This window comes from Carya illinoinensis, chromosome 6, assembly GCF_018687715.1.
Source record: "Carya illinoinensis cultivar Pawnee chromosome 6, C.illinoinensisPawnee_v1, whole genome shotgun sequence".
NCBI classification, from domain to species: Eukaryota; Viridiplantae; Streptophyta; class Magnoliopsida; order Fagales; family Juglandaceae; genus Carya; species Carya illinoinensis.
Genome location: NC_056757.1, coordinates 10190593 through 10262681, shown reverse-complemented (window position 1 = coordinate 10262681; position 72089 = coordinate 10190593). Strand labels below are relative to the sequence as shown.

The following is a 72089-nucleotide window of genomic DNA, read 5'->3' as shown; positions in this document are numbered from 1 at the left end:
TATCTCTCTCTCTCTCTCTCTCTCTCTCTCTCTCTCTCTCTCTCTCTCTCCTTAAAAATTCTTTTTTTTTTTTTTAATATCTCTCTCCCCAATCACTTATGAATAAATTCATAGTTATCAAAATTTATGCAGCATGCATCGATCCTGAAACCCATGCATTGATGATCATTTATTTATGAGGTATATTAGATATATATTATATTATATATATAATATTTTATATAAATTATAATTTATATATAAATTTATATTAGGGGTGTGCATGTGACCCGAACACCCGATGGATCCGATTAAGATGATCTGAACCGATCCGACTTTTATCGGGTCATTACTTGAGCAGGCATCCAACCCGACTAAAATAACAGGTTTGTTAATTGGTGTCAACCTGTCCGACTAAGTCGTCAAACCCTAGCCAGTAGCCGCCCATTCAGCCTCAAGCCCTCCGGCGACAGCTCCACGTCCTTCTGGCCAACATGGACGCCAACGATACGCAGAGAAGAAACTGGACGCTTGAGATATGCAGAGAAGAAATCCACAAAAAGGAAAACACCATGAAACTAGACGCTTGAGATATGCAGAGAAGAAATTCACAAAAAGGAAAATGCAACGAAATAGAAAATAGTGAAAAAAGATTTTGCTATGCAGAGAAGAAGAAAATGCAAAAAAGCAAAACGCAAAAGAGGAAAATACAAGATCAGAGCCGACGGAGTTTGCTATGTAGAGAAGAGGGTATTTTCCAGCGAAGAAGCTTACAGATCTAAACACCGTCGTTTAAAGAGTGTTTTGGGGGTTGAATCGAGAGGCTCAGGTGCTGCCGCCATTGTTGCTGCTGGGTTTCGTAGTTTGTAGTTTTCTTATTGAAGAGTTTGTGCTGGGCAAGTTGAAGCTTGGGGATGCCTCTTCTCGGCTCGAGATCTCGTACAATCCCAAAAGTCCAAGTCATTTCTAGAAGCAATTTCTGGAAGCAATAAAGGAAGAATAGTTGTTTTATGTGAGTGAATTAACTCGTTTCTGGAAGCACGGAAACGGTGTTGTTTTTAAAGGTCGAGTCATAAGGGTTTGACCCGATTTGATTTTATTCGGGTTGGCATGAGTCGGTTTGGCGCCTTAAATGGAGTTATTCGGGTCGGGTGAAAACCCGTTTGAAACAGACCGGGTTGCAGGCCTAATTTATATATATCATTTAAAATTTTTATTCATTTCTTATATAAACAAAGAGAAATGTAAAATAATTAAGTTTAAATTTATTTACCAACTACATTTACGAATATAATTATTTCAATAAAATATTATTTATTTATCAATATAAATTCATTATGAAACATTAAAATTAAATAATAATATCTTATAAAAACCTTAATATTTTATTTCAGCTGTACCCAGGAGCACATGAAGTAGTAAATAATAAGATTTTAATTCTAACTACTTTAAAACTGATTTAAGTCTATCTTACTATTTGATGTTAAAAATTATATATATTTTTCTAAAAACATTACATTATTAATCAAAGAAATTTCCTTAATAAAAACAATATTAATTTTTAAAATTAATATTTCTACACATTGGAAGAATGTCCTTTGGACGTTGCCCAACTATTATTATATATATATATATATATATATAAGGGGTCCCGCAAGGGCCATGTTCCATTGGTTATTAAATTTTAAATAGGATTATTTTTGTATATAGTTAAATCCATATATGATTAAAAACAATAAGTTTGGTAGATCAAAATTAAAAGTCATCTTCTAAAAATAGTTGATGAATTACTAAAAAAAAAACCCAACATGTTTAACCAACGTCTATTTATTTTTACATAATATATATACTATAAAAAAGAGCCTATAATATATTATAAAACAGTCTTCCTTATTTGTTTCTCCTAAGACTCTTATATAAGATTTCGATCTAGTACTGACTTGTTTTGTGAGAATGCTTTCTCGCCAAAATAAACATGTATATGTGATAAATAGTTAATTTGTTGGAAAAAGCAATTATTTGCGACAAATTTAAATTCGCTGCAAATAGTATCATTCTTTAAATTTAAAGACAAGATTTTCTTTTTTGAACTTAAACATAGCGGAAATTCTACATACTATATTCCTCTCCCACTTCTATACCACAATGATGAGTAGACTAGGATGAAAGTGAGATTGAATGTGTGGTTTGTAGTATTGCTCTAAACATAATATTATTATTCTTTTCAAATTTGAAATTGCAATATTGATCTTAGAAAATAAAAACATGCACTATAAGAAAAACGGGCAATTGCGATCAATTTATAGCAACGAAAAGAGTATTAGCAACCAAAATAATTTTCTAATACTCTTTTTGTTACTATAAATTGATCGCAATTACCCGTTTTTCTTGTAGTGATATTCTTACCAAAATAATTTTCTAAAGGATAAAAAGTGTTATTGATTCTTTTAATAATAATTTAAAAATGAATTACAAATAGATTAACATTAAATGCGTTACCATAAAAAACAAAATCGTGAATATGATAAATTAAAGACAAATTATAAACCGATGAATAAATTGAAACCTAAAAATAATAATTTCATTTTGTAAAATGAATATAATATTAGTCCAAATACTATGATTTATTTTTATGAATTACTATGAAAAATAATTGTTATTTTTTTCAAATGATATATACAAAAAATACTGTTATTTTCAAATCTTAGAAGAAATATAAAAAATATCTAATTTGGTAATTTGTTCACCAAAAGTTCAATAAACCAAAATATTCAATTTAGATTATTTCTAAGTTATTAATATTTCATTATTATTATTATTTTATTTTAATTAATATTTTTTTTAAAATAAAAATATGAATTCATTCATCATACCGAATTTACAAATATGATTTATCAATACAGAAAAATCTAGACTATAAGCCAACTTACACAACTGCTCTGAAGCATCCTCACACACAAAGTGACGGAAATTGTCTTAACTTCTAAATCTCTCCGAAGAGAGAGAGAGCACTCTGTATAAACAGAGTGCCAAAGCCCCTCCATCCTCCTAAGGACCATCCTCCTAAGGAGGTGGAGTATGAGACAATATTGCTATGGACAATACTATTGTGGACACTAAGTCAAAGAGCCTATTACTAAAATATTACTAAAAAACTACATAAAAATTACACTACAAAATAATTAACAAAAACAATATAAACACAGGCATCGGCATGAACCCCGACGGTACACCCACCGCAAACATCGGAATACGAACCCAAGAACAGCACGAGTACCCAGCTTGCATATGGACCACAACAACCTCCACTGCAGAGGTCAGTCGTACGTTCACTGGCCATAACATCGTCCGCCACTCTCGACTAGCACTAGTCACAAATTGTGTCCGATCAAATAACTCATCACTCAACTCGATTTAAACAAAAATAACAGAACAAGACAAAAAAATCAACTCCGGAATGGAGGGGCAAAAAAAAGAGGCAGTGGTGAGTGCAGAGTAAAACCACTCTTAGAGGAGAGCCGACGGTCGGTCGATAATCTCTCATAGTCTTAGGTCCCAGAAAAGTTAGATTTTGACTTGGCCGGTGGCTCCTCAGTGGCGCGTGACAGCCATGCTCTAGTGTAGGCCGAGACTTCATCCTGTGCGTACGGACGACGCTTCCCTCCATTTGGCTCGTGTTGGCAGTAGAAACAAAGGAAGAAGGAAGGAGGGGGGAGACGAAGCTCTCACCTATTTTAATTAATATTAGGATAAGAGAAAATTTAATTATATTTTTAATGAAAACTTAGAGTATAAAAATGTAATTATGCAAATGAGTATAAAAACTTAAGTGTGAACCCAAATAAAAGTTACTATTCATGAGACTATAGCCTTTTTTTTTATTTTTTTTATTTTTTTTATTTTATAGAATAAATATGTGGTACGTTCTCTATAATAATACGTGGATTTGTTTGCTTTTTAAAAAATGGTAAATAAAAACTAGATAACAATTTATCTTAAAATATATATATATATCTATATATATAACATTTATATTAAAATAAAAATTGAAATAAAATCAGTTTAGATTGAGGAATTCACTCTTTCTAAAAAGATTGAAATCCTCTTCTATATCCAAAGTTACAAAATACCAACACCAACCTGAAGTCAGCCCATGCATCATAGTAACGATAAGATTTTGTATGATATTTATTCGTACAATCAAGGATATTTTGCATGCTTCCTCCCATTTCCTCCAATTATTATGTCTCTTCCTTTTTACTGTTTCTACTTTTAAAAAGAAAAGCAAATTAACAAAACTCATGGCGTACTAATTAATTACTTGCTTTAGTCGACAGCGTTTCTCCCTTCATGATTTTTTTTTTTTCCTTTTTCATGTCTAATCCAGATAGGAGCGTAGGTTTAATTCACGTTAAGGAAGCTGTTTAATTTTGTAATATAGCAGAAATAGTGTTGAGTATTTACTGCTTCGGCAAGCCAAAAAGAATAATGTCACCATTATAATTCTTTTATAATTCTTTTACAATCAATTATTATGACAGTGTCACCATATTTAAAAAAGTTAAAATTTTCTTATATTTGAAAAGATTTGTATCGGATAATGCTAAATATAGTTTTAGAGTTTGTAAGTCTCGTATATTTTATTTGAAAAGTGGTAAGGTTTACTATTAAAAAATTAATTTTTTTATATAAATTTTATATTTATTCATTTTTTTAAATAAGCGTGCGAGGTTTACATTATTTAAAACTGCAAATATCATTTCGTTTTATCCTATACATGATATAGAATGTTAAAATATATATTACATAATAAAATTATCTCTCCCTATTAGCTTAATTATTTTTTTTTTAAAAAAATATTGCTGATTTAAAATGGTATCAGAGTAGAGGTTTTGAGTTTAAAACCTGATTCTAGTTCTTCATTCTATTTCATTTAATTAAATATTCCACGTATTTGACCTAATAATTAATAGAGAGTTTAGCTCACATGTAAGAATGAACGTTAAGAATATAATACAAATTAAATAATTAAATTTACATCTTTTCATCTTTTTAAATTTTTAAAATAAGTAATGATTTATCAGAGGATTGGTGTCAACTTTAACTTTGTCATGGCATGCAACTCATAGAGTATATATATGTAGCGCATCATGTCTTGCTTTTACTCTGAACAAAGGGGGGCTATATATGTTTGTGGACTAAGCTGTTCGGCATTTTGACGTACTATATAATTATGTATTACGTTGAAGCTCATATTCCTCATAAAAGCAAAACAGCTAGCATAATAGCATGGATGTTTGGCACTTTCTTTTGGGTTTTTTGTCCACAAAATAAAATTTGGGTCAGTTTTGATTTCACAAGCTCGCGACAGGATGCAACGTGTTTCACACAGGAATCATCGGGTATTATGATTAACCAAAAAAAAGAGGACTAATAATGATTAGGAAGTTTCTGATAATAGAGCCTTTCTCTTTTAAATAGCATCATTTGCACCTAACAAATTGTCAATCTGTCGAGACTCCAGATGTCAAAAACGAAAACGTGCAAATTTTTGTGAATTTCAATACAACAACTGCCTATATCTATGATTTACAGGGTTTTTGGTCTCCTGTCCATTCATGAATATGCATTTGTCAGGTTCAAGAAAGTTCACAATTTAGTACAGAAAAGTGTAATTAGCCTTTTTTTTGAGTTACCTGCTTTTTAAAAAAATGTTCAAATTTTTTTAAAAAAATTTCCAACTCTGTCCAGATATCTTTCACTCTTTTTAAAAAAAAAATAAAAAATAAAATAAAGAACACTATGTTAGCCTTTCATCTAATCATTGACTTAGATTTTAGTGAAAATAGAAAAAACACAAAAATGAAAACTGTTTTTACATAGACTAAAAAAAAACTACACAAAAAAATTAAATTTAAACAATTTTTTTTTAATCACCTGATGATCTATCGATCCACTCTCACTTTAGTGAAAAATATGTTTTTAAAATGATATCATTTAAGTTTTCCTATCTATTTTAACAAAACCCAATAACTAACACATCTAAAAAATTTTAAAATTTTTCTCAACCAAATATATCTTTTTAAGTCTCATGAGATCCATACAAATGCTAGACTTTTGGAAAGCTCAATGGAGAGTTTAAAATAAAATTCTATTCATCATTTTTCTAACTATCATCTCTTTATTATTTTTTGACATGGTGCTGCATGGTTGAAATGTAATTAAAAAGGGAAGTTCTACACGACCTCCTTACTGCAGATCAACCTTAGCACACATAGTACGTGGATTTATTTCTTTTTTTATTTTTTTATTTTTATGAAATGTGTGTTTAGCATCCTAAATCTAAAATTTGGCATTTTCCCTACATCCACTCCTGGGCTCTACCCACTTTGGTTCTCTTCCACAAGGCTTCGTCACACAACTGGAGGTGTTGCTTCCAATCGCTCGTCTTCCAAATATGGGGCAGCGACATTGATCTATTCCGAAAGAAGGATTTGTATTTTTCTCTCCATTCTGTTTCCATTTCCTAGAATCTCTTATATTGTGTGTCTTTTTGTGTTTCTTAGATATGTGGCTTTGTATTTGTTGGATCTATATTTTTTATCTTTTAATGGTTGTTAATTTTGGATATTTTCTTATATGAGAATAAGAAAACACAATGGTGAGGGGAATTGATTGGCTGGAGTCTCAAATGGTGAGAGAGGTATCTTCGGTAGTCGTGCAAGCCAATAATTTAGTTTAGTATTTGAGGTTTGTTCTGCTTAGATCAAATTAGGCAATGAGTTCTAAGCTTTTCAGTTAATGTGAGTGTTTTTATTTCTCGGCTTTGCTCTACTTACAAAAGTTTATTGGCTTTGTTCTATACCTTATACATCTATTGAAAGCAATCCATGAATTTAGTTTCTAGATTTGTCCCTTTAATGAGATTGATTTAGATGGATTGTCATATTAAGGTTGGATGGAAATCTCTTGGTTAATTTGATCTATACCTTATACAAAGAGAAAAATATGTGTAATTGGTGCATTTGAATTGATTGAACTTGAAATAAATAAGGTTTAGAAAGAGCTTGTGTGGAAAAAACAAATTGCAAAAGCAATTAAGCTGAGAAAGCGACAATGAAATTATATAGGAAATTTCTTTAACCTAAAAGGACCTAAGTTTATTTGTTTGGTTATCTATTGGATATATATTCTTGCACCTTCCGAGCATTAGAAGCCTTTTTAAATTTTTGGGACCCCAAGTTTGGGAACCATTGGTACCAACCAATGTTGTTTGTTACTTGTAGAGCAAGACACTTGTGAAAGATCACACCTTGAAGTTAAAGATAGTTTCTTTTCTTTCATTCTCTCAAGATGTGAATTATAGGCATTTTTTCCAAACTAAATACGCAAATCAGGAGGTTTATCAGTCAACTAAGATTTGACAATTATGTAATTTATTGGTACTCTGTCTGTGCCTTTTATGAATTCATAAAAGAAGTTTTAAATGAGATAATGGAAAATAATGCAAATAATTATTCATAAAAGGACTCTCGTACCATCTTGTTAAGTGAGAAAATGATGAAGTTGTTATCTCAACCTAGTGTAGTACTCTAACACAATTAATGCCACTAGCCAATGATGAGGTGTGAGGTTATTTCCATCTTGTCGCGTTTATATATTTTCGTGTAATATTTCATTTTTAATGTCTTCATGTTAATTTGTCATTTTGAATATCTTCAGGATATACCATGCTTGCTCCATGGAACTTAGTATAGATATTATCCCCGAGTTTGAGTTCAGCCTTGGCCTACTAATTGTGTATTTGTAAGTAGGTAATCTCAACCTTTGTGAACTGTAGTGGAAGATAGAGGTTAGGCATTTGTTGATGTCAACTATGATGGAAGCATTGGTTTGTTCCACATCTTAAGGATTTTAATATTAAACATTAACTCTGCTTAATCCCAATTTTTTTTCTTGCTTTCCAAATATCCTTAGATAGTTTTTGCAATTAGTTTCACCTATTGAAGAGTTGTAATTTCAATTTATATAAGTTGAACTCATTGCTAAGGGGTGGACGAACTTTATTTTGAAGCTTGTGGTAGAGCATATCGAGATCGGCTCACGAGTTGTTGGGGAATTGTTGACGTTAATGATTGTTGTAGTTATGCTAGATTTTTGGTAGTTAACTATATGTTACTTTTCTTCCTAGATTGGGATTCTTGTGAACCATTTTAAAAAAAGATTTAGGGCTGGAGATTCCTTGTATGGTGTAAGTGTTACATTGACAAGCCTAAAAAATGGTTTCTTCAAAGTTTTACAAAGTGGTCATTAGCTAGATTGTGCCACTGGTTAATATAGCTCTAGAATAAACTCTTTGGTTTACATGTGATGCATTGCTATAAGTTTTTACTAAAAGGATTTTCATTTCATACAAATAGCATCTCGGTAAATAAATAGTATTTCTTTGCAAGGAAATGACTGTTGCCTTTGTGAATTTACATAACTGTTAGTATTATGTATTTGTTATATGTTTTTTTTTTCCTTTTGATGCTACAGGTAAATACAATGAAGGTTCAACATGCAAAGGACAATAGAAGTTGAAAGGAGAATGAATTTTGTAAAGAAATTTGAAGTTGAGAAATTTATATTTCCAATTGAGAATTTTAAACTTACTATAGATATTGTCCAATTTAGAAATTTGTAAAGAGATTTGTATTTAAAGTTGAGAATATGTAGTACTGATAATGCATCTTTGGTATTAGCAACTGTAATCTTTTATTGTATCTAAAGTTGGTATTTTGTTATTTGTAATGTATTGAAACCTGGGTAGTAGCTTTTGTAAATGTACAAATAGAGCAAATGCCTAAGCAGCATACAAAATGGTTGGGCAATGGTAGAAAATAAGAAATTGCCTGTTCCAAAAAAAAGAAAAGCAAAATTGCTTTATAGCATTTACAGGTCAATGTAATTTGCAAATTTTTCTTCAAGTAAAATGTTAGCATTTGGTCAAGACGAGGTCAAGTAGACATAGATGTACTTCTTCCGACATTGTGAGTGTAAAAATCATGCAAACTCCACATCTTTAGATCAGCATATAGGAAAAAAAATGTTAGCATTTTCTTGCAACATTTCAACTCCAAAAATCATGCCAACTCCAAAAATCACTCTAAAAATTATGTCAACTCAAAAAATCATGTCAACTCCTTAGTAAGCATGATCATGCCACGTTTCATCCTACAAACAAAGTTGTGGTGGAAAAAAAATATTCAAGTAATAGAGTTTTATAATCTATTTAAGAGAAAAAGCTACGAATTACAAACTTAGAAAAATAAATGCAATATAATTGAATGAACAACAGAAAAGTTAACTTAATATCCATAATAAACTGTCATAATTATATTTATAGAGAATATGCTATACATATTAGGATCCGATCAATCTATTTACATTTAAAACTAACATGACACATCTACAGCCTGAATCAACCAAAAAATATTACAAGAGATACGATCCAATTTAGACACAACAATATACGTGCTTTCCTATTCTCTACGATTCTTCTTCAAAGTTCATCATCTTTTTTGTGAAGCTTATTCTCTCTCTATTAGTTTGCCCTTTTCTTTTGAGCTTCATACCCACATAGCAATAAAGCATTTTCCCTCTTCCGAAGTTTATTCTCTTTTGTCAGAATTTTCTCAGGTTGTACCGATTAAAGTATTGACATGATGCCATAACTATCACTGTAGAGAGTACTATTCTTATTCTTCTTACCCAACTCCTCCAAGAAAGTCTATAACCAAATCACCTCCTTTAAGTTATCAAATGCATCAACATACCACCACAATGAAGCAACAATTTTTTAAAAGTTTGAATCCCAAAACATAGCAATACCACCCAGAGTGCATATAAAACCTATAATGTTCTTACTGCTGTCAATATCACTAGCTAAATCAACATCAATATAACCCTGCAGTTTCAGACCAGCTGTAGGAAAGGAAAGACATAGATTTGAAGAACACGTCAAGTACCTCAGAATCCACTATATTGCATCCGCTTTCCTATATTACTCATATCCTACTCACAACTCTCACTATATGGGCAGTGTCTGGTCTCGTACAAGTCATAGTATACATAAGTGAGCCAATAGTTGAGACTCAGGGTACCTTACTCATATAGTCAAGCTACTTCTTTGTCTTTAGTGACTAATCATTGCCAAATCTGAAATGACCTCTTAAAGGTGTGTCAACTGGTTTGGCTTTGTCTATATTCAACCTATTGAGGAGGATTTTAACATACTTTGCTTGTGAAAGTCTCAATGTGCCTTCATCACCATCTCTAATAATTCTTGTGCCAAGGATCTTCTTTGCAATTTCCAAATTCTTTATTGCAAATTATTTTGACAACTTCTATGGTTGATCTCCTCAATACTATACCCTGCAATAAACATAGCATCCATATACAATAATAGAATAATGAAGGAGTTGTAAAAGTGATCGACATAACAACAGTAGTTTACGTCACATTTGGTGTAACTAGAACTGCACATGAAGTTTAGCTAACCTTACAAACTTAGAGTCTTAAGGAGCTACATTTGTGGTATTTGCTGCTAAACTAGATTTGTCCTTGTACTGGACTTTTTCAATAATAATCACATTACTATTCCTGATGATTTTTTGATTCTAATAATCCAGAATTAGTAGCCAAATGATTCATCCATATGGTTGATAAAGAAGCACTTTCTCAATTTGGCATCAACCCTTGCTACGAGCATCATAATTAATATGAATATAAGATACAAAACAAGAAACATTTAAGTGAGGAAGTTTCACCTCGTTTTTTCTGCAAACATCCTTAGGTAATTTGCACTTTAAAGGAATTGATGCCCACAATTAATTAGATAAACTACAATGTTAATTGCATTAATCTAGAATATTGGTGGTAACCCAAGATGCAACCACATACTCCTAGCGTGATTAGTTATAGTCTTGTTCATATGCTCAACGACACCATTTTGTTATGGGGTCCTGGGAATAGTCTTTATCATTCTGATACTAGATGCTGCATAGTGCTCCTTAAACCCCAACCATGTATTCTTCACGATTATTAGAACTCAAACATTTCAGTTTCAAATCTGTTTCAGTCTCAACCATGACTTTCCATTCCATGAATGTTCCAATACATCATATGTACTCTTTAGGACATAGACCCATACTTTTCTGCTATAATTATCAATGAAGGTGACATATTACCTAGAGCCTTCAAGAGAAAAGGTCGAGGACCGCCCCACAAGTCACTATGCACATGTTTCAACTTTCTTGACCCTAGTGCTCTGCCACCGTTCAAGAAATTAACCATTTTTCTTCTTTTCCAGAATACAACTCTCACATTGGGGTGTAACTGGTCTGGTTCAGTCTGGTTTTGTACAATTTTTTGAACTAAACCGGTTACACCGATTTTATATTTTTAAAAACCAATTCTGCACCGAGTACCTCCCTAAACCGATACTTCTGGTTTTATCGGCTCTGATCCAATTTTCTAATTTTAGTATAGCTATATTGTTATAAGTTATAGTGATTTAATAGTATTAGTATTACTACAAAAAAGTGATTTAATATAGTACTAGTATTAATATTAAATCACTAAGTACTAATATAGTATTAATATTAATATAGTACTAGTATTAATATTGCTATTTTAAAGTGATTTAATATTAATAAGTTATAGTGATTTAATAGTATTAGTATTAATATAGATTATTAGTATTCTAATTTATACCAATTAATTAAAGTGAAATTTAATTACTATTCTAATATATATTAATATTACTAATGTATTATGTATTTATCAAAAGGATTCAGAAGAATATGCTGAGAATTTATTAGGCCTAAAAATGTATTTGATATATATATTTTATATTAATAACATATGATCAAATAAATGTTCATGTTTAATAAAAAGGTCTAAACTTGACCAAAAGACCAGCTAGAGAGAAGTCAGAGCTTCTCTATCTAGGAGGTGTTAATCTCTTCTGCACTTATTGTTGCTTCTTTGGTAGAAAGATTAGTAGCTGATCGAAGATGGATCTGAAATCTCTCATCACTCAAACTGAAGCTTTGTCATGGCATGATCTCAAATTACAACCTACACCAGAAAGAGCAATAGTCAATTCCAACAAAATCCTGATAGGAAGGTTAGTAGCTGATCGACCTCTTAACAAATATGCCATGCACTCATGCATAAAAGCATCATGGAATTTTATCCCCAATTTTCTCATAGAAGATTTGGAGATAAACAAGTTCATCTTCACATTTAGAACTCTTCAAGACAAACTACGAGTCATTAACCAAGCCCCTTGGAATTTTAAAGGGCACCTGTTAGTTCTTAAATCTTGGCCTCCTGGAGCTACTCTCCAAGAAATCAATCTAAACCATGCAACATTTTATGTCCAAATACATGATCTTCTACTAGATTATATAACCTTTGATAATGCTGTTGAAATTGGGAAAGCCCTTGGAGAACTCATCAAAGTGGAAGAAGATCCTCTCTATGGTTTAGCGTTCAGAAAATACATTAGACTCAAGGTTGAGATTGATGTAACAAAACCTCTTCAACAAGGTTTAATGATGCCTAGAGAAGACAACACTAAAGTTTGGATAGCGATCAAGTATGAAAAACTCACGGACTTTTGCTACTCTTGTGGAAGACTCGGCCACACATAAGTTTTCTGTGGTTTCCTACATTCAACCTCTACAACACTCTCTTATGGCCCATGGTTAAGAGCAGAATATGTTAACCCTCTTGGCAATGCACAAGCTCTTCATCAAACATCTAGAGGGCAGAATAGGGACATTGATCTCACGGAAAATGCAAACCGAACCTTTCACTCTCAATCTAGTGGGGAAGTTAATCAAGCAATTCAAGTCAGAACATAGCAACAAACAGAGGATTTCACTCAGCCCGTTTCTAAGGGAAAACAAATACTAACAAGCAGTTATAATGAGAGTGGTATGGTACCTCGGAAAAAGCCCGGCAATCATCTTATAAATCCAGGAGAATAGCTCACTCTCCAGCCAATTAACTCATATCCAGTCGCCGGCGAACACTCCAAGCATAACCTGTTTCAAGTTGGCAACCAAGCTTCAGCAAATCTTCTCTTGCAAACTGACTCTGCACAAACTCAAGCACTGTTCAGCTACAGTGATCAGCAGACAGTCAACTCTCCAACTAACGAAATCAATAGGATCACTCTGGAGACACCGACTGCACCCATCCATATCGGCTCCTACTGCAACAAAATCCAAGAATTATCTCTAACTGTAGAAAATCCCTCACGTGGAGCTACTGCACCGACCTGGCCATGCCCTACATTAAAGCCACCTCAAGAAGTCAACACTCACATGTGGAAAAAGTAGTGGAAGCAGATTTATACTGCAGTGAAAACTCTGCAGCCGAAGCAGGACACTCAAGCAATCGGATTCGGCCTGGCCTATCAAAGCACGCCTCATGTAAATCCTATAGCTCACATAGAAACGAGACCCCTCTTCATGGACCCACCAACAGCACATCATGTCCAGCGCTACCAGTCCACCTACACGGGGGGCCCAGCACTTCCTATCCCAACGGAAAGCCATCCGTTTGTTACAAGCCACACTTCTAGTGCATTTACTCTCCAGCTTCTAGAGGATAAAAGCCCAAGTCAAGATCATAGTCCCATGCAAACAGCATCCCTCTTGTCAGCATCAGTCAAACCAAAAAGGAAAATGGAGGAATTATTTGTAGTTGACATCCCGAGTTCGCAAGACATGAATTTTACTGAATCAGTCATCCCAGTGAATCATGAACTGGAACCCACTGAAGCACCAAAAAGAAAATTACAGCGTCTCAGCAAAATGGCAACAATGGAGTCCATGATTGATACAGAAAATAAACAAAATTAAGAGGAAGCTGGTATGGCTCTTACTTTACTGAAACTGAACTCAGGCTCAATGGGAAAAGGGAAAAAACCAAAAGGAAAATTCAGAGTCAATCCTTACAGCAAATCCACTCCATCATCCCTAGATCAATCCAAAATAGCTAGCGAGGCAAGCTACAAAATACCTCCAAGCACTAAATGAGGACAATAGCCTGGAATTGCAGGGGGCTAGCCCGACCCAAAGCATTCAGAAACTTAAGGGCAAATATTAGGAAATATAACCCTGACCTAGTTTTTTTGTCGGAAACCTTGGTGATGGATGATCGCACCATATCTATTGTAAATAGTTTAGGTTTCCATTTTTTTGTTAGTTCCCCAGCTGTTGGTAAAAAAGGGGATTATTACTTTTGTGGAGACCGGGAATGGATATTGAACCGGTCAATATAAATATGAATGCTATTATGGTTTTGGTGTACTCGGATCCATCTCATCACCCTTGGCTATTAACTTATGTTTATGCTCCAGCACATCATAATTTAAAAGCAAGCTTTTGGAATCACCTGGACTCAATACAACAAACTTTCAAAGGCCCACAGATGTGTATGGGAGATTTTAATGAAGTGACTAATCAGCAAGAGAAGCATGGGGGCCGGCCTTTCCATCAAAATCACAACTGTGGACTCAGATATACAATGGATACTCATGGTCTCATAGATATTGGATACTCGGGTCCGAGATATACGTAGACTAACAATAGAAGTGGAATGACACTAATTAGAGAACGACTGGATAGAGCGATTGTAAATAAAGAATGGAGGTTACTTTTTCCCGATGCATCACTACAAATTCTGGCATTATCAGCTTCAGATCATCATCCGATTCTATTGCACACGTCCAAAAATCAGAAACCAGCTTCCTCGTTCAAATTTGAAGAATTTTGGATCCATGAAACCATCAGTCAGAATGTCATCCAAGAAGCGTGGAGCAGATTCTTTCAAGGAAACCCAGCCTATATTCTATGCAGGAAAATCCAAGCAACCAAAGAAGCTCTCAAACTCTGGAACAAAAACTACTTCGGGCGAATCCAAAACAATATTCCAACCCTGGAATCAGAATTGCTAGAAGTACAGAGTAATCCAATAAGCAACTTCACCCAAGAAAGAGAAGCTTATTTATAGCTCAACCTCCACAAGCAGCGCGAATATGAGGAATCACTATGGCGCCAAAAGTCAAGGACAACATGGCTCACCTCAACAGATCTCAATACCAAATTCTTCCACTTATCAACGACGATCAAAAGAAGAAGAAACTGAATAGCGACCATCAAGCTCAACCCAGGTATTTGGTCTATGGACCAATCTATTATTGAAAATGCTTTTGTTAGTCATTTTCGGTCCATATATACTTCATCAAATCCAATCTTTCCAGACAACCTAGAAAACTTATTGAGAGGCAAATCACAGACCAAGAAAATGAAACTCTCTTAGCAGTGCCAAATGAGCTGGAAATATTAGGTGCTCTCAAACAAATTTCAAACCATAAAGCATCAGGTCCGGATGGTATGACGACGCTTTTCTTCAGACACTATTGGCATATTATCAAAAAGGAGGTAATTGGAGTAGTGCAGAATGTTTTTGTGAGTAGAAAGCTACTGAAGCAAATTAACCATACCAATCTATCTCTCATCCCAAAAATTCAAAATCCAAATAACCCGAGCCATTATCGTCCAATCAGCCTCACAAATGTCATCTACAAAATCATTACCAAAATTTTGGCCAACCGCTTCAAAACAACTTTAGGTGACATTATATCCCCACTTCAAATAGCTTTTGTCCTGGGTCGTCACATAAGGGAGAACACTATAATTGCCCATGAATTATTCCGTCATCTCAAAAAGAAAGGTGGGAAAAATGGTCAAATGGCAATAAAGTTAGATTTGGAAAAAGCTTTCGATATGGTTGAATGAGATTTCTTATTCTTGGTCATGAAGCTAGTGGGATATAGCACAGTTTGGATAGATTTGATTTGAGAGTGTATTACCACAGCTACCTTTTCGATCCTCATTAATGGCAAGCCTTGTGGTTTCTTCAAAACACAAAGAGGATTAAGACAAGGAGACCCAATATCCCATTTCCTCTTTATCCTAGTAACAGAGGTGCTATCAAGGATTCTGTTAAAAAAGGAAGCGATAGGACAATTAGAAGGGATAAAAATCAGTAGGCACAGCCTGCCAGTATTACACCTTCTATTTGCAGATGACACGATTATTTTTGCTACAGCTACAACAGACAGTGCACAAGTAATCAAAGAAAGCATTGAAACATTCCAACAGTGGTCCGGCCAGAAGATCAATATGCATAAATCTACCATCTTTATCACACAGAACGTGACCCCTGCAACCAAAGCAGAAATCCACCATCTGCTTCCTTATAAGACATCCACAGCACAAATGAAATATCTGGGTCTCCCAACATTAATTGGCAGAAATAAGAAAGAAAATTTTCAGGATCTACTAGGCCGAGTGGAGACAAAGTTAGAAGGATGAAAATTAAAAACACTCTCACAAGCGAGCTGAACGATGCTGATAAGAACTGTAGCCAGTACCATCCCAACCTATACTATGTCAACCTTCCTGCTCCCTAAAATGTTGTGCAAGATCTTAGATACAAACTTCAAAAACTTTTGGTAGGGATTCCCGAAAGACAAATCTCATAACTTAACCCTTAAATCTTGGAAATCCATATGTCAACCCAAAAATCTTGGAGGTCTTGGAATCAAACAAATGACGGATGTGAATAAGGCACTACTTAGGAAAACAGGCTGGGAAGTCGGTGAAAAAAATAATGGCCTTTGGTATAAAATCTTAGCAGCAAAATATCTCAGACATACAAGCTTTTGGCAGGCAACACAAAATCAGTCAGACTCTTACTTTTGGAAAGGCATTCTACAAACAAGAGAAACAATCAGCAAAGGAAGATGCATCCAAATCAACAATGGCGCCAATACAAGTTTATGGGATTCACCATGGATACCAACATTATCTAACTTTAGACCAAAACCACTACAAGGAATGGACCAGGCACATCCAGAAATGCAAATCTCGAAAATCATCACAGGTAATCCAAAACAATGGGATCTAGGGAAAATGCAGACTCTTTTTAACAGAGAGAGCAATCATGAAATCCAGAAAATCCAAATCCAGTCCTTCCCTCACCTCCAAGACAAAGTGATCTGGACCCCATCCAAGAATGGCAAATTCACAGTTAAATCGGCATACCAAGTGATCATCAATGGACAATCAGAGACAACTCAAAATGTAGCCCAAGTACAACATGTCTTCAAGTCAATCTGGAAGTTGAAAATTCATGACAGACATAAATTACTACTATGGAAGCTGCAATGGAACATGCTCCCAACCAAGACAAGATTGCAAGAAGTTATCTCAAGTTCGATATCAAATGAATGTTCACTATGCAACCAGGCTGAGGAAACATTACTCCATCTCTTCGTCAAATGTCCTATAGTCAGAATACTATGGAGTCAAAGATCATGGCCTCTAAATCTCGAAAATTTGCCAATTCACTCAATTATAGATTGGATTAGAATGATTCTCCATCTACAAGAAGAATTAGGCCTTCAAGACACAGAGATCCACCATTTCCAACTCTTTGCAATCATAATCCTAGACTTCCTCTGGAAACAGCGAAATGATATTGTGTATAACCAGCTTAACTTCTCAATGGAGACAGCCAAAACTCACTTAAACAAAATCTACATCAACTATCAAGTCACTTGGAATTTAAAGCAAAACATGAAGATCGAAAAATGGAAACCACCACTCAGAAGCTTCCTAAGCTACTCTTTTGATGCTGTAGTTCGAGACAACTTCTCCACTATTTCAGTAATTTGCATAGATCACTCAGGTAAAGTCTTAAAAATACAGACTGAAAAAATCATTTCAACAAATCCTCTAGTGGCAGAAGCAAGTGCAACTCTCCTAGCTACAAGACTGGCAGACTCATCTCATCACTCTCGGGTCATTTTTGAAGGAGACTCTCAACAAGTTATTACAGCAATTGAAGACGCTTCATCTTCTCCAAACTGGCAAATCAATTCTATCATAAGTGATATCCAACACTTCTTCGCTCTTCATGAATAGTGGACAATAGCCAAAATACATCGAACTGCAAATCGATGTGCGCACTCTGTAGCGCAATGGGCAGCAACCAATCAAGTTTTTGGAAGCATACCCTTAGATAGTTCTTTTCGTTTTTTTCTTTTCGATCCTCCTTGATCTATGTACCAATGTAACTTCCTTTATATATAATATAACAAGCTTGATTAGAAAAAAAAAATGTTCATGTTTAATATTATAATTTTATGTTATAAATTATAATATAAAATTATTTCACATATAATTATATATAAAAATTATATATATATATAATATTAAAAATCAATTATATATATAAACATGAACCGGTCTGGTTCGGTCTCGAAAATCCTAGAACCGGAACTGAACCAATTCTATCCGGTTTGGAAAATCATGGAATCGGTCCCCGCCGAGATCAGTCAGGGATGATTTTTCGGTTCAAACTTTGACCCCTACCCTCACACATATCCAGATAAACTAACTTCAGTTATCGTAGCTTTCCTTTTGATAGAAGTACCTTAATCCCTTTCTGATTAATATGACTAAGCCTACGATGCCACAACTTTGCGAAATTATCCGCTTTAGTGATAGTAATAACATCGCTTGATCCTGATATGATATATAGAGTACATGTTTTCTAACCACGAGGTAAGACCATCGCTCCTTTTGTAACCTTCTATATACCATCCAAAAAAACTATCGAATAACTGTCATAGGGGTGCCCCTTTTTGGTAGCCTAGAATTTGGCTCCGCACCCTGTGGATGGCCCCCTATCTGGGTGTCGAGGTGTGGATTGGACTTCTGGGTCTACCCCCCATTTGATCCAAATGGGCCCAGAACACATTTCTAAGCTTAAAAATTACCCAAAACATATATTTGGGCCCAAATGCATTTATAAATTACCTAAATTAAAAAAATGAAAACAATATATTACATATTACAAAAAAAGAAACAAAACTTATTATAGCATAAAACATAAAGTTCTAACTTCTAGCTTCTAATTAATAAGTTAGTAACTATTAAGTTGTAACTAATTATTCTAAACTATTTCAAATTAATCAAAAAATATACAAATTGTCATATAATTTAAATGAATAACAATCTTTCAAAAGAATAACAAATTGTAGCAAAATGAGATCATTTAACATTGACTTTTTGAGTTTGAGATTAGAATTTGAGAGTAGTGGGCAAGTGAGATTGTGAAATTATAAAACCTGAGAAAAATAGGTAAAGAATTTGGAATTACAAACAATATATACATATATAAAAAATATTAACCACTTACAACTATAAACCAAGATGAGATCATAAGCTTTGGTTGTAGGCCTTTCAATCAAGATTGGATTATTGGGAATTTGGGATTAAGGTTGGGTAAGTGAGACTATAAAATCTAAAAAAATAAAAAATACAAACATTTTATAGAAATGTAAAAAAGTTAAAAACTTAAAAGTACAAACCAAGATGAGATTGAGATCATAAGGATTAGGATTGGGCATGTGACAGAGAGATTACAGAACCTGAAAAAAAAATAGAAAAAAATTAGAATTACACAAAATATATGCATATGTAAAAAGCTACAAATAATTAAGAGATAAATTATACAAACCAATGATAATGGTATATCAAAGTCATATTGCGGCTGATGAAGATGTAGCCTCATTTATCGAAGTTGTCCCTACAAAAACTCAATTTGAAATTAAGTACAGTCAAATAATTTTAAGTCATAACACAATATATTAAAGACAAAAGCAAATCAATAAACTAAGAGTGATTATTGGATCCAGTATGATCACCACCCTCCTCCTTGTCGGTCTCCACAAAGTCTACCACATTTCGAATATGAATTGGCTTCCATTTTATCCAATTATGAGTGCAAATCAATGCTTTCAAAGTGGTGGGAGACAATGAACTTTGGAATTGAACCAATATGTGCTCTTTGGTACTAAAGGTGGACTTTGAGACTTTGGTAGTAATAGAGATGACCAAAATACTACAAGCTGTATCCAAAGATGGGATACATGACGACATTAACCTTCCACCAAGATAAGATATCAAAATACCGTGTAAATGGGTGCATCTTCATTACCAAGTATCTATACAACTCCGATTGGCTATTTGTAGGCTTGCAAATATTGGGGGCGTTCTCATACATCTCAGCCCACCTACACCTATTGAAATCTCCGACTTCAAGAGGAAGAGATGCAGTAGATGTAGGAGTTGGAATATTACTAGCTATAGTATGGTAGACTCATTGATAAAGTGTTAAAACTGCATGATTAAAATGTTAAAGTGAATAAATTGTTTAATCAAGAATTGAGATTAAGCATTTAATTATACAGTAGATTTTGATATTTGAGTTAATTGATAAATTCTGATATTTTTGTTCTTAAAAACATTTATAATGCAATTGTTCTACATCAGAATTAATACCCAAATTTTACTCATTTCATATCTTACTTTTATGTTGCAGGGCACTCTTGGAATAGAACATGAGCTGCCGAAGGGTATTCTTGGAAGGCTGGGTAGAGTTTAATTTTAATTGGTGGCAGAGCATGCCAAGGTTACGGGATCTGAAACGAAAATGACAAAAACAAATAAAGGAAAGAAGCAAGCCAGAAGTGAAACTATGGCACAATCGTGGCTGTTGGATGTAGCAGGTGAGGCTACGTGCTGACCATTAGCATAGAATCACGAGGATGAGAGCACCTGGTGGCCTCAAGCACGTAAGTGTGAAACAAGTTTTTGAAGAACAAAAAGGCAGCGAAACACCAAGGGTATAAAAAGAAAAAGAATTTTGCATGATGAGGGGGTCGGATTCATTCGTGGTTTTTTCTGTTTTTTATAGGCCTAGTCAGTTTTCATTTGGGGGGTTTTCTTCAATTATTTTTCCTTCACTTTTTAGATAGCAATGGGATTTTAGGGTTTTCTTTTCGTTTGAGGCATTTTACTAATCTAGAGATGTTTGGCTAGACTTTTAGCTTGGGATTTAAAGAGTAACCCATGACTGTTTTAGGTTGGATTTATTTAATTTTATGAAATTTTGATGATAAAATTATTGGATTATATTTCATTTTACATATAGAAAGGATTGAAATTCTCTGTTTTAGACCTTGATCAATTGTAGACGTGGTGAATGCACAATTGATGCTTGAGCTAGTAACAAGACTTTGATGGTTTTCTTTCATTGTTTTACATTTGTTATAGAATCTGTCAAGTAGTTTTATTAGGCTAAAAAATTGTGATTTAATGCTATATTATCCAACCATGATTTCTAGGATTGAAAGAATGGTTGAGAGAAGATGAAAAGAGAAGTAAATCCATCACCAAATCAGTGGGTGGAAATTGCATATCCCAAGTGTTTGTTTCATTATTTCTTACAAGTTTTATTTATTTGCTACACACTTTCTCTCAGCCTCTTAGTTTTGGTAATTTTAGAAGTATAGACTCACCTTTATTTTCAATTTTATTTACGCTTAAACTTCCAAAACAACCAATACCTTTACTCTTAAACCAGTCCACATCTCCTTGGTAAATAGCTGTCATTTTGAGTCAATACATTTAGTGGCCGATACCTTGAGTTTATTCCATATTTTTTTTGTTCATTGTTCTACCTTGTAGTTTAAGGCTTTCTTTCCTTTCCGAAATATCTTGTCACCATATGACTGAGACATTAATGCTTACTTAACTCCTTTTGTCCATGTGAAATCAATCTTGGAATTTACCCGTATATTATTTTGACAGCTTTTGCACTTAGAAGTCGAAACCATAAGTTGATCAAGTTTTTGAATCAAACAATCTATTGAGAGTTTCCTTAACTTTTATCGTAATATGATTCACCCATGCCTTCCTGTTAACTATTTGCAACCCATACATATGCCATCAATTTTGTACTAGGGGTAAGAAATAATAGCCTCATACAAGAACATATTTATTCTACTCAAATCTCCCCAATACTTATTATATTTAGTGATCTTGCTTATTGCCATATCCCCCAAATAGACTTAAATGCTTGAAGGTGCTCCATATAATGCTCTTTACGCATTGATCAGGATATGTTTTTATTTTTAGTTGTTTTCAAGTACTTGTTCTTATACTTGAAGTTGCTGCTTGGCCGTAGTAGTGTTCCTTGAGGTCGTGCTCTGAGTTTACGCCAAAGGCTCTTCATTTCCTCTATCTTTTTCCATGGGAAGTTGGGTAGAATAGAATTATTCTATGATGTGTTAGGAACATATAGATTTAAAAGATACAAATACTTCAAGGAGAAAAAAAAAAAGGAATAGAATAGAGAATGCACTTGACTATTCAAGGAGAAGTTCTTAAATTGATTATTCGTATTGAAAAATGACTAATTGAGGCGTCAAAACAATGCCCACCAAGTCTAGCATGGTAACCACAAATTGTGCACTCAAAATAACTTTCATATTGGATGCTTATGTGTTAATCTGATACCCATAATGGAAGTTGTAGTCATATATGATAATCCACAAATTCAAGGTCGAAGTCTCAACCTTTCTTCTCAAGTTTACCATCAATATTAAATCTTAGAGCCCTACATCGTCATATCCTTTTGTATCACTTGGCCTTCTCCATCTTACGTGAGTGGTGTCTTTAAGTCTAGTGATGATCTACGGCAGCTGATAGGTTGATGCACGTCACCTCTGGTCGCTTCTGTCAGAGTCTTGTAACTCTTGGGCTGGGCCAAACGAGCCTCTCACTTGTGGGATGGGCCTCTCACAAGCTGTTATCTTTGCTTGGCTAGACCGATGGTCCTCCTATCGCCTATGGGGCTTTGGGCTCTTGAGCTGGACCTTTTTACCCTCTCCATTCGGCGCCATCCTTAATGCAAAAAGAACCTATACCAATATAAACCCTTTCTTACTCATGGGTTTGATCCAAGAAGAACCAATACCACCTCAATCAAATAGACTAGTACAGGAACACACCCAGGTGCAAGCTGATGAGACTCCCAATAAACCCAAGACTCTCTTAATCCCTAAATTTCAAGCTCGTTATCATTATCTCTCAGGCAAGAAAAGCAAAGACTTAAAATTCAAAACAATCGAAGCAAAAGAAAGAAAAATGATAAGAATGTGAGAAGACTTGAAAGGAAAAGGTTCGGTTCTTCACAAGCATAAGCTTTGGTCTAATCCTAACTCATCTTCTACCTCAAACTTATCCATGCTCAACCGATATAATCCAAAAATACAACGTATTTATAACTTAGATTGAAAAACAAATGGGGGACAGAGGGAACCTATTATGACCGACGACAGGAGGGAGGGAGCGTGACAAAACCCGAATTCAATATTTTTTTTTTATTTTGTGTAGGCAACGTGTGGTAGGCCACGTCGGATCAGTGACTAGCATCAGTAAGAATTCTTGGGCTACCTAGCATTTATTCTGACAATGGGTTAGGATCATATAGATTTAAAAGATCCAAATAGGTAAGAAACTTTGAGGATAGAAAAAGTAGGAATAGATTAGAGAATGCTCAAGACTATTCAAAGGAACAAAGAACTCACTTTGAAATACTGTCTACAAACGTATTAAATTTAGCCTATAAGTTAGACTTAAACAGTTAAGATATGTATGATATTATGAAAACCATGTCCAAAATGGGAAGATCTTAAAACACGTAATGAAACAGGAATTTCTACAACAAATCTCGCCAAATCCAGAATCTAGTCACTACTAAAAAGAGAATTGATTTTTAAAATGGCAAAAAAAAAAAAAAAAAAAAAAAATCTTAAATGGATTATTTGTAATGAAAAATGACTAATTGAGGAGTCAAAACAATGCCGGCAACCAAGTGATCTGGCATAATAACCACCAAGTGTGCACTGAAAATAACTTTCATATTGGATGCTTATCCATAAATCTAACACCCATAATGGAATTAAGTTGTAGTACTCATACATGATAATCCATTCCCAAATTCAAGGTCCAAGTTTGAACCTTTCTTCCCAAGTTTTTCAGTGTCATCAATATCAAATCTTAGAGCCCTACATCGTCAGATCCCTTTGTATCACTTTGCCTTCTCATCTTATGCAAGTGGTGCCTTTAACCCTAGAAATGAGACATTTTTCCAACGAGAACAACCTAACCCTCTCACGTATACCATTTAAATTTGGTTTGAAAAATCTCCATATTCTCCTACGCAACATGTGATAATAGGGAAAAAAACATCTCAAAATAATGATCTGCAAGTTTTATCATTTGATATATACTCTAGTTTTCTTTTCATGCCTAGAACTACACGAGTTTAGTCTTCCCATTTTGTTCTCCCCGCCCCCCCCCCCCCAAAAAAAAAAAAAACTCGTAGTTAATGAAAGGTGTGTGTAAAATTAAGCTGATGTGTGTTAAATAAAAAAAATAAAAATTAAGCTGATGTGTGTAGATAAAAATGCACTCTAATTAAAATAGACTAGTAAAAAAGAAAACAAAAAACCAAACCAGTATATTTTGGGCTATGCCAGCTGAAGATCGACTGCCTTGAGCCTATATATTTTGGGCTGAAGCAAAACATATGGGCTGGCACGGACCAATGGTCCAACGTTGTCCTAGAGACTAATTAATTAGCACCAGCCATATATTACCACTTCGACATAAACATCCAACGGTTGGGGCTTGCATAAAAAATGATCCGAGGGAGTCTGATAATATATAATATATATAATTTTAGCCCTAGCTTTAAATTTCTATTTGAAAATCAATTAATTATAAAAACTGGTATAATCCCCCCCCCCCCCTTTCAAACACTATTATCTAAACCAATTATGAATTCATATTCAAGGAAAGTTATTACTAATATACATACTTTTCACAAAATTAACAATTTTTTTATTTCTTTTAATTAATTGTAGGGGTGTAGAAAAATAGAAAAAATGGTGAACTGGACGAGTCCGGTTCGGTTTCAATTTCAATTTCAATTTGTTAAAACCGGTCCGATTCTAGTTTTAGTTTTACTTTTTATAATACCATACTGGATCGAACTGGACCGATTTATATATATAATTTTTATGTTTTATATTACATCTAAAATATTTTTTATATGATTTTTTTATATTATATTATATATTATATTTTAAATTACTAATTAATATAAAATCAAATTTTAAAATCTTATTATTCATATCTAATAACATAATAATATAAAACTAATATAACATGTGATATAACATAAAATTAATTTTATAAATCTTAATATAAGTTTTAACATTTGATAACATATAAATCTTAATTTTAAAACATAAAATATTAAAATTAATATAACATAAAATTTTAATCTTAAACATGAACATTAATATTAAGTTATTAATATAAACATACTTTTGATATATATATATACACACACACATATCAATGATAAATACAATTTATGGCATAATAAATTATAATATATATATTTTTTGATAAATATATTTCTACACATTTGATTATATGTACTGTGTATAGTCTAACTTATATAAACTATAATTAAATTTAATATTATACTAGTATCTTTCTCTACTCGAGAAAAATTTTGTGAGGTTTTTATCGTTAAAATTACACAAAAAAGAGGGACCAAACTAGACCGAAACCGATAGTTCATGTTTTGGTTATGAATTGGTCCAGTATCGGTTATTCAATTCTAAAAAGTGGTGTATACCGATTCAGTTCTAAAATAATTTTTGGTTCAAATTAGATTGATCACACTCCTAATTAGTTGACTTGCAATGTCATGGGCCAATTACCATATTTACTAAACAATCTGTAAAAAAGAAAAAAGGACAAAAGTGAAAGAGTTCCAACATTAAAGGCAACAGATACTAATAAGACAAGAAAAATTCTATTTGCAAGTCATTTTAGCATGGATTTGTATGTAACAAAGATTCATAATTTTAAGTTCCAAATTTGATCCAAACAGTACGGCTGGTCAATGTCGTAACTTCTATTTATGTTAAGTGGTTGCTAGATGAAGTATACGCTTCCTTAAATATTGTCGATACACGCAACTAACGGTATTGATTTGGACATTAGACTGCAGACACCCCAAAATGTCGAAGCAACTTAAGTATTTCTGTTAAGGAAAGCCAAGCTGCTATGTAACAATATTACATCGATGGTATTAATCCTCTACGCACGTTAATGCATCTGCCATTGACTTTTTTGACATTGGGTGAGCTTGTCTCCTTCGTACAGAACTTTGATAATATAATGCAAATAATAAATTACTGTAGCAGTAGTGCTGACAGTACGATATCAGAACTATGATTACAAGTCATAACTATTAACAATGCCGCGGGATGTCGTTAACGGTTCTCAAGGCCGGATTGTGTTAGCATATCCTCCGTTTAAAAAAAATCAAATTTGCAGTCATAGATTACGGACGCGTAAGCGCATCACATTTATTTAAAAAAAAAAACTTGAGTAAATATTGAATTTTTGAATTATAAATTTCGGTATTTTTCAATAAGAATATGCGACTCTTGTACAACTAATGATGACTCTACGTTGCAATACTCTAAATTAGTGTTTAATATAAAAACAATCTCTTAATCTTTTTAATAATTGTTTTGAGTTGGATGTATTTATATAGTTTATAATAATGAGTTTGTTGAAATTTAAGATTTTAAATTATACAGGCTAAATATAATAATTTCTTTGGAAATATGAGGTTTTAGACTTTGCAGACTTTAAGAAAACGATATTTATGAGATCTAAGGTTTTTGATTATGTAGAATTTAATATATGAGCAGATCAAATTGGAGGTTTTGGATTTCTACGGACTTGATGAAATGAACTTTGTCAGATTTGGGGTTTAGATTTTGAGAGATAAGTTTGATCAAAATCCCAGGTTAGAGATCCTGCAGAAAAAAGAAAAGAAAAGATTTTTGGAGATCTAAGGTTTTAGAATTCTGCGTCGTTTAAGAAATGATTTGGATGAGATTTAAGGTTTTTGATTATGCAGAGTTTATGGAATGAGTTTTAGGCAAATATGAAAGATTTAGACTCTATAGACTATAAGAAATTATCTTTATTTCATTTGAAGTTTTAGATGCTGTAGACCTTAAGGATGACTTGATGGTAGTTACTAGTATAGATTCTATGGACTCTAAGGAAGGATTTTGGACAGGGGTGTAAATAAAATCGAAAAACCGGTTGAACTGGAATGGATCGGACCAAACCGGTGGGATCAATTTGGATTGCAAGTGGTCTAGTGTGGTACTAGTTCTTAAAAATTGAAACCGGTCCTAAACCGGTGTGATACTATCGGTTTTCTTATTTTGAAAACAGGTTTAAATAGAATAGGACTGGTATATATATTTATAAATTTTTATATTATATTTTATGCTAAATTTCTAATTAATATAACATGAAATTTTAATCTTATTATTCAAGTCCATTAATCTTATAATATAAAATTAATATGTAACATGTGATACAATATCAAATTAATTTTATAATTTTTAATATAACATATAAATTTTAATCTTATAATATAAAATTGATATAAAAAAAATTTTAATCTTAAACATAAACATTAATATCAAGCTCTTAATATAAACTTACTTTTGATATATATATATATATATATATATATATATATATCAATGATAAATACATTTTTATAACATTGAGAGGCTCCTCTCTCGGCCTGAGTATAGGTTTTTCTCTCTGCCGTAGTGCAGTCCTGGTGGTTTTCTTCTTTGTTACTATTCGTTGTTTGATTCGAGTGTTGCTATGACGGATGATTTGGATGGGCTATATCAGAGATTATCTCTGACCGAACAGGAGGAGGAAGTGGTTTTAGTGGAAAATGACGACTTAGAAGATATTTCTTTGGTTCAGGGTAAGTGATTGTTGTTTACTTTTTTTACTGATAAACACTTTAACCGGGAGGCCTTTAAGTTAACTATGAAGAGAGCATGGCGTGCGGTGCGTGGTGTGCGCTTTCGGGACCTTAATGTTAACCTGTTCTTTGCTGAATTCGATGATCTGCGTGATAAGGAGCGGGTATTGCGTGAGGGCCCATGGTCTTTTGATAAGCACCTGGTCTTAGTGCAGGAAGTTGATGGCAGTAAACAGGTGAAAGAAATTCAGTTTCGGGACTCCTCCTTGTGGGTACGGTTTCTTGATCTTCCTCTCCGGGCTCGTAATGTTCGAGTTGGTACTCTCATTGGTCAGAAACTTTGTCGGGTTGAGGAGGTCGATTTGGAGGCTAGTGAGTTGGCTTGGGGCGAGTTCCTTCGTGTTCGTGTGAATTTGGATGTGTCGCGGCCTCTGTTACGTGGGACACTTCTTTCACTGGGGATGACCAACTCCTGCTGGGTTCGTTTCAATTATGAGCATTTGGGCAACTTCTGCTACTTCTGTGGACGTCTCGGACATGGAAACAAAGACTGTCATTCTTGGAAGGCTGCTGTTCAGGCTGGTCAGGATACCACCTTGCCGTATGGGACCTGGTTGCGGGCTACTAGCTATGATGACCACTTCCGCGAATTCCGTTCCTGGGAGAAAAGGGATCCATCACATCCGGGTCGTCGCTCTCCTCCTCGGGATGACTCGGGTTCAGAGGGGTGTGGGAAGGCCGGCACGGATGCTATGCCAGTTGCCGGCGGCTTGGCGGCTCTGGTTGATATGGTTACAGATAAGGGAGAGCAGTTAGAAACCGTTTGTGTAGCGGTTCACTCGGCGGTAGTTTTTCCAACCGTTCCTTTGTCTCCGAATGGGCTGGCTAAGGTAGTCAGGTCTTCTCAGCTTGGATCAGGGGATGGGCTGTCTCTGGGCCTGCACTCACATTCTCCCTTACCAGGCCCTTCTATGCAGCGTAAGTTTATTTTACCACTTTCTGCTGGGCCGAATCGGGGTACGGGTGTTTCCCTAGAGGGGCAGAGTATTCACTCGGGTGTTGAGAAAGGGCACATTCCAAACCTATTGCTTCTTTCCCCTTCTGTTTCTGAGTGTCCTGTTTCTGTGAAGGCGACAGGTCCTGATGGATCTTCAAGCAGAAAATGGAAGAGCATCTCGTCCATCACAGTTTCCATTTCTTCGGCTTCTCTTGAGGTTAAGTTTCTTCCAAGTTCCAAGAAAAGAAAAGCCCTCTGTTTTGATGAGGGTCTTGATGTTTCTCCCCGAAAGAGAGGGACCTCGGCTGGTTTTACCTTGCCGGTCGAGCTACCTACCCTTTCCTCTGTATCAGCGGTGGTTGGGGACCAGCACCGTCGCGCCCCATGAAGCTGTTAAGCTGGAATGCCCGTGGGCTTGGGAACCCACGGGGCATTCGAACTCTCTGTGATTTGGTGCAGAGAGAAGCTCTCGATGTCCTGTTTTTACAAGAAACGAGGCTGAAAGCTCATGAATTCGAGGTATGTAAATTCAAACTTGGTTTTGTTAATTGCTTGGTTGTTGATTGTGTTGGTCGAAAAGGGGGTCCGGCTATGTTGTGGGGTCGGGAATTGTCTCTGTCAATTAGTAGCTATTCTCAGTGTCATATTGATGCATATGTGGAGGATTTTTCTGTTCATGGTGTGTGGTATCGTGCGGGTGTGTATGGGTTCCCGGAGGTGGGCCAGCGTCACCGAACGTGGGATATGTTACGGCTTTTAAGTCGTCATCGGGGTGAGGCCTGGATTGTGTTTGGTGATTTTAACGAAATTTTGCACCCCCATGAGAAGTGTGGTGGACGGCCTAGGATGGAATGGCAGATCTCCGCATTTCGACAGGCTCTTACTGATTGTTGTTTACGGGATTTGGGATTCAAAGGTAATAGGTTTACCTGGTCCAACCGGCAGGGTGGTAGTCGATGTACTAATGAACGTTTAGATCGTGCTGTTGTTAACCAGTCATGGTTAAATTTTTTCCCAAATGCTATGGTTATTCATGGTGTGGTGGCCTATTCTAACCATGTTCCAATCTGGGTTAGTAGTGCAGGGGAGGGGGTTCCATCTCGGGTTAAACGCCAGTTTCGTTTTGAGGAGATGTGGGTTGGTGAGAAGGCATGTGAGGATATCATTAAGTCCACGTGGCTCCGTGGCGAAAGTAGTAATTCTATGGATGTGGTCATCTCACATATTAAGGAATGTGGTACTCGTTTGGATGTGTGGAATAAATCCTGTTTTGGCAATGTGCAGCAGCAACTAACCCGGGCTCGCAAACATTCGGAACTACTCTCTAATTCTGATCCTCTTGGTGAATTTATTCCGGAACATAATCAGGCTCGCGAGGAGTTTCACAAGTGGTTAGAACGAGATGAATTGATGTGGAGGCAACGATCAAAGGTGTTATGGCTTAAGCATGGTGACAAGAACTCTAAGTACTTTCATATGAAGGCTTCACAGTGACGGCGAAAGAATAAGTTGGATCAGTTGAAGGATGGTGATGGCATTTGGCGCTCGGGAATCTTGAGGGACAAACTGTTGGTGGATTATTTTCAGTCTCTTTTTGCTAGTTCCAATCCTAGCAGCTCTACTAGTTTTCTGGAAGGTCTTCAGGGCCGTGTCACTTCTGATATGAATGCAGAACTGAGTCAGCATTATACAGCAGCTGAGATTGTGGGTGCGTTATCTGAAATGAATCCCTCTACTGCTCCTGGCCTGGATAGGATGTCCCCGGATTTTTATTAGAAATATTGGCATGTGGTGGGCCCTTCAATTCAGGCTGCTGTTCTTCAGGCTCTCAATTCAGGTTCCTTTCCTTCCTCCCTTAACCATACATATCTCACTCTAATTCCAAAGACTAAATGCCCTGCTGTGGTTGCTGATTATCAGCCAATTAGCTTGTGTAATGTTGTTTATAAGCTTATTTTTAAAGTTATTGCGAACCGTTTGAAGAAAGTGCTTCCTTTTATTATTGGGGATTCTCAAAGTGCTTTTGCTCTGGGTCGTTTGATTACGGATAATGTATTAATTGCCTATGAGTTAATACACTTCCTAAAACACAAGAAGCGGGGGAATCAAGGGTATATGTCTTTGAAACTGGATATGAGTAAGGCTTACGACCGGGTGGAATGGTGTTTTCTTCGAAAGGTGATGGAAATGTTGGGCTTTGAGTCGGGTTTTATTTCTCTTGTGATGTACTGTGTTCAAACTGTATCTTTTTCAGTTTTGGTTAATGGTGAACCCAAAGGACCTATTTTCCCATCTCGGGGGCTGAGACAAGGGGACCCTTTGTCCCTCTATCTCTTTCTATTTTGTACGGAGGGGCTATCTTGTTTGTTAAATCAGGCTGGTCTACGACAGGATATTTATGGTCTGAGAATTTGTAGAAATGCCCCAACTATAAATCATTTGCTTTTAGCGAATGATAGTGTTATTTTTTGTAAGGCTTCGGTGGCTGAAAACAGAAGGGTACAAGATGTGTTAGCCATTTATGAAAGCTGTTCGGGCCAGAAAATTAACAAGGAAAAAACATCTATGGTCTTTAGTTGTAAAGTGGGGTTGGACCTTCAGGAAGAGATCCATCATTTATGGGGCAATGATGAAATCCAGCAGTATGAGAAGTATCTGGGCTTACCCCCTATTGTTGGTCGATCCAAAACCCGGGCATTTCAATCTATCAAGCAGCGAGTGTGACAAAAACTTCAAAGTTGGAAGGAAAAATTGTTGTCTCAAGAGGGTAAGGAGATCCTATTGAAAGCTGTTGCTCTTGCGATCCCAACTTATTCTATGAGCTGTTTCCTATTGCCTGCTAGTTTTTGTTCAGATTTAGAGGCTTTAATGGCTAGATTTTGGTGGGGGCAAAAGCAGGAGGAACGTCGCATTCATTGGGTTAGTTGGCAACATATGTGTGCAGGAAAGAGTAGAGGAGGTTTGGGGTTTAAGGATCTTAGAAGTTTTAATCTTGCTCTTCTCGCTAAGCAAGGGTGGCGGCTGCTGCAAAATGAGAACTCGGTGCTGTACAAACTTCTTAAAGCCCGATATTTTTCTCAATCTTCCTTTTTGGACTCTAGTTTGGGGCATTGTCCTTCCTATACATGGCGGGGCATTTGGGAGGCGAAGCGGTGGTTAAGGGAGGGCTGTTTTTGGCGGCTTGGTGATGGGCAGAATATTAAGGTGTGGCAGGATCCTTGGGTCCGGGGTCATAGGTCATTGTGTGATGAGTTGGGTCCTGCTATGAATCTGTCTTCTGAAGTAGTGGCTTCTCTGTTTCTCAGAAATGCTAGGGGGTGGGACTTGTCTAAGCTCAGAGCTTTCTTCAATCCAATGGTTGTGGCTGAAATTCTGAAGGTCATGATTTTCCCTCCGGGTACTGCTGATAAGATGATTTGGGGACTAGAGCGAAATGGTATTTTCTCTATTAAAAGTTGCTATAAATTGATTATGTCCAAGTCTAGTTATACAACAGTTGAATGCTCCTCAATGGGTCGGTATACGCGTTTATGGAAAGCTTTGTGGAGGCTTCCTGTTCCTAATAAAATTAAGATCTTCGCATGGAGGGCTTGTAGGGACAGTTTACCTTCAAAGACTAATTTGCAGAAAAAACATGTGCTCTCTTCTGCATCGTGTTCTTTCTGTCTCCACTCTGATGAGGATTTATTGCATGCTGTTTTTGGTTGTGCCCAAATCCGGTTTTCATGGTCCCAGTTGTTTCCTTTTATGGATTCTTTTTCACCAACTAGTTTTACTGATTTGGCTTTATCTTTTGTTGAGACTCCATATATTCATTCTCTGGCTGGATTTTTCTGTATTGCTTGGGCTTTCTGGTTTAGGCGTAATAAATGGGAGTTTGACCATGTTTGTTTGAGTCCCAGTCATGTTATTTCACATTCTTTGGGTCAGTTGCAGAGTTTTAAATTGGTTGCTCTTAAATCTCAGCCCCAAACCCGAATTCATTTCTGTTGGCAGCCTCCTTCTTTTGGGGTTCTTAAACTGAACACTGATGGTGCCTTGTTTTCCGACCTTCACAAGGCTAGTATTGGCGTTATTCTTCGGGATTCTGCTGGTAAGATCCTTATGGCTGCTTCTAAATTGGAATTAGATGTTATTGATCCGGAAGCTGTGGAGTTGTTAGCTATTTTTCGTGGCTTATAGTTGTGTTCTACAATGGGTATCTCACATCTTGTAGTGGAGAGTGACTGTTTGCTTTTGGTTGAAGCTTTACAACAACACACCATGCTTAATTCATTGCTTGGAAACTTGTTCTCTGAAGTGCAGCGTCTCTCTAGTCCTTTTCAGCATGTTTCCTTTACTCATGTGTATAGAAAAGGTAACATGGCAGCACACTCTCTTGCTAGATATGCTTGGAGAGTGGAGGATACGGTGATGTGGTGGGATAGCATTCCAGACTTTCTTTCTCAAGCCTTATGGCTTGATAATTGTCTGTAATTGATTCTATTTAATGATATTGTTCTGTTTCTATAAAAAAAAAATGATAAATACATTTTTGGCATAATAAATTATAATATAAATATATATATGTTTTTTGTAAATACAATTTTACACATTTGATTATATATACTTATATAAAAAGTCTAGAACTTTTATAGACTATAGTTAAATTCAATGCAATACTAGTATATGTTAATTATTATAAAATAATGTACTTATAGTCTAATATAAATAAACTAATAGTTTATTATATGTAAATATCATATTATTACTAAATTCAATACTAACGAAAAAAGGGGATTGAAATCGGGAAAACCGGAAATTCTGGCTTTTGTAGTGAATCGGTTTGATATCGGTTCTTAAATTTTTAAAATCAGTGTATACTTATTCAGTTTTTAAAAAAATATATAAAACTGAACCGAACTGACTAGTTATATAATTATACCCTAATTTTGGATAGGATTCAAGATTTTATATGCTATAGTTTTAGCATATGTTTCGATCAGACTCTTAAGGTTGTAGATTTGGTAGACCTTACGAAATGAAAGTTATGGGATTTACGGCTAGATTCAGTACTAGACTTTAAGAAGTGATCTCGATAAGGTTTACGGTTTTATGTATTCTTGATCTTCACCCATGATGCGTCCACTCTACAAGGATCCTTCCGTGTGTGCTTGGGAACCATATGCTTGTGGTTGTGGATAAGTAATCCTTACAAGAAAGCTTCATCCAACCTCAATTAATGCATCAGACTCATGATCTTAGTCATGCAGTGATTTAACACTGATTGCAAGCTCAATTTATATATATATATATATATATATATATATATATATATATATATATATATAATATATTATAATATTCTTATCTCAAATATTTAATGTAACTTAAAGATACATAATTGGTCATTAATGTTCAATAATGTAATATTGCATGTATCTATAGATATTCCTTAAATCCACTGCACAATCCGAAGTGAAATTTTAAAGACGTCCTTAAAGTTTCTAAAATTACGGAAATTCATAAAAAAATAAAAAAGAAAGAAATAATTTATTTTCCTGCACTAAAGTACGTACTAGTACCACCGACATATATATTTCCCTATTACATGCCAAGTTGCACGTGGTCTATATATAGAACCTCCCAATTAACAATATCTCATGTATAGCATTCAAATTAAAAAAACTTTAGGTCTTCATGATGGACAAGAGTAGTACTCATGTGCTAGCTTTCGCAAGTGTATTACATCTTCTTGTTTTACTTCTTAGGTTGGAATGCATGCATGGTGCCACAATCACCTCATGTAGCCAAACCCCATACCCAGAAGTATGCAATCACTTCCTCAACAGTACCCATTTTCCATCAACCGGCGTATTAGGTGAATTAGAAGGGTTGGAATTTCATGACAAAATTTATAAAGTGACCATGAACCATGCTATCGAAGCCCACCGGCTCATCACTGTCATGGACCTGAATTCATTCACTGGACGAGCGAAGTTGGCTTGGAATGATTGTTTGGAGCTCTACGAGGATACCCTTAACCAGCTTAATCGTTCCTTGAGCTCCAACAACCCAACCGATGCATTAACATGGATGAGTGCCGCAATTGCCAATCAGCAAACATGTCAAAATGGTTTTCACGATTTCAACTTGTCTTCGAATTTACAGTTCTTTCCAAATATGCTAAGCAACTTCTCAAAACTTGTCAGCAATGCGCTTGCGGTGAAGAAGGCCGCGACTTTATCATCAACGACGTTATATAGCAGACAGATTGGTGGCCGCAGACACTTGCTTTCTGATCATGGCTTACCAACCTGGGTTTCTGCTACTGATCGAAAGCTTCTCCAATCATCAGCGGCTAAAGCAAAAGCTCATATTGTGGTTGCCCAAGATGGATCTGGAGATTACCATACCATTTCCGCGGCCGTGGCTGCATCAGCGAGTGGTTCGAAGAGATTTATTATACACGTGAAAGCGGGAGTTTACAGAGAGAATGTTCAGATCAAGAAGTCAAATATAATGATAATTGGAGATGGAATTGGTGCTACGATTGTTACCGGTAACAGGAACGTTAAAGGAGGCTGGACAACTTTCAGATCTGCGACATTTGGTGAGTCATTTTTGTTTGATTCTGAAAAGTTAATTGCCCACCATATTTGTATATAACCGTTAACGTTTTATTATGTTTCAATTGATACGGAATATGCAAGACTTTGCACAAGTCATGGGGTACGTAAAGGCTTGAACTTTCAACTTAATTGGTGTACATGAAAAGACGATTTTTGAGAAAATCATCTCCGCCTGAGTTTACGTATATAAGTTTTACATATATACTGCACATATATTCTTATTTTATTATAATAAGTGGTTATTTAACTGTAAATAGTAACTATTATTATGTTTCCATTAACTTTTCTTGTTTTTCCATTACATCCGTTAAATCATTTTTTATCAAAAGGCTCTTAAACCCTTTGACTATTTGACGTGTAACTCTCTTGAAGAATTTAATGAAAGATCATGTTTTACCAAAGGTCCTAAGACTCTTAACCATTTGACTTATAGCTCTATTGTAGAATTTAATGAAGGATTCTGTTTTACCAAAAGACCCTTAATAGTCTCGTGGCGCACATGAATTGATGTCTTTTTTTATGTCATTTTTATTCTGACAGTGTATTCATTTTTCTTTCTTTTTGTTTCAATTTTTTTAAATAAAAATATTAAAATGACTTTACTCTTTAGAACAGAAACGCTTTAGAGTATTCTCATTATAAAATTCAACTTTAAGTAAATTTAACTAATAAAATACTTAAAACACTTAATATATAATATTAATTATTAATTTAATTAGAATATAATTATTATTAATATTAATATTTAATATTATTAATTTGATTTTAATATAATTATTTTTAATATTTTAATTACTAGAACCATAAAATGTGGTAAAAATAAAAATTAAAAAAATTATTAAATTAAAAATATTTTATTATTATATAGAGAGTACATAGATAATCTAATATGGATGCAAATCAATGCTTATACTTTGCTGAAATTTAGATTTTTTTTAATCTTCTTTTTTTGCCTTTTTTTAACCTTGTATTTTCCTTTCTCAAACAAATAAGCTATTGACTTTTTTATTTTTGTTATTTAAATCATTATGTCATGTGCATCCCGGGGCTATTCACTAATATGTATATATATATAAATTTTATATACTATACTACCATCCCACTTGCATCACATTAAGTAAGACGTGGCACATTTATTATCATTGAATGATCATTCATTGTATACTTCCTTATCATCAAATGGTGATAAATGCGCTACATTATATATAGTGAGATGCAAGTGGGATGCAAGTGTGATAGCAGTGTGGCGTATAGCATTACTAGTCATATATATATATATATACACATACATATATATATACACATATTCTCTGTTCTTATTACATAGTACTCAACCTCAAACACTAATAGATTACTTGAAAATATTGTTATGCTAACTAATTTCAGCAACAAATGAAAATTAACAACTGTAGAAGAATCACTATAACTCTTTCTATAAAATTTGTGTAACTCCTATTTCACATGTAAGCTGTTGTTCTTCCCTCAGCAATTACCGGGAACCACTTCATCGCTCGGGACATAACTTTTCAAAACACGGCCGGACCCCAAAACCACCAAGCAGTTGCACTCCGGTCAGACGGTGACTTCTCCGTTTTCTACCGCTGCAGTTTCAAGGGCTTCCAAGACACCTTGTACGTGCACTCTCAGCGCCAGTTTTACCGAGACTGTTACATATACGGCACCCAAGACTTCATATTCGGGGATGCCGTAGTTGTCCTCCAAAACTGCAACATCTTCGTGAGGAAGCCCTTAAAAGGTCAACAAAACACCATTACCGCACAAGGGAGAACAGATCCTAATGAAAATACGGGCATCATTATCCATAATTCTCGTGTCATTGCTGCGAGGGATTTGCTACCGGTGCAGCACTCGTTTCAAACTTATTTGGGGAGGCCATGGAAAATGTACTCGAGGACGGTATTTATGAATTGTAATTTAGGCAGTTTGATAAACCCTGCAGGTTGGCTTCCATGGAGTGGAAGCTTTGCGTTGAGAACACTTTATTATGGGGAATATATGAACGTTGGGAGTGGTGCCAATACAGCAGGGAGGGTCAAGTGGCCGGGATACCACATTATAAGGAGCCCTGAAAAGGCTGAACACTTCACCGTTGGGAACTTTTTGGCCGGAAATTCGTGGATTCCGAGGACTGGAGTGCCATTTGTGGGTGGTCTTTGATATATTATATGTATATGTGCAGTACTTGGGGGGAAGCAAGATATATGTTTATCTTAGGGGCAGACTGATCATAGAATATTATTAGTTGAAATAAAAAGTGCTAGCATGCATTAATATTAAGCGATTTAATTATATATGTATATGAATATTAATATCTTGTAATTGAAATGATGCTCAGATGTATAAGAAATTATATAAGTAAAAATTTGCAAGTTTCATATATATCACAATGTGGAAGAAATAACTTACTAGCATTTTTAGACTAAAATTAATTTCATCCAATACTTTATAATCCTTCAATGTAAACAAAATAGTCTGAAAGAATTTACTCGTTTAAGTTTATAATATGATTACAATATATATGGCCAAAGATTTACGGCTAAGGAAAAGACGATCGATCAGCTGGAAGAAAAAAGGATTGGGACTAGAGCTAGTAAGCTACGAATGCTGCATCTTGTTGACCTTGTCGTAGAGCATAAAATAAACTGCATGTGCGCCAGGTGTCTGGCCATCATGTTCCAGGGACTATAAAAATTAATCTTTCTTTGGAAAGCTGGTTATGGTATTTTGCCAACAATAGACAGCCTTCGCAGAAAAGGAATCGCAGAAAAGGAATCATTGATAGTCATTTATGTCCGTTATCCACTGTTGGTTTTTTTTGCTTATTTGCTTTAGTCTCATATTGGTCAAGAATAAATAAGAGCAAGGCTTAAGACTTATAAAAGGAGGATTAGCATTCTTGGCTAAGTGTACCGGGTCAAATGCTTAGTTAGTAATTATTAATTTTAGTAAAATTCCAATTTGTTATCCATTTTTTGTGAAGTGGGAAGATGCATGAGTTAAAAGTTTTGCTAGTGGGGAAGCTATGTGGGTGCATTTGGGATGAAGAGAAAAATTATGTGATTATAACAAATTTTCACATAGTGAATTTTCTCATTTGGGATTGGTGATTTTTCTCCTATTTTGGGAGTTTTTCATGTAAAATCTTGTGTTGTTATTTTTTCTCTATTTTTCTTGATATTTCTACAAATGGTAGATCCTAAGAGGTGAATTTGGAAGGTCTAAATTCTCAATAAGTGGTATCAGAGCCTAGGTCCTTTTGGTGGGATGAAGTTTTGGTGTGGTAGTTTGTGTACTTATTGTCTAAGAAGGTTCTGTTTTGGAGATTAGAATTTAAGTGGAACCATTATGACCATTCAATCTTTATAAGGAACTTACTTAATGAGTACTATTCATTTATAGGTTAAAATTCATCGAGGCAATGTTAGGAAGTAGGGCTTCAAATTTTATCAGATTTGATGGAAGAATCAATTTTGCCTTGTGGCAAGTGCAAGTTAAATATGTTTTCATTCAATCAGGATTACTCAAGACATTGAAGAGCAAACCAATGACACTACAAGAAAAATGGATTTTGTTGACCAAAATTTTGCAACCAAAAAGACTATTTCTTTTTTCTTTTTTATAAGAAGATGTACTTGTATTCATCAAACTCAAACATTACAAATTTGAATCAACCCAAATAGCTTGGGAAATACAATCTGGAATTGAGTTCCACCAAATGCATATATCATCTAAATTCCATGCAAAACAAGCCAAAGCATGAGCAACTCCATTTGCTTCCCTTCCCTTATGATGAAGGGACCGAGTTGGATACATTTGAAGCATATTTTTAATCTCTTTAATCAATCCACCCCATTATGTAGTGGAATACCCTTCCTTTTCCAACTCTTGAACTACTAACAAAGAATCAGATTCCACTCTAAGTTTTGTAATTCCAAGGGACATACACAATTGCAAACCCCTTAAAATTGTAAGGAATTCAATCTCCAAAGAATAAGCTATATCAGGTTCAGATTTACTTGCTGCAAATATCACATCCCCTTCATTGTCACGAAGCACAGCTCCAACACCAGCCTTACATTGATCACTGAAAAGAGCGCCATCGATATTCAGCTTCAAAACACCTTCAGGAGGAGGCTGCCAATGGCGCTTATACTTCTGTTTTCTTCGTGGCCTCTATTGTTGCTTTATGTTCCTGGTATAAGGTAAATGCATGCTCCATAACTTGCTGAGTTGATAGGATGTTTCCCTCATATATTCTTTGGTTTGTTCTATACCAAATTCCCCATGCAAGAAGGAAAAACTCCTCTAATTCTCCTGTTCCAGTAGCTAATTGCATAAACTGCATCCTGACTGTTGCTTGTATTATGGAAGGGAAAACCTGCAACCAACAATCAATAACACAAGGGCAATAAACCAATGCATGAGTTAGATCTTCATCTTATGCTTGGCACCATTGATAGGTAGCTTCTTCCATCACTCTTCTATTCTTCAGATTCTGAAAAGTTGGAAGAATGTTTTTACACACTCTCCATGCAAAAACCTTGACTCTTTGAGGAACATGCATCTTCCATGGGTGCTTCCATAATAATTTTTCATCTTCTGCTCTGAAACTTTCATCCTCATCTCTATTATGCTCAAGAGACTTGAAAAAATCATAAGCACTTTTTACACTAAAAATCCCACTCATCTCATGCTCCGATATAAGTATGTCAGCTGGTATTTTATCTATAGGAAAACGTATACTTAACACTTCATTAGCTTCTCTTGCTGGCAAAACACTCCTTACCTTCTCAATATCCCAACTATTCTGTTCTGGCATCATTAGAGAGGACACCAACTGTAATCTTGTTTCAGGAGGAACATTAACCACAGTAGACAACAACTTTTGTTTTGGTAGCCAATAATCAGTCCAAATATTTATGGATAGACCATTTCCAACCCTCCACCTGCAACCTTTAAGTAAATTGTTCTTGATTTCCCATATGCCTCTCCACACATAAGAAGGATTCACACCGATTCTAGATTCAATAAAGCTAGTTGTTGGGAAGTATCTAGCTTTAAAAATCTTATACAGTAGAGAAGATTCTTCATGCATTATCCTCCATCCTTGCTTAGCTAGAAGGACCTTGTTAAAAATTTGAATACTTTTAAAACCCATCCCTCCTTCCATTTTTGACTCACACATCCTCCTCCAACTAATCCAGCTTAATTTTCTCTCTTCTTGTTTCTGATCACACCAGAAACTAGCCATTAAGCCTTCAAGTTCAGAACATAGGGACTTAAGCAATTTAAAACAGCTCATAGTGTAAGTAGGTATGGACAGAGTAACAGCTTTCAGCAAACATTCTTTCCCTCCTTGTGATAAAAGTTTTTCCTTCCAACCTTGCAATTTAGACCATACTCTATGCTTCAAAACAGAAAAAGCTTGGTACTTACCTCTTCCAACCATAGGTGGCAATCCTAGATATTTCTCATATTGCTGAAAAGTGACACCCCAAAACTGCGTGATCTCCATTTTTTGGGCTAAAGGCACATTGTGACTAAAAACTATAAAAGTTTTTGCTCTATTAATCTTCTGTCCAGAGGCTTTTTCATAGATATCAAGTCTATGTTGCAAAACTAAGTAAGTTTGCATATTAGCTTTGCAGAATAAAACACTATCATCTGCAAACAGTAGGTGATTCAGTTTAGGAGCCCCTCTACATACTTGAATTCCTTTAATCTGTTGATGCACATTTGCCTTGTTTAGCAATGTTATGAGACCCTCAGTACACAGAAGGAATAGATATGAAGAAATGGGATTACCTTGTCTTAGTCCACGAGTTCGCTGAATTGGCCCTTTGGGTCCTACATTCACAAGATTGAAAAAGAAACCGTTGTGACACAAAACATCACCAATTGAATCCATCTTGAACTGAACCCCATCTGTCTCATCACCTCTTCAAAAAACTTCCATTCAATTTGATCATAAGCCTTGCTCATATCTAGTCTCAGAGACATGAAGCCATCTTTTCCACTTCTCTTCCTTCTTAAAAAGTGCACCATTTCATAGGCCACAAGAACATTATCCGTGATTAATCTACCTGGTACAAAAGCTGTTTGTGATGGTGAAATAACAGTAGGCAAAACTAACTTGAGTCTATTAGCTAAAACCTTAGAGATTAACTTATAAATAACATTATACAAACTGATAGGCCTATAGTTAGAAACAAGCTCAGGTAGTTTCTTTTTAGGGATCAATGTGATAAAAGTATGATTAATCTCGAAAGGAAATGAGCCAATGTTAAGAGCTTTAAGCATTGCATCAGTGATATTAGTACCAACAATAGACCAGAATTTCTGATAAAAAATAGAGGCCATTCCATTGGATCTAGGTGCTTTTGTAGGATGCATTTTATCTAATGCTCTCTTTACTTCCTCAGCTGTGAAAGTTGCATCAAGTTGTTCTACCATCTGAGCATCAACTTTACCATTTAGATCTTGCAAGAAGTCCATATTACCCAATTCCTCAGCAGTTGCAAAAAGGGTCTGAAAATACTCAGTAATAACTCTATCTCTTGCCTCATTGACTTGCCACCTTCCAGATGAGTCTTTGATCCCTTTGATGCAATTCTTCTTCTTCATTTGAGTTGCTTTATGGTGGAAAAATTTAGAATTCCTAACTCCCTCAGCCAACCACAGAACCTTAGATCTTTATTTCCACATAATCTCACTTCTTTGCAGCCATTGTTGGACATCCTTTCTTGCCTGTTGAATTTGCTGCGTATTCAATGATAAAGGATCGTTCTGATGAGCCATTCTGAGCTTTTCTTGAGCCAAACTTAAACACCTTTGCACATTGCCAAAGCTTTCTCTATTCCAAAGTGACAATTTTTCACTACAGCACTCAATCTTCTTCATGACTGTACTAAGTTCCCTTCTTCCTTCAACAGCCTTCCAAGCTCCATCTACCACTTGCTTACAGCTAGAATCTTCAATCCATATTGTCTCAAAATGAAATAATTTCCTTCTAGGTCCCTTTTGCACCTCATCTGACAGTTTTAGAATGATAGGCTTATGATCTGAATAAGCAACTACCCCATGAATAACCACAACCATTGGATAACAAGAGTGCCACTTCAAATTCGAAAAACATCTATCAAGCCTCTCACTAATTGTATGGCCCTCTTCCCTCCCATTACACCAAGTAAAAGGACTGCCTCTAAACCCCAGGTCATGCACTTGACATTCCTCAACAACATCTCTAAAGGCCTTCAATTGTCTTTCTGGTTTGGCTCTACCACCACTTTTCTCATCATTACTCATAATCTTATTGAAATCTTCCAATATAATCCAACCTATATCAGGATGAACCTTTAGAGACCTCAACAAAGACCATGATTCATTCCTTCTACTCACTTCTGGTTGACCATAAAACCCAGTCAGCCACTAAGAATCTCCATTTGCTCCTTCCTCAATTACTTCAGCATGATTATGAAACTTAGAAAAACTTTGAACTTTAACAATGTATTTCTTCTTCCAATACAGAGCTATTCCTCTATTTCTCCCTTCAGCTAAACAGCCAAAAAAATCCAATTTAAACTTCAACATTTCCATAGCTTGAGAATGCACTCTAGTTTCTTGTAAAAATAAAATCTCAGGGGCTTCTTTTCTGACCAAGTCAGATAGAATCTGAATTTCCAATGGGTTCCCAAGCCCACGGGAATTCTAGCTTATAAAACTCATTGATTGATGACTTGCAAAATTTCATATTGCAGATTTTACAAGTTCACTCGAGCGGAGGCTTTTAGCCGCTCGAGCGAATTCAGGCAGATTCAAACGCTCGACTGCCGCTCGACAGGGAGCTCGAGCGGGTTGCTGAAAAACAAAGATCGCTCGAGCGGAGACATTGGCCGCTCGAGCGAACATCGTATTTTGACAGATTTTAGGTTTTCCGCTGTAAGACCATATAAAAGCAATTTTTCACTCTAGAGCTGCGAGTTTTGACTGGAGAACACTTCTTGGGAGAGAAAAACATAGCTAGAGGGATTCAAATCATCTATTTTTGAAGAGGGAATTCCAATTATTGCACGTACATTGGAATCATACACGAGCACGGACGAGAGAAAAGCGTTGAATCGTTCCCTTGAGCTTTTGACGACGAGTTGAGGCTGCAAGGAGGATTTTTCAGTGTTTATTTTCTTCTCATCTTCTCAGAACAATTATGGTGAATTCGTTTATGTTGAATTCCATTTCTAGCATGAGCTAAATTTTCTTCATTCTAGGAAAACGATGTAACCTATTTCTGAACTATGCTTGATTGTCTATGCTAATTTAATGCAATTCTCTCTTTGTTTATCTGATTTATTCTGAATTTATTGATTCTAATTAACTGGCCATTGATTAGATGATAAGTAATCTTGTGATTTTCCATCGAAAGAGGGAATCATAGGGTAGATCTTGGATATTTCAGCATAGGTAAGTATAGAGATCGAAAGACTTGTATGAACCTATGTAGTAATTAAATCATTGGTCTTATTGCGTTCTTGATTATTGAATTTACATATTCTTGTGTGAATTGATAACCAAGAGTCAATTCCAATTGACTATCGAAAGAGGCTTTTGGATGAATTAGAGATTTGCTAATAGACAAAAGAGATTTAAATTAAATTAGCTGGATGAGAAAAGCATAGTGAAGAAGTAGGTGAAATCGATTTCCTAGAAGTTTTCTTCCCATTAATTTGATCTTCGAACGTCAGTGTTATTTCCTTTGCACATTTTTCTTTGAGTTGATCTAGTTTAGATTGCAACTACAAAAATCTTAGTGATTCCTCTAGATAAAATCAAGTTTAGTATAATTTTGGTATTTGGCAAACGTAAGGTACTAATCCTTGAGGACGATACTCTTCTTATTACTTTACTATAAAACTACGATACTGTGCACTTGCAGTTTTGCACTGGTCAAGTTTTTGGCGCCGTTGCCGGGGATTGGTTTATTCTTATTCTTTTTGTCAATATCGATACAAAGTAATCTTGGTTTTAATTTAGAATTTTGTTTTAAATTGTTCGACAGGTGTGTTTTTGACATTGGATGCGCCGTGCTAGATCTCGTGATATTATTCCTGTTGATCTAGAGATTGAAAGAACTCTTAGATCACTAAGAAGAAATAAGATACTAGCCATGGCTGAAGAAGATCGTGAGGTACTACCACGAACCTTGAAGGACTATGTACGGCCAGTTGTGAATAGAAATTACTCGAGCATAATGCGCCAGCCAATTAATGTCAACAACTTTGAGCTCAAACCAGCTTTGATTAGCATGGTGCAGCAGGCTCAATTCAGCGGGCCGCCACTGGATGATCCCAATATTCATTTGGCAATGTTCTTGGAGATTTGCGACACTGTGAAGATCAATGGTGTTACTGAAGACACCATTAGACTGAAATTGTTTCCTTTTTCTTTGAGGGACAAGGCTAGAGGTTGGCTACAATCTTTACAACCGGGAAGCATCGTTAGTTGGCAGGACATGGCTGAGAGGTTTCTTGCTAAATTCTTTCCTCCTGCAAAAACAGCCCAACTCAGGAGTGAGATTGGCCAGTTCAAGCAAAATGATTTTGAGTCACTCTATTAAGCGTGGGAGAGGTATAAAGACTTGGTTCGACGTTGCCCACAACATGGGTTGCCAAATTGGTTGCAAGTTCAGATGTTCTATAATGGGTTAAATGGGCAAACTCGAACTATAGTTGATGCTACTTCTGGTGGAACTTTGATGTCGAAGACAGCTGAAGGTGCTACTGCACTTTTGGAAGAAATGGCCTCAAATAACTATCAATGGCCAACTGAGAGGACTTTGGCTAAGAAGGTTGCTGGAATTCATGACTTGGAGCCGATAGCAGCCCTTTCCGCTCAAGTAGCTACTCTATCTCATCAGATTTCAGCCTTAACAACACAAAGGATACCACAAGGTACAGAATATGTTGCATCTACAAGTATGATAGTTCCAAGCAATGAGGCGAGTCAAGAACAAATTCAATATGTCAACAATCGGAACTACAACTATCGTGGTAATCCTATGCCAAATTACTATCATCCAAGGCTTAGAAATCATGAGAATCTTTCATATGGAAATATAAAGAACGTGTTGCAACCTCAACCTCCTCCAGGATTTGATAGCCAACCAAGCGAGAAGAAGATGTCACTTGAGGATGCCATGGTTTCCTTTGTTCAGGAGACCAATGCAAGGTTTAAAAAGATTGATTCAAGGTTGGACAACATTGAGACTCATTGTAGCAATATGGGAGCCACTATGAAGAATCTTGAAGTGCAAATTGGGCAACTAGCCACTACCATCAATGCCCAACAAAGAGGAGCTTTTCCTAGCAACACTGAAGTGAATCCAAAGGAACAATGCAAGGTCATCACACTTAGGAGTGGAAAAGAAATTGAGAGGGCACCATTAAAGGAGAGCAAGTCCACTCCTACCGCTGCGAACAATGGTCAAAGCAAAAATAAGTAGAAGAAGAGGAGATTGTCAATGATACACAAGAGGAGACCGACTTGCCTCCTACAATTTCCTTTCCTGACAATCCTCCTATTCTTGCTCCTCCACTTCCTTACCCTCAGCGTTTTCAAAAGCAAAAACTAGATAAGCAATTTTCTAAGTTTTTGGATATTTTTAAGAAAATTCACATTAATATTCCTTTTACAGATGCCTTGGAACAAATGCCAAATTATGTCAAATTCCTGAAGGACATCATTTCCAAGAAGAGAAGGTTGGAGGAGTTTGAAACAGTGAAGCTTTCTGAAGAATGCAGTGCCATTCTTCAAAAGAAATTGCCTTAAAAATTAAAAGATCCGGGGAGTTTCACTTTGCCTTGCACTATTGGAGATTCATTTTTTGATAGTCTTATGTGATCTCGGTGCTAGTATTAATCTTATGCCACTTTCTGTTTGCAGGAAATTAGGACTTGGAGAGATAAAGCATACAACAATTTCCTTGCAACTAGCGGATCGATCCATCAAGTATCCACGTGGGATCATAGAAGATGTATTGGTAAAGGTGGATAAATTCATTTTTCCTACTGATTTTGTGGTGTTAGATATGGAGGAAGATGAAGATGTCCCTTTAATTCTTAGCCGACCATTATTGGCCACGGGTAGAGCTTTGATTGATGTTCAAAAGGGTGAATTGACATTGAGAGTAAACAAGAAAGAGGTTATGTTCAACATCTACCAAGCCATGAAATTTCTAGAAGATCCAAGTACTTGCTTTCGGGTAGATGTCATTAAGCAATGTGTAGAAGAGGCCTTTCAAGAAGATATGCCATCCGACCACCTAGAACGCTGTATCACCTCTTCATCTCATGCTTTTGATTTTAATAATTCTGCTGTTTGTGAATTTGACTTGCCTTTTGTTAGTGAAGAATTTCTCCACTATGTTTTTGCTTTGGGAGCATTGCAGCAGGTTACATCACTTAGCAATGAAGTGGGGAAGCTAGAGCCGGTGGTACCAAAGAGTGAATCTGAAAATGATAAAAAAAAGATGCAGAAAAATACTCCGGAGTTGAAGCAATTACCTGAGCATCTTCGCTATGCATTCTTGGGTGATAGTGATACCTTTCCAGTGATTGTTGCTACATCACTCACACCCGAAGAAGAGGAAAAGTTGTTGCGTGTATTGATGGAGCATAGAAAAACCTTAGGATGGACTATTTCTGGCATAAAAGGAATAAGTCCCTCCATTTGCATGCACAAGATTTTAATGGAGGAGTTTTACAAGCCAACAATTGAGCACCAAAGAAGATTAAATCCAGCAATGAAGGAAGTAGTGAGAGCTGAAATTTTGAAACTCCTTAATGCTGGAATTACATATGCTATTTCATATAGTTCATGGTTAAGTCCAGTGCAAGTTGTACCAAAGAAGGGTGGAATGACGGTGGTGAAAAATGAAAATAATGAGTTCATTCCTACAAGAACGGTCACGGGATGACGTGTATGCATGGATTACCGCAAGTTGAATAAAGCAACAAGGAAGGATCATTTTCCACTTCCATTCATTGATCAGATGTTGGATCGATTGGCTGGGTACTCCTACTATTGTTTTTTGGATGGTTATTCGGGGTATAATCAGATTGCTATAACTCCTGAAGATCAAGAGAAAACTACATTCACATGCCCCTATGGAACATTTGCTTTTAAGAGGATGCCTTTTGGATTGTGCAACGCCCCTGCGACATTTTAACGGTGCATGATGGCTATCTTTTCTGACATGGTGGAAGATATAATGGAAGTATTCATGGATGACTTTTCAGTTTTTGGTACATCTTTTGATCATTGTTTGCATAACTTAGCTCTTGTTTTGCAGAGATGTGAAAATAAAAATCTAGTCCTAAATTGGGAGAAGTGTCATTTCATGGTTCAAGAAGGGATCGTGCTGGGCCATAGAGTGTCATCCAAAGGAATTAAGGTGGATCGAGCCAAAATTGCAACCATAGAGAAACTACCACCTCTAAAGAATGTGAAGGGAATCAGAAGTTTTCTGGGACATGCGGGATTTTATAGAAGATTTATCAAGGATTTTTCTAAACTCTCTAAACCTTTATGTAATCTTCTTGAGAAAAATTCTGCATTTGACTTTGATGTTGTTTGTTTGCAGGCCTTTAATGCACTCAAGGAGAAGCTAATTTCAGCACCAATTGTGATTGTGCCTGATTGGAGTCAACCTTTTGAAGTTATGTGCGATGCAAGTGACTTTGCAATTGGAGCAGTGTTGGGGCAAAGGTGAGACAAGCTGTTTAGAGCCATCTATTATGCAAGTCGGACATTGAATGAAGCTCAATTGAATTATACGACAACTGAGAAGGAGATGCTTGCTGTGGTGTTTGCTTGTGACAAGTTTCGGTCTTACCTCATTGGTACAAAGGTGATAGTGTTCATTGATCATGCAGCACTTTGCTATTTGTTTGGCAAGAAGGATGCTAAGCCAAGACTAATTCGTTGGATCCTCATTCTTCAAGAATTTGACTTGGAGATTCGAGACAAGAAAGGAAGTGAAAATTTAGTGGCTGACCATCTCTCTCGGTTAGAGCAAGAGGAAGAAAGACTAGATTCAGTGGTCCAAGAGGCATTCCCTGATGAACAATTGTTTGCATGTGAGATCAAGCTTCCATGGTATGTTGATATTGTTAACTATCTAGCTTGTAAAGTTTTACCATCTGATCTTACTTACCATCAACGTAAGAAATTTTTGCATGATGTGAATTATTATCTGTGAGATGAGCCTTTGTTGTTCAAAAGATGCCCTGATCAAATCATTAGAAGATGTGTGCCGGAAGAAGAGATGCAAGACATCCTCCATCATTGCCATTCCTCATCATATGGAGGACACTTTGGAGCCACCCGTACAGCAGCTAAGGTACTTCAAAGTGGGTTCTTTTGGCCTTCTATTTTTCGTGATACTTACACTTTGGGGAAAACTTGTGACCGGTGCCAACGTATGGGAAATATTTCAAGGCGTCATGAGTTACCATTGAAAGGTATCTTAGAAGTTGAGTTGTTTAATGTTTAGGGAATAGATTTTATGGGGCCTTTTCCTCATTCTTTTGGTTTTGCTTATATCTTATTAGCAGTTGACTATGTGTCAAAATGGGTGGAAGCAATTGCTACAACAACAAATGATGCAAAGGTAGTGCTCAAATTTCTGCACAAGAACATATTTACAAGATTTGGCACTCCACGAGCTATTATTAGTAATGAAGGGACTCACTTTTGCAACAAGTTGTTTGAGAATCTTCTTTCTAAATATGGTGTGAAGTACAAGATAGCACTTGCTTACCATCCTCAAACTAATGGTCAAGCTGAAATTTCAAATAAAGAGATCAAGAACATCCTTGAGAAGACGGTCAAAATCAATAGAAAGGATTGGGCGAAAAAGCTTGATGATGCTTTGTGGGCATACCGTACAGCCTTTAAAACACCTATCGGGATGTCTCCATACCGATTAGTGTTTGGAAAGGCATGTCATCTTCCTGTAGAGTTGGAGCATAGAGCTTATTGGGCTGTAAAAAAGTTTAATTTTGATTTGAAGGCAGCAGGTGAAAAGCGACTTCTTCAATTGAATAAGATGGAAGAATTCCGGAATGATGCATATGAAAATGCAAAGATCTATAAAGAAAAGACGAAGAAGTGGCATGAAAAACAGATTCTTAGGCGAGAGTTTGCTCCAGGACAACAAGTTTTACTCTTCAATTCACGACTCAAACTCTTCCCAGGAAAGTTAAAATCAAGATGGACGGGTCCTTATACAATTCATGAGGTGTTCTCTTTTGGAGCAATAGATTTGAAGGACAAGACAGGGAATATTTTCAGAATTAATGGTCAAAGATTGAAGCACTACTATGGAGAGCAAATGGAGAGGAACTTTGCATTTATTCCTCTTGGAGATCCTAATTGATGATCATTGAAAAGTCTGGCTGTAGACTTTAAAACAAGCGCTTATGGGAGGCAACCCATAGATCTTTCTTTCTTTCTTTCATTTATTTTCCTATCTTTATAAATTTAGTTTTAATAAATTTGTTTTTGATGCAGGGTTATTTAGCATGAATAAAGAGTTGGAAAATTTTAAAACCTTGGAAGGTTCACCATGAAACTAGGGAAGTTCCTTTATTTCTTCAATCCTTTTTACTTTTGCATCACAATGAGGACATTGTTTAGTTTAAGTTTGGGGGTGTAAACTCCTATAATCATTTGATCCTCTTGTTTTCTAAGTCTTGGGTTGTTGATGGGTTGTTTGATTCTCTTACCAAGCATGCATTGGAGTAAGATCGAACTCTCTATGACTCTGAAATTTGTGATTGAAGATGGTTTTGAGAAAAATTTTCAAAAATTTCTTTTATGTCAAGTGAAGTTTTGTGGGTACTTTGGTTTAAATCTTTGACCTTGAACACAATTAAGCACATAGTCGTTTTTCTCTTATTCCATTTTGCTTATGAAGAGAAGAAGTTGAATTAATTGAAAGAGGGAGGTTCGATTTTGCTTTGCTCTAGAATCCGTTGATGGGTCATTGAGGCGAAATCCTAGTTGAGACCAAATATCAGAGAAATGATCTAGGCATTTCTTTGGCATAACCAAAAAGCTTTCCCAGCCGTTCTAAATGTCATGCCATCATTACATGGTGTGTTTCCATAGTCAACCCCCTTGAGCCTTCATGAGCCTTTATTGATTCTTTGAACTACATAAACCATGCCCGCTCTAAGCCTGAAAAATAATGAATCTACCGTTGATAGTTTGAGAAAATACTTTGGTGGAGAGTTACATTTAAAAGAGAAAATTGGTTTCATGATGAACCGTATTATGTTTGCTCTATTTGATCAAAGAAAAAGAAGAAGAAGAAAGGAAGTGACTGAAAAAAAAAAAAAAAAAAAAAAGAAGAAAAGAAAAGAAAAGAAAAAGAAGTCGCCAAGCGGAATGTGAATTACCTCAGATTTTGTTAAGGGAAGTGTTGGTATTACATCAGTGATTACAGTAATAATAATGCCACAAGTATGAGCATATTGCCAAGAAAGAGCTATGATTTGAATCATGTGAGTTTCTCTTTTAATGTTCTTTTCACTAAGTATTTTCCCAGTTTGATTTAATTTCCCATATCCAGTTCTTTCTTAACCCTCACCCTGTGGCCTATCATTACAACCTTATTAAAGACCTTTTGATCTCTGATTTTGGTGTTGACTACATTAGTAGAGAGGATTTCTGAAAAGTGGACTTATGGGGTTAAGTTTTAAGAGAATTCTTCTGATTTTGGTTGTTCTACTTTTATCTGAGTTTTCAGGTGGTTTGAGGTTAAATTGACTATATCACACACACACTCAAGGTCTTAGCTGTTGAAGTGAACGCCTAACTCTTGCTTGACAAATTGCAAAATTTTTGATTGATTTTCCTGCCATCTTTGATGTTAAAAGAGTAAGATACTAGAGATGAAATCTAAATTCATAAAAGATTGGTGAGTGATGATACTTCTCTTTCGGGTTGAATCGATATTGCCTAAACTATCATTTGCTTTTCTTTTTTTGTTTGAGGACAAACAAAGTTGTAAGTTTGGGGGTATTTGATGACTTGCAAAATTTCGTATTGCGGATTTTACAAGTTCGCTCGAGCGGAGGCTTTTAGCCGCTCGAGGCTTTTAGCCGCTCGAAGCTTTTAGCCGCTCGAGCGAATTCAAGCAGATTCAAACGCTCGACTGCCGCTCGATAGGGAGCTCGAGCGGGTTGCTGAAAAACAAAGATCGCTTGAGCGGAGACATTGGCCGCTCGAGCGAAATCAGGCAGAGTCGAACGCTCGATTTGCGCTCGATAGGACGCTCGAGCGAAATCAGGCAGAGTCGAACGCTCGACGCGCGCTCGACACCCCGCTCGAGCGAACATCGTATTTTGACAGATTTTAGGTTTTCCGCCGTGAGACCATATAAAAGCAATTTTTCACTCTAGAGCTGCGAGTTTTGACTGGAGAACACTTCTTGGGAGAGAAAAACATAGCTAGAGGGATTCAAATCATCTATTTTTGAAGAGGGAATTCCAATTATTGCACGTACGTTGGAATCATACACGAGCACGGACGAGAGAAAAGCGTTGAATCGTTCCCTTGAGCTTTTGACGACGAGTTGAGGCTGCAAGGAGGATTTTTCAGTATTTATTTTCTTCCCATCTTCTCAGAACAATTATGGTGAATTCGTTTATGTTGAAATCCATTTCTAGCATGAGCTAAATTTTCTTCATTCTAGGAAAACGATGTAACCTATTTCCGAACTATGCTTGATTGTCTATGCTAATTTAATGCAATTCTCTCTTTGTTTATCTGATTTATTCTGAATTTATTGATTCTAATTAACTGGCCATTGATTAGATGATAAGTAATCTTGTGATTTGCTATCGAAAGAGGGAATCATAGGGTAGATCTTGGATATTTCAACATAGGTAAGTATAGAGATCGAAAGACTTGTATAAACCTATGTAGTAATTAAATCATTGGTCTTATTGCGTTCTTGATTATTGAATTTGCATATTCTTGTGTGAATTGATAACCAAGAGTCAATTCCAATTGACTATCGAAAGAGGCTTTTGGATGAATTAGAGATTTGCTAATAGACAAAAGAGATTTAAATTAAATTAGTTGGATGAGAAAAGCATAGTGAAGAAGTAGGTGAAATCGATTTCCTAGAAGTTTTCTTCCCATTAATTTGATCTTCGAACGTCAGTGTTATTTCCTTTGCACATTTTTCTTTGAGTTGATCTAGTTTAGATTGCAACTACAAAAATCTTAGTGATTCCTCTAGATAAAATCAATTTTAGTATAATTTTGGTATTTAGCAAACGTAAGGTACTAATCCTTGAGGACGATACTCTTCTTATTACTTTACTATAAAACTATGATACTGTGCACTTGCAGTTTTGCACCGGTCATTGATCTACAGCCTCTGCCGATCCCAATTGTTTATTTCGCCTTCTAGAGTGAATTCCTTTCTCAACATACACACCATCATCATTGGATAAAACTGTATACTTACCTCTTTTATGCTCACTACCAAGTACTTCATCACCAGCATTCCCCTTCAATGATCTCTTCCTTTTGGCTTCCTTCTCAGCTTGGCCTGAAAGCTGCTCAGATGAAACATGAGAAGATGCTCTAGCTCTTTTCTTCCAAATACTTCTGGTACACCTTCTTTGCAATGGTATAGCTTGGTCACTTTGAGCATCATTCAGATGATCTTCATTTACTTGGACAAGCTTAGCAACATCCCCTCCATTTGCCTCAGGCAGCCCAACTTCAGCCCCAATAATAGGCCCATTGATAGGCCCAATATGAAAAGGACATATTGAATTCCAACCAAAACAAGACCTATTCAAATGAATAGAGAAACCTTGAAGTTTTGCAAAACTGAGATCTAGGATCTTCTTGCTAAAAATATCATCAGACATAGTAAGTCACCCTGGTCTTGTGCTGCTTTTTATGTTCAGAAAAATGCTGAGATTGAACGAGGTACATCCCGTTTAGTCATTAATTACAAACCATTAAACAAGGTGTTAGAATGGATTCGGTATCCCATCCCTAACAAGAATGACTTGGTCATAGGTTAAGTGATGCAGTTATTTTCTCCAAATTTGACCTTAAGTTTGGATTTTGGCAGATCCAAATTAGGGAGTCAAACAGGTACAAAACTGCTTTCACCACTCCATTCGATCACTATGAGTGGAACATCATGCCATTTGGGCTGAAGAATTCTCCTAGTGAATTCCAAAATATTATGAATGATATATTCCTATCATTCACTTATTTCACCATCGTCTACATAGATGATGTTCTTGTATTCTCCAAATCTATTGATGAACACTGGAAACATCTTCAAATATTTCTTGAATCATCAAAAGAAATAGACTTGTTGTTTCTGTAAAAAAAGATTAAATTATTTCAAACCAAGATCAGATTCCTTGGTTATGATATTTTTTAAGGCAAAATCAAGCCCATCCAACGAGCTATTGAATTTGCTAACAAGTTTCCTGATGTCATCCTTGACAAAAATCAGCTTCAAAGATTTCTTGGTTCTTTGAATTATATTTCAGATTTCTACAAGGATATGAGAAAACAATGTCGCCCTCTCTTTGCGAGATTGAGTTCCAATCCTTCTCCGTGGACTGATGTTCACACTAATATTGTTAAACAAATCAAGATAGATGTCAAAACTCTTCCGTATCTTGGGATTCCTACTTCAAATAGCTTCAAGATTGTCGAAACTGATGCCTCAGACGTAGGCTATGGCGGCATCCTGAAACAAGTTGTTTCGCCTGGTTCCTCTAATCAGATTGTTCGCTTCCACTCAGGAACTTGGAATCATGCACAACATAATTATAGTACTATTAAGAATGAGATTTTATCTGTATTACTATGCATTTCTAAATTTCAAAGTGATTTGCTTAACCAACAATTTCTTTTGTGCATTGATTGCAAAATTGCTAAAACTATTTTAGAACATTGCATCAAAATAGATTTTTGCACGTTGGTAAGCTATTTTAAGTGTTTTTGATTTTGACATTGAATTTATTAAAGGTTCTGATAATTCTATTCCTAATTTTCTTACCCGTGAATTCTTGCAGAAAACATGAGTAAGAAGAAGAAACCTGTTCTACCGATTACTTCACCACCACCCACATATGTTTATCCAATGCTTATGCCTTCGGCATTTACCAGTCTAGAACAAGTTCCTAGACCTATTCTCCCAAGTTCATTTGCTTCCACCTTAGCCATGCCATACGACCCGTATGCAAATCCATTGGCTTTGGCATTACTCAGATTTCCCTCTACCAATAAGGCAGAATATTTCAAAAAAACTTGGTTTCAGAATCTTTTTTACATTGAGAAATTGGTACAAACAGATCCTTTCCAAATTGCTTCAAATTACTTTCCTCGAAGTTTTCATTGGATTCCCGAAGATCTAGCCAAAAACCTCTCCTTTTACCTTGTAATCTTGGTTAACACCGATTCCATTTTCATTAAACCTATTCATTGTAAAGTTGATCCCTCAAAGATCATCTTTCACAATTGTTTCATTATTTTAGTTATGACGGAAGAAGAATGGGAAACCCACCCTTTTACTTTCAAAACACTCAAGGATACTATACTCAGTATAATTATTATGATTATATTGAGGCATGGTTAAAGTTTCCTTTATTTCAAACCCCCAGTATGCGACACTTTTGGTTCTTCAACTTCGACAAGAAGTGCAAAAATACTTTTCCCTTGTGGTTTCAGAAATGGTGGCATTACTTTGGCCCCATTACTGATTTATTTCTTGATAGTCTTCAGAAGGCTATCAAACACTATGCTATTTCCAGCGCACCTAAGATGAAAGGACGATATACCAAACTCCTGCCCTTACTCCATTTTGTGCCAAATACAAGACCCCTTGGATCTGTAGATGGGAATACACAAAAAATGAAGATATCTTAGTTCGCCAATATTTCGTCAAATGGTGGGATAAATTTTCTCACATAGATGACATTATTTCTCGTGTTTCAACAAATTTTCCTCTTGCAGTTCCTAACTTAAAGAACAAAGAGGAGTTTCCTTCCCCTTCCCAAGTTTCAAAGCAAGCCTTGATTACATATCCAACCATCCCAGGTTTAAGTGATCAAGCTTCAGTTTCAGAATCAAAGAGTTCTTCATCCAAGCAGAAGAAAAGGTCATCTTCAGCCAAAAAAAAAGAATTCTGTAGATTCACAAGATTCAGCCTCTTCTTCAAAGAAAACGTCTCCTTTTGACCAATTGAAGAAGAAAGATTTACTCCAACTATTGAAGAAATCCATTGAGGACAACTCCGACAGTGAAGGTTCAGCTAAAGAATCAGAGGCTTCATCAAACTCCGATCCTTACAGCAATGTTTTCGGACATGACTTAGAAGATTATCCCCTTCGACTAGGAGATGATTGAGTAATGCTTGATTATTTTCATCTTTTCAACCCTAAAGGCTTAACTTTTTAGGGGCGGAAAGGTGGCCTACTTATTACAGTTTGCTTTCGACACAAAAAGACAGAGTTGCTTTTGGTGCAGAAAGAATATCTCACTTTCGGCGAAAGAAGACAAAACTACTTTCGGTGAAAGAAGACAAAACTACTTTCGGCGAACGCATGCTTCTGAGAGTTGAATAGTAAAAAGTCACTGTTCACTTTTACTGTTCATCCCGTGATTCATGGGATTCACTATTTGTAAAAGCGTTTCCTTCATCTATAAAAGGACGCTTCATTTCATTTGTTAAGTAGAACTTTCTAACCGAACTCACCTTCAGCAAGAACTACTTCCATAATTCCCAGTTTACTTTCAAGCTTATATTTTTCCTACATTCTCTCCCATTTCTTTATTTCAAGCTTGTAAGTCTTTTGTTTAAAGTTTACTTTCAATTAATAATATTTGAAAGTTTTGATTCTATATTTTCTTAACTTCATATTTGGCATAGCATGCATTGGAAGTCTGAGACTCCACATACTCTGCTCATGTTTAATTCTTGCCATTAATCTTTGTACTCATTATCTTCATTTTCTTCCTATCTTCACTTGATTCCGCTTTTATGGTATCCTGTATTTATATTCAAGTGAAGGGAAGAAGTAGCTATGAGAAATTATTTGTTAATGATGTATCAAAGTGAGTAAAACAACATTATATTGTAGATGTAGTAGTTGTATATATAATCTCTTACGAACATAAATTGTTAATAGCTAACGCTGTAAAGTAGTAACGTGTGTATGCCTCTGTTAACTTAAACATATATTTGATATAAACCTACTGAATTATCATTCCTTTGCAGGCTGCATGCATGCATGATGTTCAGAGAAAGAATTTCAAGTAAACCAAACAAAATGTTATATATGTACTTAAATCAAAGTATCTAGATATTAGGAAAACCCCTTGCTTAAAGTTTGGATCTAGCCAAAATGAGGGAAAGCCAGTATTTGCAAAATATAAAAATAGTTTTGCTCAATAGCAATAACAGGTAAATACTTCTTATTGCTGCATGCATGTATGGCTGATAGAGTTGCTTTATTGCTAGATATGGCTTGGTGAAGTTATGCTAAAAAAAATAACCGCACATATGTAAGGCATCTGGACACGAGTCCATGGTCACATATACATTTAATGAGTAGTAGGGCGACACAAGAATCTCAAAAGTATGGTTTCGGCCAGCGCAAAATCAGGTCAGACTCGATGAAGGAGGTCAGGGAAAACACTCTTAAGGACGTGACATGAGACATTGACACCATTACAGTATGTTGCTAATTTTAGATGATAGGCTGAAATTAGCACTAAGTAACATTTTGGTAATTCGCATATTCAGGGATATTTTTATTTTCTATCTTTTTCCATTTATATATACATATAGAAATATATATATATATATATATATATATATATATATATACTATGACAAATATAGTTAGGGATGGGAGATAGTGAGATGTTTGTTTTAGGGAATTTTGACATATATAGAGCAAAATAGCTAGCCAATAGTGGTAGATTAGGCAACCATATCCTAGGTCTAGTTATATTTAACATACAAAATATAACTCAGTTATGATCAGGTTATGAATTCACTATGCATTAGAGTTATGTGGTTATATACATTCTACATAGGTTGCTTTCATCAAGAATACCTATCTAGCAACATGAGCTAGAAGGAGATGGGTTTCATTAATTCCTACATCTGAGACAGAAAACAAAGGTTCATATATAGACTGTTGGGACCAGATGAAGCAAATAATTAATATACGATCAGTTGATAACCAAACATAATTTTAATATCAGGTAGACTGCATATGCATTGCAGTCCCATCTATACGAGATGGGAATGCAAACCTTTTCTGATAATGGGGTGGATAAAATTAACTCTCTCTATCTATTGATCTCACTAAAGCACTTGGTACGTGACAATAAAATCTCACTAAAGCATCAGTTAACCTCTAAATGCACAAAAATAAGCCAATAATCAATAAGTATGACTAGTTGTTGATTAAGGAAGATGGTGTAAATATGATTCATATGCAGTCCAATATTCTAAATCAGTTCACTACAATGACATCACGAGAGAACAGATCAAACTAATAGATCATTGACTAGCATTCTATATGACACCTTTTTTTTTTTTTTTTTGGTGCCTTAAATAAGCATTCTCTATGACATATGATAGAGACTTAGAAAATAAAGACATGCGGCATCTTGCACCAAATTTAAGGTAGTATCTAAACTTTCAAATCCCTTCCTTCTCACCTGTGCTCTGATAACAACACTTTTCTTCAGTTGTTCAGCTTTTTCGACAATAAATTTAGCCCTCTCAGCTTCTTGTGCAGCCACCTATTTGGCTCCAATTGCAGCTATAAACTCCTTCCCAAAAGTTAAGCTTGTGATTGAAACATCATCCAACACAACTAAGAAATTGGCTGCTATTGCAGTCAAAATTTCCCGAATATTCCTACTGACGGCCTACAAAAAATAGAGGGTCAATCATAAACATGAAAGTTAGATCCATCATTAGAGCCCATCTTTATTTAATATACTACAATTGAAGTATCCTTTCCTTCTAGGGACCATGAAGGAAAGGAAACAAAATTGAAGTACAGAGAAGGACCAATCAAATGAGATGTATTACTATAATTGACTAAATCATGGGAAACAATACACTAATCTCAAGAAAACAAAGGCAAAAAATCCCAATAACATTATCCCTAACCCAACAAGCTTAATGATAAAAGGCTATGAAACCAAAGCTTCAATTTTTACAGTAACCCAAAATCATTAGATCAATTTGGAATTAGAACTTTAAAGAAGAATAAGCCTTGACATTCACCTCTCTCTAAGTAATAAGTTGGCTAGCGTTATACTGAGCAACAATAGCTTTCAAAGTTTCATGAATAATTGAAGGCAAGACCCTTTCGTTATAATTCTCACCAAGGCTTCGATAAATTGTTGGTAACTAGTCTGGCACAGGACGGGTAAGAACTCGAAGCCCAATTTTAACTTGTACATCAAAGTCAAACTTGTATTCTACCTCTAGAAGCACGAAAAATGAATTCTAAACTCAAATAATAACAGCTTCCCAAACACTAACAACCTTTACACATCTATTAGTGTAAAACCTCCACCATACATCTAAGCATGGGTACAGAACTGTTTCAACTTAACAATACAGCACAAAAACCCACACTATAACAGTTGCAAGGATGAAAAGGAGATGAGAAATAAGGGCCCTGTGTAATTTTTGAACCTATATGACTAGATCCAAACAGCTAGTCTCAAATGAGGATTAGATGCGAGAGGACTAGTGTAACGCCCCCAAGTCCCACATTGGGTGGATGAGGCATGATAGAGGTAAATATGTATTGGTAAAGGTGCATTGAGTATCAAAACTCACAGTGGTTACTTACTAGGTGTAACTAGGCTTTATGATGATTATGGAGTTCTAACTACGACCTTGACAATCTTTATGAAGTGTAATTTAGATGTGGATTGGACTTTCCTCGGGTCATTGCAAATGTATTAGGGCTAGTTTTGTAAGACCATGTGGCATTAGGCACTCAATGCAACATAATAACTATAGAGATTTTTCTAAAGTCCTCTGCATCCAATGTTAGGTAGGTGGAGTGTAATAGACATGAATCGGTATGATAGACGTCCACTGAGTGACAAGTCCCATATTGATTACCTACTAGATGGAATTGTATTTTATAAAATTCTAAATAGCTCCAATTACAATATTGATTAGTCATTTGGAGAATAAGCCAAGATGTGGGTTAGCCTTTTCTTGTGTTCTTACAACAAAAGACCAAACAATAGTGAAGTCAAATGAGGACCAGCTGTCAATGGTTGAATGGTTTAAACATGACCAAAGGGATTAGCAATTGCCACTACTATCTCCTATCATTTATTTATGATGGATGCATGCATGGATGTGCTTAAAAACATCAAACAAATATGTAATTGATTGATATGATATGTAAATTTTTTTTACGTGTCAACTTAAGTAGAAGAGCAACACTAGTAAGGACAACCCCCTCACCTATCTAGCAAAAACATTTACGTGTTGGAACCAATCCCCACACACCAATATTTACATAAATAATATATACAAATATGTTAATGTAATGCTTTTGCAACAATTGTTGCTACCTAATCAGCACAAACAGCTATCTAAATTAGGGGGCATGGTTATAAATTATCACCAATTATTTATTGAGAATAAGAAAAAATTACATGAATCAGATTTGCCACAATCATATCATAAGAGAAGTAGAGAAATCTTACACAATCCTATCAAATTCAGCCCAAATGGTACACAATCAAACCACCAATAGAGAGAGAAGATGGAGGGAGAAGATAGTGAGGCTTACTGTGTCTCCAAGCCGCGAGAGAGAGGGGATGCACCAGCTGAGGCCTGCGGAGGTTGTTCTGGAGGCTAGGGCAGTTGGTGGGGAATTGCGGTTGACTCTGCTTCGATGCACAGGTTGGGGACGAATAGTACACTGGTGGAGGACGCGACTATGGTGAGAGGCGGTGTAGTCGCAGGGCAAAGGCGATGGCCAATGACGGCCACAAGTTTGGAGGGGGGGGGGGGGGGGGGGGGGGGGGGGGCACAACGGTTGGGAAAGAAAGGAAAGGGGTGAGGAAGAAAGGAAAGAAAGTAAGGGAGAGACCCGGTATCCCGCGGGGTATCGCGGGATTTGTTGTGGAATTAGAGAAAAATGCATTAACTGATGGTATATTTTGTGGGATAAAGATCAAATAGCTTAGTGGCAAATAAGAAAGTACTCACGAGGGACTATCTGCTGGTAAGCCACGAGTATTGCAATGATGTATATTTCATGGGAAAAAACATTCCTTCGCCGTTATAAGTTTTAACCCACGAGGTACATAATTTCTTGTGAATATTTTTTCCCAGTAACACACAGTAGTGGGAAAAATAAATTTGTTCGTGATTAATATCCCTATTACCACTATATTATTGTGACCGAAGGAATCTCATGATAAAAAGGCTGGTTTTGTTCCCATGATTTATTTTGGTGACAATTACACACTATAACACACGATGTTCTATCATGGAAAAAGAACCCATGGCAAAAGCCAATATTTGTTGTAGTGCCTATTCAATCACTTGGAGCCCGCACTTTACTACACCTTCAAGTTTATAGCATTGGTAATTTAGTACTATTCTTTTTTTTATCAAGAAAACGATCAAGAAATTGAACTAGACCAGGTCCTATATATATTTATATAGATTTTTATTTTTATATTATATATAAATATTTTTATATGATTTTTTATATTATATGCTAAATTACTAATTAGTATAACATCAAATTTTAAAATCTTATTATTCATATCTAATAACATAATAATATAAAATTAATATAACATTTGATATAACATAAAATTAATTTTATAAATCTTAATATAAGTTATAACATTTGATAACATATAAATCTTAATTTTCGAATATAAAATATTAAAATTAATATAACATAAAATTTTAATCTTAAACATGAAAATTAATAGTAAGTTATTAATAGAAACCTAGTTTTGATATATATATATATCAATGATAAATACAATTTATGGCATAATGAATTATAATATATATTCTTTTTTATAAATTCATTTCTGCACATTTGATTATATGTACTCATATTAAAGGTGTATAGTCTAATTTATATAGACTTTAATTAAATTCAATATTATACCAATATCTTTCTCTATTCTAGAAAAAGTTTGTGATGTTTTTATCGTTAAAATTACATTGAAAAACCGGTAAAACCGATAGTTCCTATTTCAATGATGAATTAGTCTAGTATTGGTTATTCAATTCTAGAAAATGATATCTATTGATTCGGTTTTAAAATATGTTTAAAATCGGATAGAACCGGATCAGTCAGATCCCTAATTAATTGACTTGCAGTGGCATGGGCAATTAGCATATTTACTAAATAATTTGTGAAAAAAGAAAGAAAGTGAAAGAGTTTCAATATTGTAGGGCGCTGTAGGCAAACTTAACATAAGATAAGAAATTAATTATTACCTATAAACCAAAAAAAAAAAAAAAAAACAGATAGTACTAATAATACAGAAACATTCTATTTGCAAGTCTGAAGTAAGTTCCAAATTGGATCCAAACAGTACGGCTGGTCAATGTCGTAACTTCTATTTATGTTTAGTGGTTGATAGATGAAGTATACGCTTCCTTGAATATTGTCGATACAAGCAACGGTATTGATTTAGACATTAGACAGACACACCAAAATGTCGAAGCAACTTAAGTATTTCTGTTAAGGAAAGCCAAGCTCGATCCTATGTAACAATATTAAATCGATCGTATTAATTAAGCCTCTACGCCCGTTAATGCATGCAGCTGCCATTGACTTTTATGACATTGGGTAAGCTTGTCTCCTTCATACAGAACTTTGATAATATAATGCAAATAATAAATTACTGTAGCAGTGCTGACAGTACAATATCAGAACTATGATTACTAGTCATAACTACTAATCGTATCGAGGGATGTCGTCAACGGTTCTCAAGGCCGGATCGAGCTAGCATATCCTCCGTTTAAAAAATCAAATTTACAGTTAGATTACGTACGCGTAAGAGGATCACATTTATTTTTAAAAAAAAAAAAAAAATTGAGTAAATATGAAGCGTATATAAAAAAAAAAAAAAAAAAAAATTAATTTTTAAATGATAGATTTTCAATAAGAATAAGCAGCTCTTATACAACTGGCCATGACTCTATGTTGCAATAGTACTCTACATTAGTATTTAATATAAAAACAATCTCTTAATCTTTTTAATAATTGTTTTGAGTTGGATGTATTAATTATGTAGACTATAATAATAGTTTGTTGAAATTTAAGCTTTTAGATTATACAGACTAAATATAATAATTTCTTTGAAAATATGAGGTTTTAGACTCTGCAGACTTTAAGAAAATGATTTTTTTGAGATTTGAGGTTTTTGATTACGTAGACTTTAATATATGAGCGGATCAAATTGGAGGTTTTGGATTTCTATGGACTTGATGAAATGAACTTTGTCAAATTTGGATCGAGTTTAGATTCAGAAAGATAAGTTTCATCAAAATCCCATGTTAGAGATCCTGCAGACACAAAAAAAAAAAAAGAAAATGGAAATCTAAACTGATTTTAGAATTATGCCTACTTCAAGAAATGATTTGGATGAGATTAGGTTTCTGATTCTGCAGAGTTATAGAATGAGTTTTAGGAAAATATGAAGTCTTAGACTCTATAGACTATAAGAAATTATCTGTATTACATTTGAAATTTTAGATGTTGTAAACCTTAAGGATGACTTGATGGTAGTTACGAGTTTAGATTCTACGGACTTTAAGGAAGGATTTTGGATAGAGGTGTAAAAAGAAATCGAAAAACCAATTAAACTGCAACAAACCGGACCAAACAGGTGGATTCGGCTTAGTTTGTAAGTAGTCTGGTGTTGTATCAATTCTTAATAATTGAAACCAATCCTAAATCAGTGTGGTGTCGGTTTTCATATTTTGAAAATTGGTCTAAATCGAATCAAATTGGTATACATATTTATAATTTTTTATATTATATTATATACTAACTTTCTAATTAATATAACATGAAATTCTAATCTTATTATTCAAGTCTATTAATCTTATAACATAAAATTAATATAATACGTGATATAACATAAAAATAATTTTTTATTTTTAATATAACATATCAATTTTAATCTTATAATATAAAATTTTAATCTTAAACATAAACATTAATATTAAGTTATTAATATAAACTTACTTTTTGGCATAATAAATTATGCCAAAAATAAATACATATATATATATATATATATAATATGTATTGTAAATAGATTTTTATACATTTGATCATATATACTCATATAAAAAATCTAGAACGTATATAGACTTTAGTTAAATTCAATACAATAGTAGTATGCGTTAATTATTATAAAATAGTGAACTTATACTATAATATAAATAGACTAATAATTTAGTATATGTAAACAATATATTATTACTAAATTCAATAAAATAGTCCCTTAAATATATATATATATATATATATTATTGAATAGCAAAAATGATGCATGCTAGAAACTTGAGAAAAGACATGGATAACTTTATCACACCAATCTCTATTATTGAATTTCATTGCACTTTCTCGATCGATCACTATTCACTACATATATAATCGGATTGCAATACAACGACTGGTTTTGGCGCTTTCAATTCTCTTGTCCCTAAATATATCTCGGATCATAAACGTACAGATCGATCATGTGTGGCCAAATTCGCCACGAAGAGGAGGTAGCTACCAAATTAAAGAAAAAGTAGTCTTGTAAATTAGGAAATTAAAAGGGGGCCGCTAGAGTGTATAATATCTCTAGAGTACGTATATAGCAAACCATGATCAGATTCTTTTTTATATTTCTGGAATGTGGGGCTGCTTTCATATATATGATCTGTTCGATCGGCGCCTAAGACATAAAGAAAACAAAGATCGATCCTTCGATTCCGTGTGTGCTTGGAAACCAAATGCTTGTGGCTGTGGATAAGTAATCCTTACAAGAAAGCTTCATCCAACCTCAATTAATGCATCAGATAATTCATGATCTTAGTCATCGAATTTAAATGACTGAAATAAATTAGACTGTGCCAATTAATTGCGTGGAAAACTCATCACTACTGCTCCATCCTTAATCTCAAATTAACGTAACTAATTTTATAAAGATACATTATATATATATATATATAATTGGTCATGATTAATGTTCAATCATGTAATGCATGGATCTATTGATGAAAATGCATGTCACAATCTAAAGATATTCCCTAAATCCACTGCACAATCCAAAGTGGCATATTAAAGACGTCCTTAAAGTTTCTAAAATTATGGAAATTCATAAGAAAATAAAAAAGAAATACATAATTTCTTTTCCTGCACTAAGTACGTACTAGTACCAACGACATATATACTTCCCTATCACATGCCAAGTTGCATGTGGTCTATATATAGAACCTCCCAGTTAACAATATCTGTATAGCCATTCAAATTAGAAAAAACTCAAAGAGTCATCTAAACTTTAGGTCTTCATGATGGACAAGAGTACTCATGTGCTAGCTTTCGCAAGTGTATTACATCTTCTTGTTTCACTTCTTAGGTTGGTGCATGGTGCCACAATCACCTCATGTAGCCAAACCCCATACCCAGAAGTATGCAATCACTTCCTCAACAGTACCCATCTTCCATCAACCGGCCTATTAGGTGAATTAGAAGGGTTGGAATTTCATGACAAAATTTATAAAGTGACTATGAACCAAGCTGTCGAAGCCCACCGGCTCATCACTGTCATCGACCTGAATTCATTCAATGGACGAGCGAAGTTGGCTTGGAATGATTGTTTGGAGCTCTACGAGGATACCATTAACCAGATTAATCGTTCCTTGAGCTCCAACAACCCAACCGATGCATTAACATGGATGAGTGCCTCAATTGCCAATCAGCAAACATGTCAAAATGGTTTTCACGATTTCAACTTGTCTTCGAATTTACAGTTCTTTCCAAGTATGCTAAGCAACTTCTCAAAACTTGTCAGCAATGCGCTCGCAGTAAAGAAGGCCGCGACTTTATCATCAACGACGTTACATAGCAAACAGATTGGTGGCCGCAGACGCTTGCTTTCTGATCATGGCTTACCAACATGGGTTTCTGCTACTGATCGAAAGCTTCTCCAATCATCAGCGGCTAAACCGAAAGCTCATATTGTGGTTGCCCAAGATGGATCTGGAGATTACGATACCATTTCCGCTGCCGTGGCTGCAGCATCTGCGAGTGGTTCGAAGAGATTTATTATACACGTGAAAGCGGGAGTTTACAGAGAGAATGTTCTGATCAACAAGCCAAATATAATGATAATTGGAGATGGAATTGGAGCTACGATTGTTATCAGTAACAGGAGCGTTAAAGGAGGCTGGACAACTTTCAGATCTGCGACATTTGGTGAGTCATTTTTTGTTTGATTCTGAAAGTTAATTTCCCACCATATTTGTATATAACTGACGACGTTTAATTATGTTTCAATTGATACCGAATATGCAAGCCTTTGCACAACTCATGGGGTACGTAAAGGCTTGAACTTTCAACTTGGTGTAGATGAAAAGACGATTTTTTGAGAAAATCATCTCTGCCTGAGTTTACGTCTACAAGTTTTACAGATATACTGCACTCACACACACATATATATACACACACACACACGTGACTATTATTTTCGGTAAGATTATAGACGTGATTACATGTACATGCAAAGGAAAGTTCTTTAATCATTTGTTTACTAATTTTTATGTGTTGGATTCAATCAACGAAACAACCCGGGCACCACCTAAACACTAGCACAGTACGTTCTCTGTTCTTATTACATAGCACTCAACCTCAAACACTAATATATTACTTGAAAATGTTGTTCTCCTAACTAATTTCAGCAACAAATGAAAATTAAAAACTGTAGAAGAATCACTATAACTCTTTTCTATAAAAGTTGTATAACTCCTATTTCACAAGTAAGCTGTTGTTCTTCCCTCAGCAATTACCGGGAACCACTTCATCGCTCGGGACATAACTTTTCAAAACACGGCCGGACCCCAAAACCACCAAGCAGTTGCACTTCGGTCAGACGGAGACTTCTCCGTTTTCTACCGCTGCAGTTTCAAGGGCTTCCAAGACACCTTGTACGTTCACTCTCAGCGTCAGTTTTACCGAGACTGTTACATATACGGCACCCAAGACTTCATATTCGGGGATGCCGTAGTTGTCCTCCAAAACTGCAGCATCTTCGTGAGGAGGCCTTTAAAAGGTCAGAAAAACACCATTACCGCACAAGGGAGAACAGATCCTAATGAAAATACGGGCATCATTATCCATAATTCTCGTGTCATTGCTGCGAGGGATTTGCTACCGGTGCAGCACTCGTTTCAAACTTATCTGGGGAGGCCATGGAAAATGTACTCGAGGACGGTATTTATGAATTGTAATTTAGGCAGTTTGATAAACCCTGCAGGTTGGCTTCCATGGAGTGGAAGCTTTGCGTTGAGAACACTTTATTATGGGGAATATATGAACGTTGGGAGTGGTGCCAATACAGCAGGGAGGGTCAAGTGGCCGGGATACCACGTTATAAGGAGCCCTGAAATGGCTGAACGCTTTACTGTTGGGAACTTTTTGGCCGGAAATTTGTGGATTCCGAGGACTGGAGTGCCATTTGTGGGTGGTCTTTGATATATTGTATGTATGTGTGCAGTTGGGGGAAAGCAAGTTATGTGTTTATCTTAGGGGCAGACTGGTGGAATATTATTACTTGAAATAAAAAGTGCAAGCATGCATTAATATTAAGCGATTTTATTATATATATATATATATATGAATATTAATATCTTGTAATTGAAATGAAGCTCAGATGTATAAGAAATTATATATGTAAAAATTTGCAAGTTTCATATGTATCACAAGGATGTTCTAGTTTGATTATATCTTTATTGAAAAATTCTACTTGCACTTCTGGGTAAGGGACTGTGTATGCAATCCCATAGATAAATAAGTGTAAAAGAAAAAAAAATATTATTTTTAAAAAAATATTATTGTAATTTTAATATTTTTTAAACATAATTATGTGATTGAAATTTTTTTAATTATATGAACTTGTATGAGCAGTTTCTAAATGGGGACTATATATAGATTAACTCTTATTGATTTGACCTATTTGGCAATCATGCTAGCTTGGCAACTTGGTGTGAAATTTTTTAAAGGCAAACTAATTTCTTATCGCATTATATTGAAATTATGAGTAACCATGCACAAAGAGTATTCGACAGAAGGTGAAAGAGAATTCCTCTATTTTGTATTTCTTACTTGATGAAAATAACAATCTGTATAGTACGTATATATAGAAGAAATTGTAACAAACTTTTATTCTATGGCTCTTGGATCTTCTGCCATCTGTCCTTCTAGTCTATTTTCTGTGTATTCCAAATATGCTTTTTTGCTCTGTTGTAGTCTTCTAGACTTTTCTGAAATGGTTGTGGTCCTACTGTGAGACGTTGTGCTATCTCCATTCTCTTGTGGTGCAGCAGATTCTTTTGATGCTTCAATTTTCTTAACAGCCCCCCTCAATTCAAGTGACACCAAGGAGATGGTGATGTTTGAACGGAATAAGTTGAAGCGAGCAGTAGACAATGGTTTAGTCAAGATATCTGCTAGCTGGTCTTTACTAGATACAAAAGACACTTTAAGTGTTTTGGCAGCAACCCTATCTCTTACAAAATGATAATCTAATTCTACATGTTTAGTTCAAGCATGAAGAATTGGATTTACAGACAAATAAGTTGCTCCTAGATTGTCACACCACAAAGTCGGTGGATCATTCAAGTAAATTCCCAATTCTTTTAAAATGGATTGAATCCAAAGTACCTCACAAGTAGTGTTGGCAACTGCCTTGTATTCCGCCTCAGTGGAAGATCTGGCTATGGTTGGCTGCTTTTTGGAACCCCAAGAAACCAGATTGTTACCAAAGAATATACAAAAACCTCCAATGGATTTTCTATCATCAGGGCAGCCAGCCCAGTCCGCATCAGAAAAAGCTGAGAGAGTAAGAGGAGATGATTTGGAGAAATAAAGGCCAAAATTGGAAGTAAGTTTAAGATACCTAAGAATTCTTTTGACAGCTTGCCAATGAGGAATTTTTGGATTATGCATGTATTGACAAACTTTATTTACAGCAAAAGATATGTCGGGTCGAGTAAAAGATAAATATTGTAGGCTACCCACAACACTTCTATAAAGATGTGGATCCTCAAATGAAGATCCATCAAATGCTGAAATTTTCGAGGACACTGACATTGGAGTAGAAACAGCTTTTGAGTTGTGCATATTTGTTCTATGAAGCAAATCAAAAATATACTTGGATTGACACAAGAAAAGGCCATCATTATTTCGATGAATTTGAATGCCTAAGAAATAATGTAATGAACCTAAATGCTTAACAGGAAATGAGTTGCCAAGTGCAAGAATGAAATCTGAAATGAGACTAGAATTGGATCTAGTTACTATAATATCATCTACATAAATGAGAACAAACATCACATGTGAAGCATTTCTGTAGACAAACAAAGAGGTATCAGATTTGGACTCTATGAAACCAAGTGAAAGAAGTTTGTTACTAAGCTTGGAAAACTAGGCCCGAGGGGCCTGTTTTAGACCATAAATGGCCTTTTTCAATTTACACACATAAAAAGGATAGTCAGGATGAACAAAACTTGTGGGTTGTTGCATATATATGGCCTCCTCCAGTTCCCCGTGCAAAAATGCATTTTGTATGTCTAATTGTCGTAGTGACCAGTTGGATGAAACAGCAAGGGAGAGTAAAATGCGTATGGTGGTGGGTTTGACTACGGGTGAGAAAGTCTCATTGTAATCTATCCCAGCTTGTTGGTGAAACCCTTTGACAACAAGGCGTGCCTTGCGCCGTTCTAAAGTTCCATCAGCCTTTCTCTTTGTTTTGAGTACCCATTTGGGACCCAAAACATTGAAGGAGGGTGATGGAGGAAACAAATCCCAGGTTTTATTGTGTAACAGTGCATGAAACTCAAGCTGCATGGCTTCACGCCATGCCGGAAATTTAATTGCTTCTATGTATGAAGTTGGTTCTTCAGGAACTATTGTGCTTGTGGAAGTTGTGTGTGAGGTGAGTGAGGCAGAGGGTTTTTGTGTGGGCCACGGAATGGTGCCGTCCGTACGAGTGAGAGGCTTGAAAGTATTTACCTGAGAGCGAGTAACCATAGGATGTGTGGGACGTGGAGAGACCGCATCAGTATTTGAAGAAGAAGAAATGGAGGCTGACCCGTGCTCTGAAGAAGAATGTTCGAGAGCCCTAGATAAAGAATCTGAATTCAAAGAGGACGAGATGTTTAATTGTGAATCGGGTTGTGTATAGATATCTGGGTCAGAAGTGTGTGGAAGAGAGTTTGGACTTGAGCTGAACGAAGTGGGCTGATGTTGTAAGGCTGGGTTTGAAATGATTGGGCTTGAGATAGAATGGATTAGCTGCGGTTGTGAGGTAGGAGGGTAGTGTGAGACGTCATGCATTGGTGGGGCCATATAAGTTGGAAAAGGATGTATTGGGCCAGGCGGAGATTGTTGGATAGAGGAAATGGAGTTGAATTTAGTAGCAAAAGGAAACTCATTTTCATTGAATAGTACATCTCTAGAAATGTAGGTCCGGCCTGAAGAAGGATCCAAACAAATATATCCCTTATAATCTGGACTGTAGCCCATGAAGATACATAAAGTAGATCGAAAAGTCAATTTATGTCGATTAAATGGGCGTAAATTGGGCCAACAGGCTGATCCAAAAATTTTTAAAAATTTATAATCTGGATTTTTTTAAAAAAGAGCCTGAAAAGGGGATTTATTTTGTAGGATTGGTGTAGGCATTCTAATGATGAGAAACACTGATGGTTTAAAAGCTTCCGACCAATATTTAAAAGGCACTGATGCATGAGCCAATAGTGAAATCCCAGTTTCAACAATGTGCCGATGATGTCTCTCAATTGTCCCATTTTGAGCATGAGAGTATGGACACGTAATGAGATGAACAATCCCATAGGATTGAAAAATTTTATGGAGAGGTCGAAATTCGCCTCCCCAGTCAGATTGAACTAACTTGATGCTTGAGGAAAAATAATTGCGAATAAACTGTATAAAGGCCACAAAAATGGATGACACATCAGATTTTGACTGAATTGGAAATAACCATATATATATTTTGTGTGATCATCAACAATAGAAAAATAAAACCTACAACCAAATGAAGATAGCATAGGGGCCGGACCCCACACATCTAAAAACATTAATTCAAAAGGTTCCTTAGATCTAGAGGCAGATGTGAGGTGCGGTAAGGCATGAAGTTTGGACTGGTAGCAGGCAGTACACGGCTAAAGTGCTTTATTGGACTGAACTGGAAGATGAAAATACTTAACAGTGAAGTTTGTGACTCTAGTGGAAGGATGCCCAAGTCGGTGATGCCAGTGATCAGTGGAAGTGTGCTCACCAATACTTGCTTGAGGAGAAACAGCAGTGGGTTTGGAGATGGTGGCCTCTGTTGGTAAGACATACAAACCATTTTTAACGGGGCCCCGAAGTAGAACCGCCTGAGTGTGAGAATCCTTCACAAGGAAAAAATTGGAGTGAAATTCAAAATATACAAAATTATCCTGACAAAATTGTAAAATAGATAAGAGATTCTTGGTAATTGAAGGAACATGCAAGAGTTTAGAGAGTAAGAAAGTGCCAGAAGGAGTGTGAATTTGAGCAGAACCAGTATGTTGAATTGGCATTGTGGAACCATCACCAATGCTAACTTGGTCTGTGCCCTGATATGAAATCGAATCCAGATTGAGGTTATTGAAATCTGAGGTAAAATGGTGAGTGGCTGCTGTATCAGGAAACCAGGGGTTGGAATATGGTGGGGCAGTGGTTACGTTGGCAGCGAAAGAGTTAGGAGGAGATGTTTGATAGCTGTGATTAAAATGGTGATAACAGGCCATGGCAGTGTGGCCTGGTTTTTGACAAACCTGACATAGGGAACGCTGGTCTGGACGATTAGAAAAATAAGAAGACTGACTCCTACCCCTTCCGCGACGACCCCTGAAGATTCTACCACCTCTACCACGAGAAGAAGGTGGCGAAGGGTTAGATGATTTGGTGGTGGTGAGATTAGCAGAGATAGAGTTTCCACTGAGGAGAGTGGTCGTCTGATGATTTAGTCGAGACTCATGGGTAAGAAGGTAACTATAAATCTGATGGGGGGAGAGAGGTTCAACTCTTGTGGTAAGAGAGGTGACAAGAGATTCGTAATCGGTACCAAGACCTGCAAGAAGATAGACCGTGAACTCAGATGTGGAAAGAGGATGCCCAGCAGCTCCCATAGATGCAGCAAGGGATTTGACTTTTTGGAAATAATCCGAAATACTCTCGGAGCCTTTTTTT

The 72089-nt window shown here is 35.7% G+C and overlaps 5 protein-coding genes, 1 long non-coding RNA gene and 1 other non-coding gene across 7 annotated transcripts; 4 read left to right on the top strand and 3 right to left on the bottom strand.

The window, feature by feature from the left end:
• Positions 1-6254: 6254 nt before the first annotated feature.
• Positions 6255-8772, top strand: LOC122314132. Its single transcript, XR_006243607.1, has 2 exons — positions 6255-6475; positions 8518-8772. It is a non-coding gene; the product is annotated as an uncharacterized LOC122314132 (long non-coding RNA).
• Positions 8773-29239: 20467 nt separating this feature from the next.
• On the top strand, positions 29240-31579 carry LOC122312617. The gene is made up of 3 exons (XM_043127273.1): positions 29240-30286; positions 30443-30559; positions 30665-31579. Exons 1-3 carry the CDS (start codon positions 29240-29242, stop codon positions 31577-31579), a joined length of 2079 nt encoding a protein of 692 aa, XP_042983207.1.
• A 2924-nt stretch (positions 31580-34503) lies between these two features.
• On the top strand, positions 34504-37866 carry LOC122314130 (pectinesterase-like). The gene is made up of 2 exons (XM_043129542.1): positions 34504-35447; positions 36953-37866. The coding sequence occupies exons 1-2, from the start codon at positions 34535-34537 to the stop codon at positions 37642-37644; spliced, it is 1605 nt and encodes a 534-aa protein (XP_042985476.1). The 5' UTR covers positions 34504-34534; the 3' UTR covers positions 37645-37866.
• A 1473-nt stretch (positions 37867-39339) lies between these two features.
• Positions 39340-42111, bottom strand: LOC122312616. The gene is made up of 5 exons (XM_043127272.1): positions 41362-42111; positions 40924-41209; positions 40009-40743; positions 39762-39865; positions 39340-39660 (listed from the first exon to the last, which is right to left on the bottom strand). The coding sequence occupies exons 1-5, from the start codon at positions 42109-42111 to the stop codon at positions 39340-39342; spliced, it is 2196 nt and encodes a 731-aa protein (XP_042983206.1).
• A 2930-nt stretch (positions 42112-45041) lies between these two features.
• On the bottom strand, positions 45042-45147 carry LOC122314550. The gene has a single exon (XR_006243771.1). It is a non-coding gene; the product is annotated as a small nucleolar RNA R71 (small nucleolar RNA).
• A 19926-nt stretch (positions 45148-65073) lies between these two features.
• On the top strand, positions 65074-67552 carry LOC122312472 (pectinesterase-like). Its single transcript, XM_043127095.1, has 2 exons — positions 65074-66050; positions 66634-67552. The coding sequence occupies exons 1-2, from the start codon at positions 65144-65146 to the stop codon at positions 67323-67325; spliced, it is 1599 nt and encodes a 532-aa protein (XP_042983029.1). The 5' UTR covers positions 65074-65143; the 3' UTR covers positions 67326-67552.
• Positions 67553-68012: 460 nt separating this feature from the next.
• On the bottom strand, positions 68013-68972 carry LOC122312615 (uncharacterized mitochondrial protein AtMg00810-like). The gene is made up of 2 exons (XM_043127271.1): positions 68514-68972; positions 68013-68303 (listed from the first exon to the last, which is right to left on the bottom strand). The coding sequence occupies exons 1-2, from the start codon at positions 68970-68972 to the stop codon at positions 68013-68015; spliced, it is 750 nt and encodes a 249-aa protein (XP_042983205.1).
• Between the last annotated feature and the right edge of the window lie 3117 nt (positions 68973-72089).

Excerpts from the sequence above, each read along its gene's own strand:
- LOC122312617 (XM_043127273.1), top strand. The coding sequence starts at position 29,240 with ATGAAGCTGTTAAGCTGGAATGCCCGTGGGCTTGGGAACCCACGGGGC. Across the intron at positions 30,287-30,442 it reads TGTGGAGGCAACGATCAAAG|TCTCTTTTTGCTAGTTCCAA; the intron begins GTGTTATGGCTT and ends GATTATTTTCAG. Across the intron at positions 30,560-30,664 it reads ATTATACAGCAGCTGAGATT|GCTGCTGTTCTTCAGGCTCT; the intron begins GTGGGTGCGTTA and ends CCTTCAATTCAG.
- LOC122314130 (XM_043129542.1), top strand. The coding sequence starts at position 34,535 with ATGATGGACAAGAGTAGTACTCATGTGCTAGCTTTCGCAAGTGTATTA. Across the intron at positions 35,448-36,952 it reads TTTCAGATCTGCGACATTTG|CAATTACCGGGAACCACTTC; the intron begins GTGAGTCATTTT and ends TTCTTCCCTCAG.
- LOC122312616 (XM_043127272.1), bottom strand. The coding sequence starts at position 42,111 with ATGAAGAAGAAGAATTGCATCAAAGGGATCAAAGACTCATCTGGAAGG. Across the intron at positions 39,866-40,008 it reads GGTTTTTGCATGGAGAGTGT|GTTTTCCCTTCCATAATACA; the intron begins GTAAAAACATTC and ends TGTTGGTTGCAG. Across the intron at positions 39,661-39,761 it reads CTTCTTGCATGGGGAATTTG|AGGCCACGAAGAAAACAGAA; the intron begins GTATAGAACAAA and ends AAGCAACAATAG.
- LOC122312472 (XM_043127095.1), top strand. The coding sequence starts at position 65,144 with ATGATGGACAAGAGTACTCATGTGCTAGCTTTCGCAAGTGTATTACAT. Across the intron at positions 66,051-66,633 it reads TTTCAGATCTGCGACATTTG|CAATTACCGGGAACCACTTC; the intron begins GTGAGTCATTTT and ends TTCTTCCCTCAG.
- LOC122312615 (XM_043127271.1), bottom strand. The coding sequence starts at position 68,972 with ATGCACAACTCAAAAGCTGTTTCTACTCCAATGTCAGTGTCCTCGAAA. Across the intron at positions 68,304-68,513 it reads TTGCCAACACTACTTGTGAG|CTAGCAGATATCTTGACTAA; the intron begins GTACTTTGGATT and ends AGTAAAGACCAG.